Source organism: Mytilus galloprovincialis, chromosome 8, assembly GCF_965363235.1.
Source record: "Mytilus galloprovincialis chromosome 8, xbMytGall1.hap1.1, whole genome shotgun sequence".
NCBI classification, from domain to species: domain Eukaryota; kingdom Metazoa; phylum Mollusca; class Bivalvia; order Mytilida; family Mytilidae; genus Mytilus; species Mytilus galloprovincialis.
In genome coordinates this window covers 83512552-83584640 of record NC_134845.1, presented here as the reverse complement: position 1 = coordinate 83584640, position 72089 = coordinate 83512552, and the positions used below count along the sequence as shown (strand labels likewise).

Below are 72089 nucleotides of genomic sequence, written 5' to 3'. Positions count from 1 at the left end.
TGTAGACATTCTAAAACAGCTTCTGTGTGCCTATTTGAAACAATTATCGCAGGCTATAGATGCCAATTTGCTAGCTTTTTGACAAAGTGTGCATGCAATCTTTGTCGTGTTAGGCCTGGGTTATGTTATTTGCCACAGAGTAGAAGTAAGATCAGTTGTTGTGTGCTCCTGTCCGTGGATTGTTTTTTTTACTGTTCTTTATCCAGTAGTACGTTTATTCAGCTTCAGTTACTTGGTTACTAAGTTGCTCAGTTAAATATATGTTCACCTTCAATAGTTCTGTTGTTGTAGATAGAGTCCTGGTGTGCTGAATTGTATTTTCACTATGAGGTAAGTATTTGTGTAAAATTAAAGCGTGTCTTGGTCAACAAAAACTTTTTGCATGAAGAACGTACATGTATAAGAGAAAATTTGGTTGTTGCCCACGATTTACACCAGAATTCGTAAGGAAATTTCTTTCCTAAGTAGGCATTCCGTAGTGTAAATCGAGGCTGTCAGGATACAAAGGATAAAATATAACAATTTGTGAATGCAACAATTAAAAAAAAGTGTGTGCAAAAAAATAAATAATCACATTTACATATTTACAAACAGGTTAGATATCTAAATATACTTACTTTGAATATTTTTTGTAAACTGATCCATGGAGTTAACACTGATGACCTTTTGTGGAAGTGAATAACACAGTATAATCGTAAATGGAAAAAAAGCTGTACTTGAAGTAATCTGTTCTTGTGGGAAATGTTTGGTATTGAATAAATTGGTGAATCTGGTGCTTTTGACCGGGTGTTGTAAATCTTAAAGGTTTGAATCTACTACAATACGTTTGTGTGAGGTTTTGTACATCATTGGTTCTCGATATGTTGTTTCGACGAGTTTCGATTGAAGTTGGCAGTGACACTAGTACTTCTGGTGTTATGGTACCTTTTGCTGACATAGCGTGGTGCCCTTCTTTGTTCTTTTTCAATGTTGTTTGTTTGTGTGTGGGAGTGAGGGGGGGACCAAACTGAAGAGCAGTATTATAAATTCTATCGTGCCATGGATTTATAAAAAGCCCAACGTTTTGTTTCTTCCTAATTTATTTTTAAGTTTCAATTTTGAAAGCCCAAAAAATAAAATCAGCAGTAGTATACCGCTGTTCGTACTTTATAAATCGCTTGAGAAAAAAAACCAAATCCGGGTTACAAACTAAAACTGAGGGAAACACATCAAATATAAGAGTACTACGACACAGCAGAAAGACAATATGAAAATGTAACATACACAAAAACGAACTATAATATAACAATAGACTTGGTACAGGACATTTTAATAAAAAAAAATGGTGGGTTGAACTTGGTTTTGTGGCATGATAAACCATCGGCGTTTATGGCAATGTTAAATATAACATTAAAATGATAACATTACATGACAGGACTACAATACAAAGAAATGAGAGATAATATAGGGCAGAGAAACAAACGAATAATAGCTAACATAAAGTACCAGGTTTAACATTTAATATGCCAGACATGCGTTCCGTTTCATCCATACAAGATCTTATTTTTCTCAGTAATGTTGTTGATATGGGTATCATTAGACATGTTGTTAAATAAGGTGATACCAAGATAGTTTGCAGTACGTATTGACGGATTTTAAAATGTAACCTTCTAATACATAGTCGTGTTTGAATAGTGACTCTGATCTGGTTACGGTGAAAGAGTTGCATTTTTCTGGGTGGAATTGCATACCCATAGTTTGTTCCCATTTGGCTAGGCAGTTTATATCATTTTGTAAGATGGTACAATCTTGTTGATTTTTTAGCTCACTGGCCCGAAGGGCCAAGTGAGCTTTTCTCATCACTTGGCGTCCGGCGTCGGTCGTCGCCCGGCGTCGGTCGTCGCCCGGCGTCGGTCGTCGCCCGGCGTCGGTCGTCGCCCGGCGTCCGTCGTCCGTCGTCGTTACCTTACAAAAATCTTTTTCTCTGAAACTGCAGTGCCAAATTTAACCAAACATGGCCAAAATCATTATTAGGGTATCTAGTTTAAAAATTGTGTCCGGTGACCGGCCCAACCAACCAAGATGGCCGCCATGGCTAAAAATAGAACATAGGGGTAAAATGCAGTTTTTGGCTTATAACTCAAAAACCAAAATTGTTTATCAGGTGAAGATTTATCTGCCCTGAAATTTTGAGATGAATCGGACAACCCGTTGATAGGTTGCTACCCCTGAATTATTGATTTTAAGGAAATTTTGCTGTTTTTGATTATTATCTTGAATATTATTATAGATAGAGATAAACTGTAAACAGCAAAAACTTTGAACAAAGTAAGATCTACAAATAAGTCAACAGGACCAAAATGGTCTGTTGACCCCTTTATCGTAAATCTTAGTTATCTTTTACAAAAATCTTCTCCTCTGAAACAACTGAGCCAAATTAAACCAAACTTGGCCACAATCATCATTGGGGTATCTAGTTTCAAAATTGTGTCCGGTGACCTGGCCAACCAACCAAGACGGCCTCCATGGCTAAAAATAGAACATAGGAGTAAAATGCAGTTTGTGGCTTATCACTCAAAAACCAAAGCATTTAGAGCAAATGACATGTGGTAAAATTGTTTATCAGGTCAATATTTATCTGCTCTGAAAGTTTGAGATGAATTGGACAATGAGTTGTTGGGTTGCTGCCCCACAATTGGGAATTTTTAAAGAATTTTTGCTGTTTTTGGTTATTTTCTTGAATATTAGTATAGATAGGGATAAACTGTCAACAGCAATAATGATCAGCAAAGTAAAATCTACAAATAAGTCAACATCACCTAAATGGTCAGTTGACCCCCTCAAAGAGTTATTGCCCTTTATAGTCAATTTTTAACAATTTTCATTAATTTTATAAATTTTTGTCAATTTTTACAAAATATTTTCCTGTGTGTAACTAAAGGGCCAAGTTTATTATAGATAGAGAAAATTGTAAGTAGCAAGAATGTTCAGTAAAGTAAGATCTACAAACACATCACTATCATCAAAACACAATTTCGTCATGAATCCATCTGTGTCCTTTGTTTAATACATGTATGCACATATGTATGAGCGACTCAGGCTCTTAAGAGCCTCTTCTTATATTTCTGCATAAAATACAGTCGTCTGCAAATAAGCGTGTTTTGTGTTACCGTTGCAGAGAGGTCATTAATTAAGACTGAGCGTTGATTCACCCCACTTACCACAGGCATTTTACTAAATACATCTCCGTCAAGGACAACTTATTGCGTTCTATTATTAAGGAAAGCTGATGCCCATGTATTTCCCCTGATGTCATAATTATCCATCTTCCTTAATATTTTCTTTGTACCTTGTCAAATGCCTTTGAAAAGTCTAAATTAATAAGATCAGTTTGTACGACATTATGGCGATTATTATGCCTTTTGTTATTCATGACTTAATGTACAAATGATTTAGGTAGCTGTGTTTTACAGCTGCGTTTTGCTCCACAATGATATTATGTTTGTTCAGATGTTTTAGTATGTTACATACAATGATGTATTCAAGCAGTTGGCAGCATATACAGGTTATTGAGACAAGTATGTAGTTACTGGCTAGATATTTTTCACCTTTTTGTAAAAAAAAAGTGCCTGCCTGTTGGTACATTCACTTTCAAGAACGATGTATTAAAAATGAAAGTGAGAGGAAATGCAAATTCTGATGGAATATTTTTTAAGAATGCGTTCTTGTATTTCATCTTGACCTGTAGCTTTATATAGATCAAGATTTTTAAAAGTTTGTCCATGCCATTAGATGTTACATGTATGTTTGCCATAAATAAATAGTTGTCTGAAAGAGTTGGTATTTGTTCTTATTGTTTATTTTGTATTTCAGCTGTTTCTTTTGTGCCATCTATCGACATTCACTCAGATCTCCTCAGCTGTCTTTTTTGGTGGACCTTATATAATTCCAAAATGTTTTCTGTTTTTGTGAAATTTGTAAGCCTTCGTCGTAACCCATGACTTTTTCCAGAAATGTCCATTAGCTTTTCTTGTCTCTGTCTGAAGTAATTTATTTGTGTCCTCTGTACTTTTTATTAATTTTATTGAATACATGCACATTTATACCCCAATAGGGTTGAAGACATACCTACATTGTAACTCAACAAAATAATTTTACAATACATCATAAAAAACAATAAAAGAACAAAACATTTTATACATATGTATCTATCATGCAGTTGTTGAGTCCACCCTCCTCAGTGATTCAAAAACTTATTTATGTTTTGTGCAAGTCTGTTTTCATTTTCTTTAAAAATTTATTCCTTTTTCTAATCAGTGATTTTATCTCTTTTTTAACGCATGGTAGTTTCTGTTTGGTGTTATTTATCATTTTAGTAGGAATTGACTCTTTCATGGTATTTAATACCTTTGTTTTGAAATTATTCAAATTCATAACTATAGATGCATTAAATAGACGTGTGGAGTAATGTTGATCACATTCTCATTGTGCTTTATTTAAACCCTGATACAAAAAAATGTTCATACCTATGTATTCCTTATGATAGCATTTCTCGCATGAATCACAGCACACACATGCTTCATTGCTTGATCTACATGTATATTTTGGTGGTTTAGAATATATTTTTTTACCTGATTTAGTGTTTTATTGATTGGCAGTTTATTGTGTCAGACAAGACTTTAAGGGTCTGATCGTTTGAAGGTTTGTCTACGTGGGAAATTAGGCATTCCGAAAAGATAACATTCCTATGTTAAATTTTGTAGACCCTGGTATGACTATCCATACCTAAGCAGTTTTCTGGTACCATTTGTCGCTATAATCGCAGCACACACCTGCAGTTTTCCAGGTGACTCTCTAACTGCAAATTCCACAAGGAAATGTTGTGCTCTACAACCAGGGTTTGGTGCAGGGACACAGGAATTTGCTAGCAAGATTGCAAATAGATGAAGCAATGCTTCTTTCTCAGAGGTCTCATATTTATAATTTTTTGGATGACATATAATGTTTCTGTAGTCATTCTTAAATTAAATGTGTTATGACTTGCATGTCTGAATGATGGTACTTATGTTGGTGAGAGTGATTTAAAAGTCATTATATTGATAGTGTATGACTGCACATTTGGCAGGAAGCTCTCAACACCGAAGTAGGTGTCTAACAAATGTATAGATAAGTAAAATATGATAAGTGTCTTAAAATTCATATTCCATAAAAGAGAGTTCCAATAATTGCAGGATGTTATTGTTTGTGCTGGTTTTGATAATGAGGTACATGTAAGAGGTAAGAGCTCGAGGTGCAACAATGATTTAATTCGGGTCTAAAGGTTTAGCTTTGCTAGTGTTGAAATAATTGTTGTGTGGAGTTATAACTAAACACTCCTAGATTATATCTAAAGGTCATAATGTGTTCCAGATAACATGTGGAATATGATACATGAACAAAAAATGTCTAGATATGTAGTATCTCTACAAAGGAGTAGGTCCGGTAAGGACCGATTTTGGCCTCAAATTTCAGTTTCATCTGACGAAAAATTTTGACCACTTTTTAAACACTTAAGTGTCTATTTTATTTGATTCAATTAATTTATGTGAAAGATTTTAACTTATTTAGTCATTAAAAACAATCCGATTTAAGCTCAAATATGAAAAATCTACCAAAAATGCGAAAAAATGCCACTTTTCAGATGCTTTTTGTCAAAAATGAAATTGGCCGCATCCGTGTTCATCCTCAATCTTTATATATGTTCTGTATTATCATCAAATACAACTTCCATTTGAATATTTTGGATGAACACGAATGCGGCCACTTTCGTTTTACACGGAAACCGTCTAAAATTTAACTAAAATGCTGGAATTGTGAAGATTTTAGTAATTTAGCATGACTTAATGGTGCTAGTACCCAATATATTTGCATTGTATTATCAATAAACAGCTGCGCCATGAGCGCATGATACGCCCGACGTCTTATGTGGAAGTCATATGCAATAATCATAAATAGTTTATGAGAAAGTTTTAAGCAATAACTATATATTGTTTTAGAGACACGGCGGGACATGTGAAACCCCCCCCCCCCCACCCTGTTTTTTTTTTTACAAAAACTAAATATTACCAAAATAAAATTTTGAATCAAAGCCAAAAAGTATACAGATCTTTAGATTAATATATCAAAGAAGTGTGTAAAGTTTTAAGCAATAATCATAACTTATTTTTGAGATACGGCGCGACATGTAAAAAACCCTCCCCTGTTTTTCAAAATACTCAATAACTCAAAAATAAAATTTTGAATAATCACCAAAAAGTATACAGATCTTTAGATTAATAGAACAAAGAAGTGTGTAAAGTTTTAAGCAATAATCATAAATTGTTTTTGAGATATGGCACAACATGTTAAAAAAACCCTCCCCCTTTTTTACAAAATACTAATAACTCAAAAATGAAATTTTGAATCATCACCAAAAAGTATACAGATATTGAGATTAATATAACAAAGACATGTGTAAAGTTTTAAGCAATAGTCGTAAATAGTTTTTGAGATATGGCGCGACATGTAAAAAAAACCCTCCCCCTTTTTTTACAAAATACTCAAAAACTCAAAAATGAAATTTTGAATCATCACCAAAAAGTATACAGATATTAAGATTAATATAACTAAGAAGTGTTTAAAGTTTTAAGCCATAATCAAGAATCGTTTTTGAGATACGGTGCGACATGTGAAAAAAAAACACACCCCTGTTTTAGTTACAAAGTGCCGTAACTCAAAAAGTTTTAATCTTATTTTCACCAAAAAGTATACAGATCATTTGACCATCATAAGAAACAACTATGTTAAGTTTCATGAAATTTGGATAAGTCGTTCTCAAGTTACGGTGCGACATGTTTACGCCGGACAGACAGACGGACTGACGGACAGACAAACGGACGGACGGACGGACGGACACCGGACATTTGTATACCATAATACGTCCCGTCAAAATTTTGACGGGCGTATAAAAACCTGTTTTAACCGAGCAGGCGCGTGCATTCTGTCCGAAACAACGTATATACTTAAGTTTGTATACTACTGTCGACGATATGTCTTCTCCCATCCTTCATAACCTATTCATAAAAGAAGTGAAGCTTTTCTGCTGATTTCTGAATATCCGTTTTACTAGTATAGATAACATATTTAAAAGGTGAGGGCTCCCATAACCAAACAGAAACAAAAAACGTATTAAACACGAATCTATGTTTTCTCAAGCTGATATCTAAAATATGTTTCAATTTAAATGTATTTATATACAGTTACATCATTATGTGATTTCCTTGAATGCTATTATTATATTGATGTAATATAACAACAGAAATTACAAAATACAAAGTTTATGATCACGTTAGAAGTCGTCTTTCCTTTCATAATGCAGGTAGGAGTTCTCATTGTATTTTCCAAAATATTTTTTTTCTAAATGTTCATGAATAATTAGCATGCATTTTGTTATGAAAGAAACTAAACAAAAATAAACCGGAAATATACATAATTATATTTAAAAAAAACTACTACTATAAGCTTGGTGGAAATACCCATTACCTTTAAACTGTTCAAAGCTTGTCGACAGTTTGTGCATAAAACCAAACATTCCTTACCCCACAAAATTACGATGAGTCTGTCCTTTGTATAAGATAAGATAAGATAAAAAATTTATCAATCTAATCAAGAACCCATAAAGGGCATCATTTTACAACACAATATGATTGGAAAAAGCAAAACAGAAAACTAATTAAAGTGACATCTGACATCCACGTATTCCAACATCAATCCGCATTTCGATAGCAAATAATCTTATTCGGAAGACTTCGTATACATACTATTAGTACTTTATTGTAGTTATATTACAAGATAGTGATCAAATGATGCTAGTATTACTAGACTTACAATAGCTTTACATCAATTCAAGGGCGAAGTTATCAGATACATTAGAACAACACATATTGATGTCTATCTACAATATAGTTTGTTACAGTTCAGATAGAGAGGATATAAGGAGATTGAAATCGAAAAGTACATAACTGAGGCATTATCATGTAATAGATCTGATTTAATTAGAAAAAAGGCTAAAACACACAAAGGAAATTCCTTTATTATTGCCAACGAAATTTAATCTTTGCATTCATAAGTTAAAACAATGCATTAGTAAATATTTGGATCTTCTAAAACAGGATGCAGTTTGCAACGAAATATTTTCAAGCAAACCATTAATAACTTATATCAAGAGTGCTCACGCTGAAATGTCTCGACTTCTTTACTAATCATTGATATTATTTTGATAGTCTTAAATATAAGGCTTTATAACAACTGTCACATAAACTTAACCAAGATACCAAACATTGACCAATGAATCATGAAAATGAGGTCAAGGTCAGATGAACCATACCAGGCAGACATGTACAGCTAACAATTCTCCCATACAACACATATAGTTAACCTATTGCTTATAGTTAAAGAAAAACATACCAAAACACAAAAACTTAACAACGATGAACTGTGAAAATGGGGTCAAGGTCAAATAAAACCTGTGCAACTGACATATTTTGTTTATAGATTATAAAATATTTTCATTCACCAAATACAGTTGACCTATGGCATATAGTATTAGATGAAAAGACAAAAACTAAAAAAAGAACCATGATAATGAGGTCAAGGTCAGATGATATCTCCCCGCTAGACATGTACACCTTACAATCATTACATACAACAAATATAGTAGACCTCTTGCATAAAGTATGAGTAAAACAGACCAAAACACAAATACTTCACTATAACCACTGAACCATGAAAATGAGGTCAAGGTCAGATGACATCTGCCAGTTGGACATGTATACCTTACAGTCTTTCCACCGAATATATTAGACCTATTGCTTATAGTATCATAGATATGGACTTGACCACCAAAACTTAACATTGTTCACTGATCCATGAAATGAGGTCGCGGTCAAGTGAAAAATGTCTGACAGGCATGATGACCTTGCAAGGTACGCACATACAAAATATAGTTATCCTATTACTTATAATAAGAGAGAATCAAACATTACAAAAAATCTGAACTTTTTTTTTCAAGTGGTCACTGAACCATGAAAGTGAGGTCAAGGACATTGGAAACTTCGTAACATGGGGCATCTATATAAAAAGTATGAACCATCCAGGTCTTCCACCATTTAAAATATAAAGATTTTAAGAAGTTAGCTAACGGCGCCGCCGCAGCAGCCGCCGGATCACCATGCATATGTCGAGCTTTCTGCAACAAAAGTTGCCGGCTCGACAAAAAGCATAACAGTATTGCAGACCTATTGACAATGACAAAATCAAAATAAATTGATATAGGTAAATCCCTGATGATGGCGGGCCTACAATGCTTAAGGTGGCTCGGGACTATTCGACTGCGCATAATTTCACGCATGAATTACAAAAGTATTTGTCGTAATTTTTTTTAATATTTTGATTGATTAGAAATATTAAATCATTGTAGTTATGTGACTAAAAAAATATTTTCGTTTTTATTGGTATTTTTTAAAGGGTCAAAATGACATTTCACCCATTTTTACCATTTTCCCGCCAAAATTTGGGTTGTAAGGCAAAATATTTTTTTTTCCTTATCGATGACCTATGTTTTTTATTGACTCATTCTTTGAAGCTGTATTCCAGCTTTTCATATTACAGATTTGGAACAATTGTCATAGAACGTTTTTTTGATATTCCGAAAAAAATATGTCAACACCTCTATTTCCCCTATCATTTCATTGAAAAATGGTCCCTTTTACATACCTGTTTAAAAGTAAAATTTTGAGCTTAAATGGTCCGTGACCCCCTATTTTTTTCGACTAATTTGATTCATTTTCTTTAAAGAATAAAATAACCAAAAATACGGCAATTCTGATAGAAATTTCGAATACGCCCGAGCCACCTTAAACCCTTTCATAAATGTTATACATTTGATACTATTAGCATATAATACAAAAACTGCCGAAACACAAAATAAGTGTGGGATTGATGTAAAGCAATTGCAAGTCTAGTAATACTGGCATCATGTGATCACTATTTTGTAATATAATTACAATAGAGTACGACATCAATAGTATGTATACGGAGTCTTCCGAATCAGATTATTTGCTATCGGAATTCGGATTGATGTTGAAACACGTGAATGTTAGGTGTCATTTTTATACAATGTCAGGAAGTTTATTGTTTTTTTTTGAAAATCATGTATATAACAAATATTATTTCCATGCGGAAAAAAATGAACAGTAACTTTCAATATGAAACAACTACATGTATGATAAGTGTCATCAGGGCTGGATCCGGTCATTTATAAAACGTTTGGTGATTCCAACAAGGATAAACTATACCTTTTATATATCTGGCTTTCGGATCTTGGTTGATGACCACTACAGTATAGCAGTAAAAACACACCCGATATCCCAATTCAGAATGTATATAAATATATATTATTAATTCGTATATTTTAACAAATTTGATTGGTTTAGGGATAACTATATTTTCGAAGATAGAGAGAAAACGGCGGATAGCAAAAAGCATATTGACCGGCAAAAAGCATATTGCACGGTTATTTTTAGAATATCTAAAAAACAGATATACTTTGGGACGTCATGTAATGAATTTCAAGATATTGTTTAACGTTTTGAAACAAATGATGTCTGTGAACGATTATTTGACGAAAAAAAATCTTAAAATACATAAGATGTCAAAAAAAAAGTAAATGAATTAACAACTAATATGTTGTTATTGTCAAGGGGACAATATAATATCTATTAAGTTCCAACAAACCTAAATGACGATTTTGATACAAACATGGTCGGAAATTAATAATACAGGATATATCGACCCAAAGAAGTATATCGACCTCGGACTTCGTCCTCAGTCAATATACTTCTTTCAGGTCAATATATCCTTGTATCGACCTCATACAAAGGCTATATTTGTATTATATAGGGAGGGATCCTTATGTTTGCATTTGCTTACTTATTTACCTTAACATATTTTTTTGTGTTTCGAATTAAGTAAGTAAAATCGGGATCAGACTCCCGCGGAAGATTATCAGATCAAGATATTGTTTAACCATTGTTTGAAATCTCGCATGATTTCTCCTCTCAATTTGAATCACTTTACAAATTGTATCAGATACTCGTGGTGTTAAAATTTGTAATTTTATTTATTATTCTAGATAGTATATGCAAATATTAATTGCTAGCCTAATTCATTAAATAGTACACACAAAACGACACTAGTGCCTATAAATCATTTGACGCGTATAATAAGATCATGCCATGGTATAAATTTATGATTATCGATATGCAATATACGTGCATGCAATATATAGAAAAACGTAAATTGCATTTCAACCTGAACATTCTGGATTTTGGAAGAAAGTGAAAGTGAAAATACTAGTTTTATAGAAATTAGGATATCTATAGGGTAACTACATATGTAAGTATAATTATAAATGTGTATACACGAGTTATCATTATATTATTAATCGCATTTTTTAAATCTAAATATTATTAGTAACATGTATCTGCATGTACACCAACTGCCCTTGAAATGTTAACTTTCCTGTAACATGAAAGCATTTTTTATATTTTTTCGAAATTAATAATTAAAGGAAATAAACTCATAAAAAATACGTATTTCCGTGTTGTTTTTTGTTTCGTTTTGTTGTCTTTTGTTTTGTTTTGTTTTGTTTTATTAGGTCTTTCCACTTTTCCGTGGAAAGACCTATTGGATTTCTTCTGATTATTAGGTCTTTCCACTTTTCCGTGGAAAGACCTATTGCTTTTCTTCTGATTATTAGGTCTTTCCACTTTTCCGTGGAAAGACCTATTGCTTTTCTTCTGATTATTATTTTTTTTTTTTTTTCTTCCGCCTAATTTTTTTCCTTCGCTGTTTTTTTTTTTTGCAAGATGTCGCTTAAAAATTTGGAATATGATATCGAACAGTTTATACGCTTTTGAAACCAACTCTGCTAAACCGAATACTTTACCATATAAGAGTTATCTCCCCGAACACTGTTTTTCTTGTTATCTCTAAGGCTTCGCAACCGTATAAGAAACCGACAAATTTATTTTTCCAAATTGCTCGTTACATCCTCAGGATGTTCTGTTTTATTTTGACCGAAGCCGTATATAGATTCCATATGAGAGTTTTCCCCCCTTTTATGTTTGATATTAGAATATGCATTTCTAACTGGTAAACCATAAGTGATAGAGGCCTAGGGTCTTTTGATTTGAGGTCCTTGGTTAAAAAAAATGAAAATTAGGTCAAGGTCAAAGGTCAAGGTCATGTTCAAAATTTTGAATTTGGCTTGTTATCTCTCATTTTTAGAAATCTTATAAGATATCGACAAAATATTTTCACACAATTGTTATAAAATTAACGGTACCAATTTTCTTGCACCAGATGCGCATTTCGACAAAAAATGTCTCTTCAGTGATGCTCGTGACCAAAATATTTGAAATATTTGTTAGTCGCGACATTTAGTTACACATACATTTTAGTCGAAAGGATAAGTAGATGTTTGATGCGAGTTTTCCCCCCTTTTATATCTAATATCAGTTGTATGGTGCTATAACTCATAAACAATATAAAGTAAATACCTAGAGTCTTTTGATTTGAGGTCCTTGGTTTATGACCTTGAAATTGAGCTCAAGGTCATATGTTAATTTAACGTTCTAGATTTTGACCTTTGCTTTTACCTCATATGTATTCATGTTAAAGCTATCAGACTTTTTGCATTAGGTTGCAAGCAATATGACGTTGAAAAAGCTAACCGGAAGTGACCTTTTGTAAACCGGAAGTAGCTAATTTTTGTAATTAATTGTTGTAAAAGTATGTAAAACCATATATTTTTGGAATCAGCGTCAAGTAAACTATAAGACAATACCGGAAGTAACATATTTTGAACCGGAAGTAGAAAATTATCTCCCTTATTTATATCTTCTTGTGTAGAAACCTTATATTTTTTGAATCAGCGTACAATAAGTTGTCATTTGACGTTGAAATTGACATTTAAAACCAAATTTAAATATTTTCATACAAAAAAAATCATTACTGGTGGAAAGACCATCAATGGTTCTCTGAACAATTGGTTTTTAATTATTATGTTTTTTTTTTCTTCCGCCTAATTTTTTTCCTTCGCTGTTTTTTTGTTTTGCAAGATGTCGCTTAGAAATTTGGAATATGATATCGAACGGTTTATACGCTTTTGAAACCAACTCTGCTTAACCGAATACTTTACCATATAAGAGTTATCTCCCTGAACACTGTTTTTCTTGTTATCTCTGAGGCTTCGGAACCTTATAAGAAACCGACAAATTTATTTTTCCAAATTGCTCGTTATATCATCAGGATGTTCCATTTTATTTTGACCGAAGCCGTATCGAGATTCCATATGAGAGTTATTTCCCCTTTTGTATTTGAAATTTTGAAATGTATTTTAAACTGGAAAACCATAAGTGATAGAGACCTAGGGTCTTTTGATTTTGGCTTTTTTCACTCATTTTCATAAACCTTATAAGATATCGACAAATTATTTTTACTAAATTGTTAGTTGCGACATGTCGTAACATAATAATTTTGGTTGAAAGGGTGCGTAGACAATGACTGGGAGTTTCCATAGGCGGATTTAGGGGGGGGGGGGCCCAGGGGGCCCGGGCCCCCCCTTTTTGGGAAAAAATTTGGTTGCTTATATAGGGAATCACTGAAGCGTGACTGGAGCGGGCCCCCTCTTAGGTCAGTCAGTGGACCCCCACTTATGAAAATTTCTGGATCCGCCACTGGTTTTAGCCCTATCATATCTAAAATTATGCGTAAAGTGATATAACTTATTAACCATACATATTAGAGACCCAGGGTCTTTTGATTTGAGATCCTCAGTTTGTGACCTTGAAATTGAGGTCAAGGTCATAGGTAAATTTGACGTTCTAGATTATGAACTTTGCTTAAAATTCATATCTTTACATCATAAAGCCATAGGAACTGACATTTTAGACTGATATTTAATATTCTAATATCAAAATAGATATTTACTGGTGGAAAGACCTTCAATTGTTCTCTGAACAATTGGTTTTTAATTATTATTTTTTTTTTCTTCCGCCTAATTTTTTTCCTTCGCTATTTTTTTGTTTCGCAAGATGTCGCTTAGATTTTTGGAATATGATATCGAACAGTTTATACGCTTTTGAAACCAACTCTGCTTAGCTGAATACTTTCCCATATAAGAGTTATCTCCCAGAACACTGTTTTTCTTGTTATCTCTGAGGCTTCGCAACCGTATAAGAAACTGACAAATTTGTTTTTCCAAATTGCTTGTTACATCCTCAGGATGTTCCGTTTTATTTTGACCGAAGCCGTATATAGATTCCATATGAGAGTTATCCCCCCTTTTATGTTTGATATAAGCATATGCATTTCTAACTGGTAACCCATAAGTTATAGAAACCTAGGGTCTTTTGATTTGAGATCCTTGGTCCAAAAAAATGAAAATAAGGTCAAGGTCAAAGGTCAAGGTCATATTATAATTTTTGATTTTGGCCTATTTTCACTTATTTTCAAAAGCCGTTTAACTTATCGCCAAATTATTTTTACTAAATTGTTAGTTGCGACATGTCGTAACATGTAAATTTTAGTCGAAAGAGTACGTAGACATTTGATGCCAGTTTTGCCCCCTTTTATATCTAATATTAGTTGTAAGGTAATACAACTCATTGACAATATATAGTAGAGGCCTAGAGTCTTTTGATTTGAGGTCCTTGGTTGATGACCTCGAAATCATAGGTAAATGTAACGTTCTAGATTTTGACCTTTGCTTTTACCTCATATGTATACATGATCAAGACATGGGACTTTTTAAATTAGATTGCAAGCAATCTGATCTAGAAAAAGACAACCGGAAGTGACCTTTTGTAAACCGGAAGTAGCAAATTTTGTACTTTATTAATGAAAAAGTATATAGAACCATATATTTTTGGAATCAGTGTCAAGTAAACAATAAAAAACTACCGGAAGTAACATATTTTAAACCGGAAGTAAAAAATGATCTCCCTTATTTATATCTTTTTGTATAGAAACCATATATTTTTGGAATAAGTGTTCAATAAGCTGTCATTTGACGCTAAAATTGACATTTAAAACCAAATTTTAATATTTTCACATAAAAAAAGGTCTTAACTGGTGGAAAGACCATCAATGGTTCTCTGAACAATTGGTTTTTAATTTTGTTTTGTTTTGTTCGGTTCGGTTTGGTTCGTTTCGTTTCGTTTCGTTTCGTTTCGCTTTGGTTTGTTTTGTTTTGTTTTTGTCACTTATAAAACAGTGCTGTTGCAAGATTTATGAGAATAAGCCTTGTTTAGATTTTCTTTTGGGAAATAGAGAAATAAAGAAAAATTAAAAAGTACTACAAATGTGGGTTGCATATTTTAGATATATGTACTATATTTTACACTAGTCAACTACGCTGTAGAGACTGATTATATCGGATTAATAGACAGGTAGCTATTCTTGTGATAAAGTAGTTCGCAATAATCAATATTTCGTTTTCATCGGAACTATACTGATCAAACTTATCTTCGAAACCACAATAGTGCTCAGAGAAGAAACAGTTATCTTTTTAACAGTTTTTTTTAAAAAAACAAGTGCAAATGCATTGTGTATTTTTCGTTATGTATTGTAAGTTTTGCATTTTGACCTTCTTGTACATGTACGTCTGATATTTTTAAGCGCCAACTTTTGAAACACATTGATAAGAAAATGGATACGAAGAGAAAAAGTTCATACATGTACTAAATCTAAAGCCATTTCCGTATACTTTTTTGTCTATGCATAGTACATATTTTTGAAGTTGCATTGATAACGACAAAAAACTTTGTTTTACTTGTTAGGGAGCTACCATTTGATTTTTATGGGGGGGGGGGGGGGGGGGGGGGCTAGGATGAAATTTGAAAAAAATAGGCAGGACAAGAGTTTTGAGTAAAAAAAAAAGGCAGGATGAGAAACTTGTTAAAAAAAAAGGCAGGATGACAATTGGTGTAAAAAAGTCAGGATAAACTAGTAAAAAAAAAGGCAGGACCGAATAGAGTAAAAAATAAAAAGGCAGGACAGAGATTACAACTAAAAAAAAAAGCAGGACAAAATTTTTCATCCTAGCCCCCCCCCCCCCTCCCCCCCCCCCCCCCCCCCCCCATAAAAATCAAATGGTAGCTCCCTTACAGTAGTTGTCACGTCAGTGGTATTGTCTATTGGTCTAGCTGTACTGGATACATGTATATGTAATTTTGTACAAATGTAGTGTAATAGCATTCTGCTTAGTTTATCATTGTGTATGTATGTAAATATATCATAAAAATGTAGAAAGTCATGGTGTGGATTAGATGTGTTACCTACTGAAAATAATAAATAATTTTAAATTATTAGTTATATTATAATTATTGTTTTTAAAAAACTCTGATTCCCAACTTAATTTGGAGACACAGATGCATTTGCGTGACAAATAAATAGACAATTTGATTTTTGAATTGCACGAAACAAAAAGTGAAAATAGGAACAATATCCCCTCTTCTCTAAAAATTAATTTGGTGTTCCCTTAGCTTAAAATGGAAATAATACGTACAGTCCTATGGTAAGACCGTTGTTTTTAAATTCTATTATAATATTTTATTCTCTTTTATCATTTAGCAGTAAAAAAAAAAACATTTAAAAAGCACTCAATGTTACAGAATGTAGGACACTTAATCATATATGTATAAAAGTGAAAATATTTTTACGCGTCAGAGAAAATGATTAAGTAGCTACGACTAGTTCGGGTTTAAAAAAAAAAGATCTGTCCACTAACAATTCTGGTAACCTCTTCACCGACAATTAAATGAGTGTCCTCTTTCATATAGTTAAAATACCAATTAGATCATCTAGAATGAGACTATTTAGACTTTTTTTATGAGATAATTCGCTGACATGTCTTCGAAAACATGTAATTTCACTCGAAATTTCTTCCGAGCGTTGTTCCTACTGTGCTTCGTTTATTTATTGTCAGTATCGATCATCTGCTGTTTTTATTGTGTATGTTTAATATGTATGTATATATGTTTATTGTGTTTATTGTGTTATATTTGTTGGTCACAAACTGTAAAGTTTATACGACAATAAAATATTTGATTATCATTTGATTTGATTTGATCATTCTTCGTATTTAGCTGCATGCGTTTCTGTCTCTCTACCATTCCACATTCAGTTTGAATTATTCTATTTATTTACGAATTTTGCACTTGATAGAATAGATATGAAAAAAAAGTAAAAACAATACAGATCATGTGTTGATTGTATCCTATAATATGTTGACCGATATCCTATCTGACCTATCTACAATTACCATGTGACCTTGAACTTAATGTTTGTAAACAAGCCAGCGCAGGTAAGCTATTTTTAATATTTCTAACGTTCAAAAACCATCATTTCACTAATGCATTTGTTTAAAAAAAAAATTTGAGTGCATTTCTTTCTAATCATAGTTTTGCAAAAGTTGTGTGCCGTTTGTTGTAGTTTGTTAAACGTTACAAAAGTGGAAACAAATGAATAGTTTGATCAGTGTTCAATGGGGCCCGTTCAATGCATGACCCTGTTTGAGCTGTCAAAAATGTAAACAAACTAATAACGCGGGAAAATAGTAGTTTTTTAAGACACTGCACCAAGGGTGTATTTCTTTCTAACACAAACGATGCAAACGGCTAAGCGTGTACATGTTTTGATCATTTGTTTCAAACATACGTTTGCAAAGTTTACATAATCTTTAACAAACTGCGCACTCGCAAAAAATGCGTCTATCGTTTGTCCTTCGTCGTTTGTCAGTACATGTGTTTCTAACTTCACCCTGATTAAACGATGCATTTGTTTCTTCATTTTAAAAAGTCTGTCTACCAACAACATGTGCATGCATTATTGAATGTTCAAACAGGGTCAGTAAACACTGATTAAACGCTGTATTTGTTTCTACTTTTGTAGCGTTTAGAAAACAACAACAAACGACACACAACGTTTACAAAAATTGGTAATTTGAATGATCTTTTTTTCAGTTTTTGGTTATTTTCTTGTATATTATGATACATATATACATGTATAAACTGTAGCAGCAAAAATGATTAGCCACGTATTAAGATCTACAAATAAGTCAAATGACCAAAATTGACAATTAATTGGAGGTTAGGGATTTATTGACCTTTACAGTCATTTATGCAATTATTTCTCGTAAATTTTTGTAATCTTTTATAAAACTCAGCTTAATCTACACATCTACATTTTGTCCTTGGCCAAATGAATTTGTATCTTGTAATTAATTATTACGCCATAAAAACGTCTTACATGTATCTCGTAATTACGCGATAGTTTTCTCGTGATTACAGTAGTTAAGAAGTTGATTTTTTGTCAGAATTAAGCAGAGAACTTTGTGAATAATTTTCCTTCCTAACCTGGAGATGAAAACTGATGCGCATTCAAAAAGAAAAACAAAACATTTCTGCACGATAGAGATGATTTAGCATATTTATTGGTTCCATTTTTAAGACCATGCAAATCCTAGTTTTCAAAACGTTCTCCTATGAAATTACTTTAATCCGCTGTAAATCTACTAACTTTAATATAAGATAGGGAAAATGTGCTGAAATTGAAAGAAGTTGTGGCAAATGTCTTATGCAAACAACTTTTTAAATTAACTAACACGATTTGTTTAAAAATGTATAGACAACACACGAAATTATTAATAACCTTGCTAACATGCTTACACCCCAGCTCCTTCGTTCTACCAGTGGTGATCTGAGCCGGATCACCTCTACCAGATCACCCAAGCTGTAGTGTCCCTTTTCTACATGCTTTCCTTTGTTCTGCAACTTTTTGGCGGGAAGGTTAAATCTACAATAAATATGAACAGGTCAATCTATATAGTGACTATGACTGTTTCTGTATTTCCCTGTTAAAGATTCAAGGTTAGCTGTATTGGACACGAGACTCGAAGAGTATCTTTAACGGGGCCAATACAGAAACAGCCAGTTCATAACACTTTAATTAAATGATTATAGGAAAATTAAAAGACCAGAAATGAATGTCCCGCATGAGCCCGTGGGCCAATACAGCTTTTTTTTTCATACATGTATCAACCCTTTTTTTCTTTTTTTTCTTTTCAACACGCAAAGAAATTACACAACATTGCACACCATTTAACCTGTATTTTTTTTTTTTATCATTTTTATTTTAAAAATGTAATACAAATGCTTTTAATGCATAACGATACCACCAAAGTTAAGTAATGGCGTAAGCAAATCGATACCGGAATTGAACGTCCTGCATTAGTCCGTGAGCTAATACGGCTTTTTCCGCATTGGCCCTGTCCGGAAAGCAATATTAACTCTTGATTTATATCGAAAGGGAAACGTTTTTAGTATTGCACATGCTGATTTATCCGTATTAGTTCCTTTCTACAGTATAGAAGCACAATCTATTTCTCTCCCAAAATCAAGTCGAATAAACGAAATATGTTGAACGGTTCGAAAGTTACGTTGGCATTTATACTCGAAAAACCCTAAACAACTAAAGACCCCCTTCTTTTCTCAGTGTTTATAATTTCCTCACAGGCTTTTGACATATATACATGTACACTATGGTATAAAAAAGGTATAAATGGAGGGAAAATTAAGAGACAAGTACTTAGTACATGTTACAGTGATTCCAAACAAAAAGATTATTGGAAAATCTCAAAATTAGTATTTGCCGTTCATTTTTTGTAATTCACTATAGGTGTCAGACCACCAATTAAAAATCCCTATCTGTTCAACCACATTTTGCAGTTTTCACAGCTTTCTAAATATTTTACCTGAAGTTTAACTTCATAGAAACCAGGTATATCCTTAATTGTACATGTATCAGCTTTTTACATGCCAATTTTCACCATACCTTTAAAGCCTTCTAACAAAATAACTGACCATCAAACAGAGGTACTCCAAAACAAAAACCTGGTTTTCTGGAAATCTAAAATTAGTATACTATGGAGCGCATTAATCCTCAATTTTTAATGCAAACTCATAGACAAGTAAATTTTGGCTCAAAATGATCTAGATATATTTTTCTTTCACCAAAAGTTTCATTTCTGCAAATTTGTTGGTTAGTTTAAGTAAACAAGGACATCAAAAGCACTATTTTGTGTCAGAGAAGGGCTACTTTTACATACGTTCTAAATTGGAGGGAGTAATTGGTGGTCTGACACCTATACAATGCTATTCTGCCTAGAAAACAATTTTAAATTGTAAAGCTATTAAAAAAAATATGTTTTATGTCCAGACAAATGAATGATCTGCGCTTTTGAGGGCTATTTTTTAAAACTTTCACTATTTCAGGTTTAACATTTACAACTGATGACATCCTGATTTCCTAATCATGTGACACCATATTCAAATGAGTTCTGCTTGTTTGAATCGGATATTCTTGTTATTTATTTATTGTGTACCCACTGTGAAGCTTGCAGATACTTCCTTCAAGAGTAAGTATCTATAACTTGTATCCCTCCCTTAATCACTTATTGAGCTTTAATGTAGGTATAAAAAAGAAGATGTGTTATGATCGCAAATGAGACAACTCTCCACAAGAGACCAACCTGACATAAAAATTAACAACTATAGGTCACCTTACGGCATTCAACAATGAGCAAAGCCAATAACGCATAGTCAGCTATAAAAGGCCCCGAAATGACAATGTAAAACAATGAAAACGAGAAAACTAACGGCCTTATTTATATAAAAAAAAAATGAACGAAAAACAAATATGTAAAACTTATATAAACAAACGACAACCCCTAAATTACAGGCTCCTGACTTGGGACAGGCACATTCATACATAATGTATCGGGTTTAAACATGTTAAAGGGATCTCAAACTTCCCCATAGCCTGGGACAGTTGTATACCAGTACAACATAAGAACGAACTATAAGATTCAGTTGAAAAAGTCTTACCTCATCAGATGGACAACAATACAAGTGTATGTGGCCGGTGTTTGTTTTCCCCCTTCTTTTTATCGTATTGCGCCACTTTGGCTATACAGTGGCCGTCATTCTTTTGATCACATTTTTAGTGTTAGTGGAATAAGCTTAAGTAATCTAAAGAAATACCATCGACTGTATGTACGTAAATGTTTGTGCATATGCCTTAATTATACTGAAATGGCTTTTAGAAATACAGAAGAGGCTAGTCAGATATAATGTATGGATGCCTTTCCACATATAGTTTTACTTTTGTTTCCACCGAATTAAAGATATATATGGTGACGGAGTTGGTCAAGTGCCTGTTATTCATTGAAAGTAATATAAGAAAGAAGACGTACTTGGAACTTGACCAAACATGTTTTTTTTTCTATAGTTATATACTATAGCAATAAAGTTAACAACTACCATAATATTTTTTCAGTAAACTGGACGATAAGAGACCTTCCTTCCACATGTATTTTTGGAAGTAATGTGACATTGTTCTGCAATACCTCGTCAGTAGGTTCCATGAAAGCCATATGGATGAAACAATCCGATGTTATTCTTCATCAAGGCTTTTCCTTTTATCCAGACAAATATACAGGAAATGAAGTAAATGATGGTTCCTCGCTCATTATAATGAATGCCACTGAATCCGATTTCAATACGTCTTACACGTGTTTGTCTGATGTGTATTCTCACGAAAAAGTCTTGGTGATAAACAGTTCAAGTTTCATTTGTAAGCATCATACATATGTTTGTTGATAAAATAATTGATATGACTGTAGCTGAAGTGGCTCAAGTAGTCTTTCCTACTTTACCTTATGGCATTCATTATTAGTACAAGCTGTCTTTCAAACTTGTCTGATTAGTCGTTTACACCAGAATGAAAGTTATCTTCAATTGTGGTATGAGTTGTCTTTAAAATTACTAGTAGGTCGAGTGGTCTTAAAATTGGCTAAAGTTATGAAGTTAAGTTGTCTTGCACTACTTATATTTTGTCCAAGTTATCATGACTTTGTTTTCGAAATGTTTTAAACAGTTTATTTATTATTTCTAGGTAAGCAAAACAGGTAGTATTATTGTTGTCATTGGAAATTCTTAGGCGAAAGTGCTTGTATTCGTATTGTACCTTAAGTATCATAACAGCTTAGTACATTGTTTTTATAAAAGGCTTGTTTGGACTACAGAATGTAATATGATAACATAGAAACAGTTCAGTGTGAAATTCCTTAACAAATTCAATTATGCTGTTTCCAAATATAATGCTTCAATTTAAATTGAGAAATACACAGTCGTTTTTATACGACCGCAAAAAAAATTTTTGTGGTCGTATATAATCTGGTGCAGGGAAATTAGTACCGTTAATGTTATTGGTATCACGTCGTCGTCGTCGTCGTCCGAATACAGTTTGTTTCAGGTTACTAACTTTAGAATAGGTAAACAGAAATCTATGAAATTTTAACACAAGTTTATAACTACAAAATAAAGAATTTGGGGCAAAAAATTAGGAAAATAAGGTTTCCCTGGTTAATGGACAATTAAGACAATTAAAGGCAGTGTAAGGGAGGTAATCCAAACACATTTAAAGTAAAATCTTGTGTATACTTAGACCGTGTTCACACCAAACGCCGTGTAGAGTAAACATGTTTACAATTAGTTTAGTGTAGTGTACACTGGTTTCACATTACATTTGTTCACATCTATACACCGTGTTTAGCTACCTGTACATAAGATATGTTCCCACTTGTAAACTATATGTCATTTAAATGTTCATTACGTAGAACTAAATTCAAAATATTTGGACAATTTTTCTAGCGATAAGGGAACAACCATTTGACTTCAAAATGGGGGTGGGGATTTGGGGGGGGGGGGGTGGTTTGGAATGGAAATATTCCGATCCCCAATTTGATAAAATAAAAATGGTCATACAGATGATAAAAAAAATATTATGAATCAAGAGTTCCCCCATACATTATACATGTAGTGTTAAATATTGAAAAAAAAAGAATTTGATCACCAGCATCGAAAAAAAGGAATAAAAACGTACGCGCGAAAAAAATCTGACTCAGATAAAAAAAAATAACCCTCCCCCTTTTTTAAGTTAAGTGGTTGCTACTTTATAAAAGCCATTTTTACATCAGAGGCCCCTGAGGGGCCTCGGGTGTATTGCCATCGCCTACTTTTCAATTCGCGCAAAGATCAAAGAGATGCATATATAATTAGTTTTGGAATAATAACCGACATTATAGACCCGCGGACCTATATAGTGCAGAATAAAATTCCGTATCACTTCTTTTAAATTCATGTTTTCAATGGATACTCAGTTTTTTTTAATTTTTCTTAATGCAAAATTTATAATATGAAAATGTTTTGTCGTTAGAAATATTTGTATTTTAATCAAACGATCTTCAATATCAAAAAATTGTTGTTGCGGATGAATACCACGAGTGCGCAAGAGGGCAAGAGCGAGCGTGTAGAAAATCGAGAGGAAATCAATTCACACATTTATACACAGAAAGGTAATTATATTTCAATTATTTGATTTGGAGTAACCTTTTTAAACCGTTTGTAGCATATATTTGTCTATAATATTAACGTAGCAAAACCAGGAAAATTTAATCTGCCATAATATTAAAATAAATTATCAGGTCACGTCCCCCGCAGCCATTTTGAAAATACCAGCAGATTGGGTAGGAGTAACAAGAACCTACAAGGCCTTTAAAGATAAGGTTACTATTTGTGTATTTTTTATAACAACAATTTGTTTTTATAAAGATCTCAACAATTTTTTGAGTTAAATTTCTTTTCTTCGTAAATAACAAGTAGATTGATCACTTGGACACACACACGGAACTATTTTCTGTTTTTAAGATACTGTTTCGGATTTTCGCTCCTTCTCCGACTTAGTTTGTTGCATTAGTATATGTGAATATGTCCCCTTGACTGGAAAATAGTTAATACGCGGAATTTGTAATGACTTTGACTATGTCTATGTAAGTAATTCTAATATATAATTATTGGTTGAATTTATTGTTTATATAATATTCAGAGAAGACTTTTTCTTCTTCCTATAGAGTTGGACTCTTTTTGAGTGTATAAAGACTCTTGCTCGTAAAATCAAGAGTCTTACTTTACACTGAAATGTTAGTCACATTTACTGAATTACTATAGAAATATTGGGAGAAACCTTACAGTTTTTGAGATATAAATATAGATTAACTGTCCTGTTTTTAAGTCTTCCTTAGCTTGTAGTATTGTATTATTTTGACCATACATGACATGTATCGCCACAATTATATGATAATTTGATGACATACTTGTGCTTATCATTCTCTACAGCATTATTTAATTTAAATGTGTAACTATATCCATGTCAATTTTTAGTAACTTATATTAGACATTTGTTCACACATACATGCATATGCAGTGCGTGAACCGGTGACAAAATATTATCGCCCCTGTAAACAGTGGGCTCTTCTGACTAGAGGTAATCGGTAAAGAACAGCGGAAAATGGTGTACATTGTTTACGAGCTTGAAATGAGCTAACACAGACGAACTGAGACGTGTCAACGTAATATGAATATGATAATGCACCAGGTAAATTTTTATTGTTAAGTTTATCACATCATCGTATCTTCATATGATAGGTAAATAAGTGAATTTTCGATTTTAAGTGTCGTCAGGGTTCAAACCTGGAATCATGCCAACCTTTCATTATTTTTTTTTAATACTAACCTATAGTCGGAACATCTTGATTTTCTCCCAATTTGTAAAGTTAATTATGCTGCTTGACATATATTTTTTTGGGGAAAAAAAAATGATATGCAGTCAAATGTGGCAGTTTTTAATATTTGTTGCTATGTGAAATAAAGGGAAGTAAATTAAAGTAAAAGAAGGCACTCTTTTTCAAATAGTAAACAATTTAATTCAGATGCATAGTATTTTGTCAAATGATAAAGAATATCGTAGAAACTTGCTAGAAATTCATCTAATTTATAAAAGATATACAACATGACATACTGAAATCTGAAAAGGGGTAAAACCACCTTACCTTGAACAAATTCAGTTAAAGAAAGGGGGGGGGGGGTGGTAAAATGCTACGAAATTTAGATTTTATTTATTTTTTGTCGACAGCCAAAAGATGATTTGACATGTAACTAACTACTTTTTCAATTTCATTGTAAAGTAAAATTGGCTTTTTTTGGGGTCTCTGTTTATTGTGGTCTGATGTTTTCAGGTGCTCTTTGGATTGCCAAATAATATTATAATCATCTAATTGAATGTTCAAATTATTTTGCAGCGATGGTGTGTATGGAAGGAAGACTGTCATAAAACCCAACAGTTCCGGATGGCCCTTTAAATAATTGCTTAACATCAATAGCGATGTAAGATTCAAGTGTTTGATTTAGCACAAGTTTAGCCAGGTTTTCCTTGTAATTGTGGCAGAAAAACCACTAGACAGTGTCATGCATTGAAAGGATATCAAACGGATATTTTATGGAATGATTCTCGTACATATAAAATCATATGCATAGGAATGTGGAGCTAGAATCTTTCATGCAGCAATTTTTAATTTCCAATATAAACTCTGAAAAGACAAGAGCATAGAAATGTATACCAATGAGAAACATTCTTTGTGAATAAAATCATTCCAAAACTTAAATGTGTCATTAGTGTTGCATTATTTATCAGTAGAGATAATCAGATTCCAGTAAGATTGTCCAACTGATGGTTTTTGTTTGTAATCGTTTTTGTAAATCTTAGTTGTTTTGACAATCCGGGCTGTGCATGTTGCCCGGCTGACCCTTTCAGTGTGAGACAATATTTTGTTTATGATACACAAAATCACTGATTCAAGACTGGAGCGGACCCCTTTTAGGCAGTTAGTGCGAATCCTTTAGGTTTAAACCATTACATGCAATACGGGGGGAGGGGGCGGAAGATTTTTTTTACCGAGTCAAACATTTTTCCTAATTATAATACATTGAGATTTAATATATACTTTGCTGTATGTAGTGTGTATATTAAAGTATTACCAACAAAATTCATCAAATTTGGGATCATAATATTGTTTAAGAAAAACCCTCACCCCTTGTACATCATAAAAGTTCATAATCTTCTGTAGCACACGTGCATGGTTAATTCGGATCACATATTTTCTATTCCGATGTTATAAGAATTCGAAGGTTCATATCATTTACAATATCATTCAAAAAATTTCTGGGATTTTTTTTTACTATCAACGTTGAACCTCGAGGTTACATTGTAGTAAAAAAAATCCAATAAAAACGTTGAATGTAAATGATATGCACCTTTAAATCTTATATTGTAGGACTCATGTTGTTCAAACATAATGTGTTGATCAATTATGTTATGATGATTTTGATAAACTTCACATTAGGTAATCTTTCACGTATATTGATTACATTATATCGAGTTGTCCCAACGATATACTTGTCGGTGTGCTCGATCATACGAATTTACCGACATTCATATAGACAAAATGACACAACTTTGAAAAATTCTTGTGACGAAACTACATTTCGGAACACGTTAAAAATTGGATACCCAGAAAGCTACATTATTAAGGTTTGATATATATTTTTTTCAAAAAAAAAGAAAAATATGCAGTCAAATCTGGCAGTTTTTTACACACCCCTATGTTGAACAATAGGTTGTTCAATTAACAGCATGTTTGGCAATTTAAAAATCATATATTAACACATTTAGCTTTAACATATACTTTATTTATAGTGGTTGTATAAAAGTTATATAATGGTTTTGTGTTTTAAGAGATATTCATCCCTATGCATATCGGGTTTTATGCGTAAATTGTCTCTCCTGTTCTTAGACCTTTTCTATCTCTTTCATAAGAAGAGTGACTTTTCTATTGTTCTAGTGTCACTGGAAATCCCACTGATATGTGCATATGAGAACTTGAATTGAGCAAATATGATTAGTTATATCTATGAGAAATACAATCAGTTAACTTTATCTATGAGCACCCATGAGATCTTAAATTGAGCAAATATGATCAGTTATATGTTGAGTAAAATTTTAGCTAAATCTACTCAATTGAGTTAGATATATATCAATATTGAGACTAATCTAAATGGTTATTTGAGCACACATGAGCTTATTTATACTATTGAGAGCAATATTGGGATACTGCATGAGCAAACTAAGCAAATCTTTATTGAGACAAACCTATGAGCGCTATATTTTTAAATTTGTTCTTGACAATTTTTTGTTTATTTTTAAAAAAAATATAGGGACAACAGAGTTGGTGTATGTGGGTTCGATTCCCACCCTAGGCATTCATTTATATTGGCTGGTGCAAAGCGGGCAGTTTAGCTTAGTGGCCCACACTGACTCTGTTGTTCATATGTTACTTGAAAAAATTAGGCGGCATCGTTCTTTATTTTTCTATTCGAAAATCAGACACAACAAAACCATTAAATAATTGTGAAAATTATACCACAGATAACTATGGTAAAACTTTAATTGTTTTTGGCATAATTAAACTTGGCTGCCATCCAAGATCTAAAAAGTTTTTATATTGATGAATTATATATATCAGATTTGGATTCTTTTGGTTACAAAACATTTTGGATGGTACATGTAGGTAGCGGCCAAATCTTTATTCCTAAATCATATATACATAAATCAGTTAGAAATAGCCATGAAATGTCAAATGTTAAACAATATATACAAGAAAACTAATGGCCACATCAATGTACAATCGGGAAATCAAGATATACATGTACACCAAAAAATTACAAGGCCGGTTTTACAGGTTTCTTACAAAGGACCGACACATTCATATGGTACAATGTAGTTGTGTTCTATCTGTATAGTGCAAAATGTTCTCATTGCTAAACATTTCTAAACCAGTGGTATCCAAAGTATTAAATCCAGAACAAAGTAAAAAAAACCTAACAGTTGAAAAACTATCCAAATGTTGTGATATTCAATTAACAAAAATACCATCATTAGCAAATGGCTATCTACATATAATACATTGTAATATTTACAATGAACCATTTAATAATTAAAAACCAATTGTTCAAAGAACAATTGAAGGTCTTTCCACAAGTGAAGATCTATTTTATTATCAAAATATTAAAAATCAATCTAAAATGTCAGTTCCTATGGCTTTATAATATATAAATATGAATTTAAAGCAAAGGTCAAAATCTAGAACGTGCAAATTACCTATGACCTTGACCTCAATTTCAAGGTCATAAACCAAGGATCTCAAATCAAAAGACCCTAGGTCTTTATTATGTATGGTTAATGAGTTATATGACTTTACGCATAATTCTAAATATAAGATGGGTAAAAACTCCTATTTATTGTTTATGCACCCTTTCAACCAAAATTTATAAGTAACGGCATGTCGCAACTAACAATTTAGTGAAAATAAGAAGTAGATATGTTATAAGGTTTTGAAAATAAGTAAAAATAAGCCAAAATAAAAAATTTAGAATATGACCTTGACCCTTGACCTTGACCTAATTTTCATTTTTTTTGGACCAAGGATCTCAAATTAAAAGACCCTAGGTCTCTATCACTTATGGTTTACCAGTTAGAAATGCAAATCACTTATATCAAATACATAAGGGGGAATAACTCTCATATGGAGTATCAGGATAGCTTCGGTTAAAACTAAACTCGAATCCTGAAGATGTAACGAGCAATTTGGTAAAATAAATTTGTCGTAATCTTTTACGGTTGCGAAGGAGTAGTGGCCACAAGAAAAACAGTGTTTGGGGAGATAACTCTTACTGCGCGGTTGTCAGTTTTAAAGCGTATAAACTATACGATATCATATTCCAAATATCTAAGCGACATCTTTTGAAACAACAAAATTACGCAAGAAAAAAAATTAGGCGGAAGAAAAAAAATAATAATAATCAGAACAAAATCAATAGGTCTTTCCACGGAAAGGTGGAAAGACCTAATTAGAAAACAGAACCTACAATGTACATGTATAGCTGCTAATATAAAAAAAAAATATAATGGATAAATGATTGACTGTGTTACAATAAAACCAAGATACAAATGTAACTCAGTGAAGCTGTTTATGAACATTTAAAGAGTTTGTGTTGACTGCAACAAAAATCTAGAATAAGGGATAGTAATCTTGCTGTGTTAACATCCATTTAATTAGCAATTGATCCAAAAGCTAAATGTTTCAGAAAAAAGACCTGGATACTACATGTACAAACATTGTTAATTAATGCCATTTGTAGAGCAGGATCTGCTTACCCATCCGGAGCACCTGAGATCACCTGTTTTGGTGGGGTTCGTGTTGCTCAGTCTTTAGTTTTCTATGTTGTTTCTAGTGTACTTTTATTTGTATGCATGTCTTTTTCAGTTTTAGTCATGGAATTGTAAGTTTATTTTCCATTTATGAGTTTGCTGTTCATCTGGTATCTTTAGCCCCAAAGTTTCCCCTGGGTCAATTATTTTTTTCGCCACCTCTTTCGCCAAAACAATATATTTTTCCCCACTTTATTTTTTAATTAGCCACAATATTACAATTTATCTGTTTTGATATGATTGTCTTGAACCTCTTTTTCATAGTTCAGTGAGTGACTATATAGCTACTCGAAGAATTGTTTGCTATGTTGATTCTCTATTATAAGTTATACGCTAACGATTTTTGTATGTGTGCAACTATATGGTCATAATGCCAATCTGACAGTTCTCATTTGACCAAGTAATCATTGATAATTCACAAAGTTAAGTTTCCTAGTTCAAGTTAGTATCTCAGATATGATAGCATATTATATTTAATATTTGTACTATATTGTATGGTGAACATATCTGTCTGGTAGGTATAATATAAACACCTGTCATTTATCAATAATTCAACACAACTTGAGGTCCTCTGATGTTTAGTACTTCAGTACTTTGATTATAATTTGTAGTAGTTTGAATATACAAGTTAGAGATGTCTCGATTACGCATTAGAAAACGTTAGCTGCAGCAGCGTGCTTACAGCCGAAAAAAAAAGGATTGAGATATTAGGGATCACTACATTTTTATCTTTTCTGTTCGTTTCAAATGGTATTTCTTCTCCAAGGAGTATTTAGTAAAGGAATAGGGTAACGTTTTTTATATTTATTTTAAGTGTTATTTAACGGATCTGCTATACTAGACAAACATATCATTTACCTCACACTTTTTTTAGTCATGCATTTATGCGTGAATCGTTGTTTGAGTAAAGACCAGTGGCGAATATTTCTGTGTACGTCAAGTTGATTCGGGAAGACCTTTTCAAATGAATTAGGCAGCAACTATTTACTTCATTTTTTGTGGAGGGGAGGGGGAGCGGAGGACGGGGGACGTGAGCTATTGATTTTTTTCAGGACAAATTTTGGTGACAAGTCAAAATCAATTTTAGCATTATAAATAGTGGCAGCTGAGGGTGAAACAAACAATTTGTTTTTCAGGGCCAAAAACTGGAAACATTTTTTGTTTCCAAAACAAAATCCATAGCTCACCACCCACCCCCTTGCTTTTATGTTTTATACTCAACAATAATAATAGCCTCCCCCCGAAAATCAATTGGTAGCTGCCTTATGGGTTCGGCAATGATGCTGCTTTGAGTCTTGATCAGGGGTTAATGAAGTACGTTATTTAAAAAAAAACAAAAAAAAACTGTAAAATTTAGACAACAATTTCTGTAAAGAACTATACTAATAAATATAAATCAATTGCTTTAAAAAAGCAATTGTAGGGGGTCTTTCCCCCTTTAAAATTAATTGAATTGGGGGGGGGGGGGTTGTTTGTTTGTTTGTTTGTTTGTTTGTTTGTTTGTTCGTTTCTGTATGGGGTCTAGATTATTGTTACCGGAGAAGTTTCATGTTTAGTTTGGAAAGTTTTTCTTTTATTTTAGGTACAGCGCGCGCGCCACATCACGTGACACGGGTTTATAATAACGAAAAGATAGTCTTTTTATTTCTTTTTAGGTGGGGACGTTAAACAGACAACATCTATAGAGATGGAATGTACACAATGTAATTTCTTTTGTCATTGTAGGAAATTGACATTTTGATGACAGTTCACAAACAGTTACATCCCAGCTCCTTTGTTCTAACAGGGGTGATCTGAGCCGGATCACCCCTGCCAGATCACCCTAGTTTGAGTTTCTTTGTTATGCATGCTTTCCTTTGTTCTGTAACATTTTGGCGGGAATGTCAAATCCACTATAAAACTTATAATTAATTTTACGGAAAAGACTATCTATCAAAATTCACGTAGAAAAAATCCAGTAGATATGCTGGGATTCGAACTCAAGACCTTTAGCATATCAAGCCACGACACATACCACTACACCAGGGCGACTTGATACGAAATAATAGTAATTTGACATACTTAAAGGAAGCAAGATATTTTTATTAGTGGGGCGAGTTGTCAAACCTTTATTCAGTGGGGTTTTAACCTTTTACGTTAATTTGTGAGTTTCCAGACTGATTGTTCAATTTGATTTTACACTTTTTCAAAGTGGGGCAAGTCGGTAAACAAGATTGGGAAGATATTTTTATAAAGTGGCGATATAGCGTGGGCCGATTGGCAAGTGGGGCGAGTTGTCATTGTTTGATATCTACTCATCGTGTTTGGGGGTCAAAAAGGGTATACATCATATAGTAATATATAAAGTATATTGTTATGGTTGTGTGGCGTTCTAAACTAGATTTTATGAATTGTAAATGGTTTTTCGTCTAATCTAAAACAGCTGGGGTGTAAAATAGTTATCCCAGTCGAACTTGGTGTGTCAGTGTTAGATCACCCTCTGGCCTCCGGCCATCGGGGTGATCTTACACTGACACACCGCGTCCTTATGGGATAACTATTAATGCATGTTTTGGATTTAATTGATCCGGTGTAACTTTAAAACACATTTATTGATTATTTTCTGATAATGTACATTTTTCAGCACCTGTTTGTAACACAGATTAGTATTTCAATCTCGGAGCGGACATTTTATTGTAGGTTTTTACTGAGATTTACGGACCAAGCAAGCGATTTTTACGGCATTGCCATTTCATTTCTCTAGGAAAAGCTGTGAGAGATATCTGCACCAAGTTTTTTTATAAACTTTTAGTACATGTATGCCCTGCTGACTGCAAATTTTGAGGTCGATTGTACTTGTAGTTTCAGAGAACATGTGGATTTTTTTTTTAAGAAGTGACGTAAGAACAATATTAAATTTCAATTTTTCTTGAATAAATGAGAGTTTGCTCCTTCAATAAACTGTCATGATTAAACAGTCATACAGATTGATTGATTGATTGATTGATTGATTGATTGATTGATTGATTGATTGATTAGATGATTGATTAGTTGGTGAGTTGGTTGGTTGGTTGGTTGGTTGGTTAAACACGTTGGATAGGGTCAATTGAAACACGGAAAAAGACACAAAGAAGATCTTGGACCCTATATTAAACACATGAGACGGAAACATGATTGATTGATCATGATCATGATTGATTGATTAATTGATTAGTTGGTTGGTTGGTTGGTTGGTTGGTTAAACACGTTGGATAGGGTCAATTGAAACACGGAAAAAGAAACAAAGAAGATCTTGGACCCTATATTAAACACATGAGACGGAAACATGATTGATTGATCATGATCATGATTGATTGATTGATTGATTGATTGATTGATTGATTGATTAGTTGGTTGGTTGGTTGGTTGGTTGGTTGGTTGGTTAAACACGTTGGATAGGGTCAATTGAAACACGGAAAAAGACACAAAGAAGATCTTGGACCCTTTTTTAAACACATGAGACGGAAACATGATTGGTTGATCATGATCATGATTGATTGATTGATTGATTGATTGATTGGTTGGTTGGTTGGTTGGTTGGTTGGTTGGTTGGTTGGTTGAACCCTATAAGAAACACATGAGACGGAAACATGATTGATTGATTGATCATGATCATTATTGGTTGATTGATCATGATCATGATTGATTGATTGATTGATTGATTGATTGATTGGTTGGTTGGTTGGTTGGTTGGTTGGTTGAAATTCAAACACACATAAAACTGTTTAAATAGTGCCAAAACCACATAATTTGATGACCTTGACCTTTGACCTTGTAACCTTCGTCAAGGTCATTGCTCCACAAGGTCATTGCAAAAGACCCTATGGGTCAAGGACCTTTTGTTTAAGAGTTTTGCCTAAAAATGGCTTTTTAAAAACCATCGATGGGAGTTATGTCCCTTACATGATGGTAAAATCAATATAGTCATAATGTAAAAAAGTTGCCCCTTGAAGTACCAAGCATTTTTCACTGCTTAATTTTTTTGTATCTATAACCGTTCAAGAGTTATAGGGAAATCAAAGACATATAAAAATCTAAAATATGACCTTGACCTTTGACCTTGACCTAATTTTCTAAGTTAGGAATCAGGGGACTCAAATAAAAACATGCCAGGGTTATACGGTTAACGGTTTATGAGTTAAAAAAACATACCGACAAATTTATTCCGTAAAGATAGATAACTCCTATAAAATTTCTTCGAATCGCTTCGATCCAAATACGCCAAAAATTACTGAGGATGTAACGAACAATTTGTAAAATGAATTTTGTCGATATCTTTTTTTGTTACGAAGGAGATGCACACAGATGATAAACAGTGAATAGGGAGATAACTCTTACAAAGAAAATGGTTTGGCTTAGCAGGGTGAAATTTAAAAGCGCATAAACTATACGATACAATATGAGAAATATTTAAGCGACATATTGCGAAACAAACATTTATCGCAAGAACAAAATTTGGCGGAAAAAAAAAATAATAATAATAATCAGAACAAATACAATAGGCTTTCCACAGAAAAGTGGAAAGACCTAATTATCAAAAATATCAATTTTACTCAAAAATAGTTTCCTCCTTAAATATATACACGGTAAAACTAATGTCCTAAATGCCTAGTTTTGTGTACACTTAACCTACACAAGGCCTACATTGACTATCGACTGTGTGTAGATAAAACATCATTTAAACTACATGTAAACATTGAGTTTTATCAATGGGAACGCAATTGTGTTTAGTTTACGTGTGAGTTACACTAACACAACACCGATTTTAGGTCAATGTGAACACGGCCTTAGATTACCTCATTTACACTGCATGTAAATTATGTATACAGAAATGTTGTATTGTTAATACGCAACAGCACAGTATATTGCACAAAAGTAAAATATTGAATATAAATTCAATTTATATAACCAATTCTAAGTTCTTTAACTTAAGTTATTCTGTGTCAGAAACCTATTATGTGTCAAATATTCATTTTAAATCCAAATTTAGACCTGTATCAAATTGAATATTGTGTCCATTTTTTGCCCCAACTGTACAGGGTTTGATCTCTGTGGTCGTATCCAGCTACGTCAATCAAACTGGGAATGGATACGTCAATCACACTGAGAATGGATATGTCAATCACACTGAGAAAGGATACGGGGACTATGCCAAAGAGACAACAACACCACCAAAAAGCATAAAAAAGCCCAATGTCACCGATGGGTCGAAATATTGACATAACAATTATACGCGATGCTTATATTCAAGTCATAATATTTAACGATAGATACATTATCATTTATTACGTTTATTGTTATATTACTTGCTTTTTATTTATTTTTTCCCACTGTTTAGGTTTGCCAAAAAAGACGAACTCGTCATTGATCATAAATGGTAGGAATATTTCTGTACACTTGAATCTCGATAGGTTTTTCCCAGTACCAAACTGCAAAACCAAGTTTGATGTAAGTATAAAATCAATGAGAAAAAGGTTTACGGAACTAATTATGTATTGCAATTGTACTATCCATAAAGTAATAAGGTCCGTATTGAATGGCGCCGGGGTCCGTCCGTCACAAAGGTGTCCGCTATATAGCTAGAGAACCGTTATAATTTCATACTTTATACTCGACATATATGTTAACCAACACCGCAAGGTGTATCATAATATTTGTACAACTTGCTAGGTCAAATGTCAAGGTCAAAGACTGGTTTCAGTTGACAACCCTATGCATGTCTTATGGTGAAGACCGTGACCCCTTTATCTTAAGAACCGTTATAATTTCAAAGTTTGTGTCTGATATATATTCTTACCAACACCAGAGGGTAAAGATCAAGGTAAAAATTGGTTTCAGTTTCAACCCCATCACTATGGTAAGATACAATTTTACTTACCACTCTTTATCAACAGCGGGGCTCATAGTGATGACTCCCATCTCGATGATTTATAGTTGCTTGCGTTGTGATATAAAACTAAAAGGCATTATTCGAGACATATCCGAATAAGAAATTGTTGTAAGATTGCCAATGAGAAAACTCTCCACCAGTGACTAAAATGAAGTCACAGACGTAAGCATATGTAGGTCACAGTTCGACCTTCAACAGTGAATCAAACATATCTTGTATTTTTTATATGATATCTTAAAATTGAATAGATATAAAACTTGTATTCTTCATATGATATCTTAAATTGAATAGATACAAAAAAGACTTGCTATACAACTTATGTTATTTTATTCATTATTGAGATTGAATAACGACACTAATACGTGTATCTAATGAGTGCATTGGACACACGAAAGCAGAAAATGTGCCAACTAAAAATTTCACATTTTTACATTTTCAAAAGCAAGTAAGAAAAGATAAATGTTCTTAGTAATATATGTGTGTCTTGTTGTTTTATATCATTGCAGGACGATGTGTTGATAACACACCAACAAGAATCAGTGTACAAGGAAAACCAGTACTTTCATGGAACAATAAACATCACATCCCATTCTAATGTTGACATCTGTGGCGGTAACCTGACAGTTGTGTGCATGTTTGGAGCGTCTCATTATAATGTTATTTTGCTTAGAGATTGTGAAGGTTTGTTCTAGTATCAAATTAAATCGTAATTTATATTTTAAAGAAGTTTTTGATTGGCAATGAGAAAAGAAAATTGTGGCAATTGTGGAAATCATCGTTTCTCGCGGTCAGATTTATTTTTCCTTAGTCTGTTGGTTTCGCTGTTGGTCACTCATACGATTTACGGTTGTAAAGACAAAAATATTTTGAGGACACAGCTAACTTATCTGTCAATCTGTTACCCGCGTCTGTCCTTTCATTTTCGTTTTCTATTTACATACGACGTTAAGTTTACAAATCATCCGATAACTTTTGTAATCAAACATTATTCGTCTGTTCGAATACAATAAACACCAATATAACTAATGATAAGCAAAACATAAATTTAAAAGTCGTTTTCCTTTTTTCAGTTTTTTAAAGTTTTCATGCTCGCACGCGTTTTAACATGTTCACCTAGTTTTAATCTAAGTTAAACAAATAATTTCATTTTCTTTTTTTACTTTCAGTGTCGGATAATTCTGAATGTGGTTTTAAATATCTACATGTAAATGTATTCTTTGGTACAATTATTGGTGTACTTGTATCATTGATAGTACTGTGTATCGGGTGTATGCTCTTTGTACGTACACAGTGCAAGATGATCGAGAGAAACAAGAAACCTGAAGGCAAGTATAAACATAATACTATACACATCAGTCCACTACTTTACTTTTGTTCAAATTAATCTAGAGATGTATAAATCATGACTGCAAATTTGGCAGAAATGATTCTCTATAGATTTTATATACATTTGACATTGGTACTTTTTTCCCCTTCAACAACTATGAAAAAACAAGGTTTTTATAAATATTTCATTATCTGTAATACAATTGTGAAGAGACTTTGTTAGTCGTCAAATTTATTTCATTAAACGACATCGATTAAACCAGAGGATACCAGATTTCTGACAAGAATTTTAAAAGAAAGAGAATCGATAGAGCGTTCTTAAACTTGTATGTTCGCTGTTTTGGGCTTTTTGTCAGATTTTCGGAATCCTCTGGTTTTATCCATTTGAAGGCCTTAAAACAAAATGCCCATTGACCCCCCATTTTTCTTTTCATAAATCTTTTACATATAGACAATAATAGTGCAATGACTTGACATATCAACAATATAGGGATGAGGCTTAGAAACGGCGAAATGCGAGGCTGTGCCGAGCTATTTCCCCGTTTCGGGCTGAATCCTTATATCATGATTGATATGTCAAGTCAATGCACTATTATTGTCTTTATACTGCAATTTAAAAAAACATTTTCAATTGTTGTTAAATGCGTTAAGGTTATTTATTTAATTCAAATAGTGGGGAAAATCCCCTTTAAAAAGGCCTCATATCATGCTCGCGGAGAAATATACATCACAATGAAATGTACATTTACCTGTTGAAACCCACATTCGATGGTGACTGATATCGTTTCAGTATGGACTAAAATATCAACCATAAGCATAAAACTTAATGATTTATAGGTTGCAAACAAAAAATATAAACAAAATAAATGAAATATGTTTTCCAATAATTGCAAAAGAAACCAGGTTGAGTCGTCCCACGCATCATTGTATGCATTGGAAACAAGAACAGGTTGAAGAGGTCATTTGAATAATAATATTATTTCGGCAACTTCTATTTAAATATTCATGAGTAAAAGTGATATCGGGTCAGTGACTGTATATGACATAGAAATATACAGTCAACGCATTTTGACTGCTCAAATAGAACGAGTGCAGTATAAATATAATTATAAGCCATCTGTAAAAGACTTATAAACTCTGTTATTTTTTTAATAGTTTTTGAGAACTTAAACTTGTCAATGATAAAGGTATAAATCAAGAGTGAACATTTTCCCGCCGAAATTTCTAATATCTCGCTATTTTGCTTCCTTTATTAATCCTTTAGCAATAAATATATTAATGTTAAGAAAAGCTTAAATTGTTGTTTTGAAACTGAGTAGCATACTTCCTTAAACAGAAGTTAGCCGTTTATCAAAAATACAATCACAGGCTGCTTTTTTTACTGTACAGATACACTTGAAGAAGGCATGCCATTAGATGATGGGCAGACAAATGAAAAGATTGATAAAAAGGAAGCTGAGGTACTACTTGACTTTAGAGAATACGATAAATATTGATGTACTGTACATGCGTACTTCAACGTTTTGTTTACACGACACTTAATTTGAAAACCAATCAATCACATTACATTGGTTATATAAACGTATACGAAATATCTTTTTTGGAAAAAGGGTGATTCAGGTTGGAAACGTTTTTTTTATCAAGACACCATACATCTCACCATGCATGATTAGATGTAATCCATTAACCGGGAAACGGTTAAGTAAGGATACTATTGTAATGTAACAGGCCTTCAAAGGTGTAATTAGTCTTTTTTATTATTTGGAATTATTTTGAAACGAGCATTATCAAAGAGACTTGAGTTACAAACTATCTCAGTTTAAAGCCCCTGTCACAACAGATCGTACGATTTTTTGTCGTGGAAGATCTGAAAAATATTTGACGTGGAACTGTCGTGCAAATTGTCAAACAGTCACATCAGCTACTACATGACCGCAAAGGCTCCACGATAGGTACACGACAGATGAAAAATAATTGTAATTGTACTGAACATTGCGAGATTTTCGCAAATCGGTCGTGCGATATCCGTTCGACAGTTGTGAGTTGTTTGGGGCTATTTTGCATATTACTGTCGTGGGTCACTGTCGCGTTTGACTTTAAACTATTATATAAAGAATTTATTGCGTGCCACTTGCAATTTGCTTTCAATATTGTTCAAACAATGTCACAAAAAGTAAGGACAAAGAAAATATATTATAATGCCCTAGTAAAAAAAAGGCGCCTATTCAGTAGGACCAAGCGTAATCGTTCTGGTAGAGTAGCCATCCTCTCTAAACGACAGACGGTATGTTTTTCCAAACATTCATTCCCGCCGAATTTTTTTTTTTTATTATTATTAAAAATGGTTTATGTTGGTACAAACGACAATGTGTTTATCGCACGACAGTCGCACGACTGTGGTAAGACACTCTGACGACAGCCACACAACAGTTACACGACAAAAGGAGCGAAAAAAGGTGCATGTTGCGTCACGATGCTCAAAATATCGTGCGTCTGACGTGCGTCTGACGTGCAACTGTCGTACGACGATGACAGATGACCCGCAATTTTACCAAATTGTATGTCGTAACGCTGCATAGGTGTGTAGTGTGTTTGTTGTGATCAGGGCTGTTAAAGAGAACTTATGGGTAATGAATGTTACCATGCTGTATGTACTGTGTGAGTGCTACTTAATTGATATAAATACATGTTTACTTACCAAATTACATGAAATTAATCAAGAAGAAATAAAAACCAATGCTACTATAAAGCAGACAATATTAACATCAATTATTTATCTTCCCTTTTATTTTTTGGAAAGATTCCTAGCAAACACAGCTCATTTACTGTCAAAAGAAACTGTCAGACCCATACTTTTTGAAATACAAATGTGATTGGGGGAAAAACAAACATAACAAACAATTGTAATTTTTGTTACAGCAGAATAAAGCCCACAGCAACAAACAAAGAACAAATACTTTGAGACACCATTTCATGACCAAGTGTTTCCACGTAAATAGAAACAAAAAGGATGTTGGCATATGAGTTTATGGATTCGCCAATCTGCATATCTGTAAATACTTATTGTATTAGAATTTCATGTCGCTAAAATATCTGAGGAGACAGTAATCTCATTGGAAACATCAAACTCACTTGTTTGGATTACCTTATTATACAGTTATGGTAATAGACAGAAGACATATTCAGGAACATACACAACAGTCTAAATTAAAGACTAATTATACTATCATTAGTAAACATCAACAAAGAAAATTTCCATAATATTCAAATCGAAAGTATTTTGTTATACTTCTGACTGTATAGAGTATTTACTTTATTCGGACGTCCTGAATCTAGGATAACATCCTTTAATTGGTACTATGTTGTATAATATGTATAATATCTTAAATTACTAAGTTAACGTAACAAAAACGTTTGAATGTTACTGACATATAAATATTATATATATATACTTAAATACAGGTTATCAGATATACATGTAGGAAAGTTGCCAGCTCTTTTTCATTTGATTAAACTATATATATATGACACATAATTGAAATTACTACATGTTGTAGGTCAGACGTCGCGCACTAGTTCTCCATTATTTTTATTGATTTGTCATGTTTGTTTATCTTTAAAAGTCTACAACTTGTGATCCTAATGTGTATAATTATTTTTGTAGAGCTGGTTACATCATGCATATGCATGGCCCAGTATAAATATAATGTACACTCATACATAGAAAATGCTTAAGGTTTAATGTTAAATATAGACATGATAGATATCAACGCGCATTTGTATAAAACATAAACCCAACAAATACATACCTTGTTTACTCCCTGCAAGTATTTTTTCAAACAATGCTCATTTTGTTGCACATAAAAAATGAGAAAAAATGCGTTTATTGAATAATTCTCTAAAATTAAATACAATCTTGGTTTCGATTACATGAACAATTTTTTAGGGACAAAAATATCTTAAAATATGATAAGGAATAATACTGACAAGTTGCAGTGCAAGTGAAACATTTTTGTAAATTGTCAACAATATACAGATATACAGAAACTCGAAATTTTGGAATGATGATAATTTATAATAGATGCAACGAATCGTCTTACATCAAACACACATATTATCTTTATTTACTTATACTACATGTAGTAGTTATATTCTAGTCATGTAAGTAATGAAGCCAGTTACCGTCATAGTATGTTTATTTTTTATTTTTGTTCTCCTTATTATTGTTATCCTTGTTTATTATTTTTTTGTCATCATTAGTTTAATAAATGACAATAAAAAAAAGAATTATTGTTGATTCGTGTACTTATATTGGTGTACATAAAACAAAATTGCAGTTGGATCAAACCGGCGCACTGATTTTTAGTTGAATGGTTGATTGTTTGTTGCTCAACTTACAGTGGTAAATAGTGCATGCATGCCCAAGACGAATCTGTATGAAAAGCACAAAAGTCATTTATTGCAGACACGTTCAGTATGGATGGATGGATGGCAGTTCCTTGAACGTTCAATTAAGTATTTAATGTATGCATTAGGAATCTGATGTTCATTAGTTGTCGTTTGCTGATGTGGTTTACAAGTGTTTCTTGTTTCTCATTTTTTTTTATACACAGATTAGACTGTTGGTTTTCCTGGTTGAAAAGTTTTAAACTAGTATTTTGTGTTTATTTATTTTATTCTATTTTTTTTTTTTGGGGGGGGGGAGGGGGGGGGGCTCTTTATAGCTTGCTTTTCGATGAGAGCCAAGGCTCCGTGTTGAAGACCGGACATTGACCTATAACGGTTTACTTTTATAAATTGTGACTTGGATAGAGAGTTGTCTCATTGGCACTTATATCACATCTTCCTATATCTATATTTGTAGGTCAATCTACATCTCTTATGTTCCAAATTACACACAAAATAAGGTGTTTAAATATATTTTTTTATATGCGTTCTCGTCTCATACTCCACTTTTAGAACAGCGTTTACTCAATTTACTTTAACATTTGCTTAAAAGGTAGCGCCAGTTCATCTGGGTTCTATAAAAAAAATATAGTTGACCTTCTGATTTTTTTGAATTGTTATATTGTTTTCCAACTGATGTATCTTATGCGTCCGCTTTCAATCCTATAGATTACAAATTTCAATTAAAACAGACGTAAAACGCAGAGACTCTATGTTCCATGTTGTAAAAGTTGCATTTGTCATGTTAATTAATTGTGTTCTCAGTCTGTTAGTATAAGAATGAAAACGTTTTCTTTTTTTTTAATTTTATCGTTACCATTAAATATTTATATGATCGACACCTTCTTTATTTGTTTAAAATTTAAATTAAAAAAGTATGTTTAAACAGTCAATTGCACAAGCTTCTAAGTAAACAGTTTTTTAATGTATTATCTAGCATTAATATTAGAAAAAAAACACACTATTTTCAGTGAAATTTATATATAAAGGGATATAACTCTGACGAGCCTATAAATCAAATGATTCAAACTATTCAAACATGTAGCTGTGGAATGAAAGACAACTCTGCCTTAAATAATTTAAATAATAACCCGAGTTGGCGAGAAACAAGTTATTTTACAATAAGTCATTAGAATTTCCTTGATTTATTATTTAATTTCTTGAAAAATCATTCAAGCCTAATATATAAAAATAAAATGTATTGTTTCGAGAACGTGCTTATGTGAATATATAGAAAACCTTTTAATTTGGGTGTCTGTCCAGCATGCATATTTAAAAACAAAATGTATAGATGCATAGCAAATAAGGCAGAACAAGTATGCTCTGATAAAAATCTAATCATCACTTTCAGAATCCTGCTAAAAGCGAGACAAATTGAATAATTTTAAGCAAAATGCACAAGATAAATGATAAATTCAACGAATAAGTGCCTTGTCCGACCCTATCCTAAACATCAAAATATCAAGATATTTTTCTTTACATAAAACTGATCCCCCCACTTCGATTGGTTGCCATTAAGTGAAGAGACCACAATTTTGACTTCTGATTAGACCCATATAGTAAGTAAGTACATTTTGTTTTTTTTGTAAGTAAGTGATGACTTTATTTAAAGAGGGTGACTCAATTAGTTTTTTCTAATCTACATGTACATTGAGGCCCTCACAAAGAACAAACAGTACACATATTACAAAGCTTACAGTTTCTAACATATTATGTAAATGCATTATTCATATTACAAAGCCTACAGTTTCTAACATATTATGTAAATTGTTCTGTAGAACAAGAGAAAATGCGATGGAAATTCCCAAGATGCAACTACAAAATTATGTAGTATAATAGCCTAGAATTAATATTAATTTATTTTTTTCAGTCCACAAGATGCATATGCTATTACACATGTATATACCAATGTGCTGATAAACTAAAAACTCTTACTTTGCCATCTGAATAAAATGCCTTTACACATTAATATGCGTTTTTTGTAAAATTACCGGGGCAGCGGGAATGTGGTTTCGATAATAATGACGTTGTGTTATTATTCTGCTTTTTATTATCTTTTAAATCCGTGTCTGTCTGTCTGTTTACATTTGTGCATAGTTATGATCCTTGGACATACAAAATTCACAAAATTAATCATTTTTCGCACTTTTTATGCCTTACCTACGATAGTAGAGGGCATTATGTTTTCTGGTCTGTGTGTCCGTTCGTCCGTGCGTTCGTTCTTTTGTCTGTCCCGCTTCAGATTTGAGTTTTTGGTCAAGGTAGTTTTTGATGAAGCTGAATTCCAATCAACTTGAAACTTGTTGCTTATGATATGACCTTTCTTATTTTAAAGTCTAATTAAACTTTTGCCTCCAATTTCACTGTCCACTTGGTTCTTGGAAAATTCACTTCAATAATCTTACAACACTTTTTTCGTCATGCTTGAAGATATTGAGTTCATATCTGTTAAATATGGTTTATACCATGATAAGTCATGTAGTTGTCATTTCGGGTCCTTTTATAGCTGAGGCATGGGTTTTTAGCTCATTGTTGAAGGCCGCGCGGTGACCTAGACGATAGTTGTAAATTTCTGTTATTCAGTGGTGTCTTGTAAAGAGTTCAACTTGTCTCATTGGAAATCATACGACGTGTTCCTATTTTTCTATTATACATGTATATTGATAATGGATAAAATTGTGCCATAAATAATATAGAATTCTGAAAAACCAGCCCTGCATGGCTACTGCATTTTCTCGTCGTAATATAAAAGCATGTTCAGACACGCAATATGAAAGGTTACCGTATATCAGGGTTAATATCTTATCAACAGCGTTTCCATTAATACTTAATATGGTATACTGGTTCAAATTGAATGTACATACATTGTAATATCGATATAAAAATTGTACAACCGATTGTATATGATTGTGAATAATTATATATATGTATGATTTTTTTTTTGTGACGGAACGTTAAACGAGCACACATATATCAGATATATTAGAATGGCCAGCCGTGCTTTTTTCACTTCAGCAAAAAAGATGTATTCTTGCATAATTTGCATAACACATGCTGCTCATAAGTCCTATTAACATGTTAACGTAGGTATTATGTTTTAACCAAAAACATATATAGTAATAAACGTTGTATGCCCTCTGTTTTAATACCAAATCGATGTCATCGGGATTTTATGAAATCGATATGGTTAAGCGCCTACCGAGAAATAGTCTTTATTTTTCCTGGATTTACTATTTGAGATAATTCGAAGAAAAGAAAAGAAGTTCCTTAGTTATACAGAGACATGTCAAATCTTCAAACCCTCTACTCGGTCCATCTCCTTATTTTTGTGAAATCTGTTTAGTCGATTTAAACACTATATTATATTTGTATTGAGTCTATCCGTTCCTTCGCATCAGATTTCGGAACAGATACGTGTATAACACGCATACTATTTCAAACACTTACATCTACTATTTACCGGGTTTGTAATAACATGAGCAACACGACGGTGCCACATGTGGAGCAGGATCTGATTAACCCTTTAACGCGCCCGAGATCACCCCAGCGTGAGACCAAATGACACAGACATTAACAACTATAGGGAACCGTACGGCTTTCAACAATTAAGTTTTCTATATTATGTCTTGTGTCCTGTTGTTTGTCTGTTTGTCTTTTTCTTTCTTAACCATGGCGTTGTCAACTTATTTTCGAACTGTGAGTTTGACTGTTTCTCTGGTATCTTTCGCTTTCGCCCCTCTTTCACAGTGTATATCACTGTTCCTTTCTTTCACCACAAATCTTTAAATTAAAAGTATCATGTTACGTAAATCAAATTAAGTTCAGCTTGGCATTTCTATAACTAACCATTCTCATTTGAAAACATGTACTAATGTTGACATAAATATATAATAAAAAGACAAGTAGAATAAAAAAGAGAACACATTTGGCCTAAAGTATGGCAAAATGAATAGATTACGAACATAGTTAAATATCTTTTTTTTCTAATGAAGACTTCCTTGGATTGATTGAAAAATAATGCCTGCATCGATATCAATAAAAATCCTGAAGCAGATCGTGGTGTTTTAAATTACTGTTACAGTGGTAGTGAATTCAACATGATCTGCAATAACAAATACATCAAGTTAAAGTATCCCGTTGTAGACTGAGTGGTTAGTCAATTCATATTTTGGTAGACGTGTAGTGTTAGAATTTTAATTGATTGTGCGATATTGAACGCCACAATTTTAAGAAACTCAACATAACCATTCTGTTATACAGTTTAGCTTCATTCATATTGAAGATAACGAACAGTTGACTTGCATGAGCGTAGTGTGTAATTAAAACAACAGTTGAACAATGCTTTATATTTTAAATTTGTAGATTACTTGAATGGCGATATTTCCATACATGTACTAAATTAATATTATTAGAGTTAATTTATGTTGTGAAGATTTATAGTATGTGTCAACTGTTCTCTAAGGTTTTAATTGTTTGACATGCTACCACAATATGTGGCTTCTTTTGCCTTGTCTGATTGAAAAGGGAACTTTAAATCCATTGGAAGAGTTATATTTGTATTGATTTGTTTTTATCTTTAATTAGTTTGCAACAACTAATTTTATTTTGTCAGCGGTTGTGATATTTTTGTAATTTGTTCCAAGGCAAAACATTTGTCCCTAGTGTGGGCATATTGAAAATGCCCACATACATGTATTTAAGTCTCTACAGGTTTTTTTCGTGGTGTTCCTAGTAGTGGGTCTTCATCTTTTAATTTATCTTTTGAACATTTTTTTGGTTTAGAAGATTGTTCAGAACATACGATCCCCACTCACAACCCCCTTTTTAATGGTCGCCCTTGTATAATCTAGTGATGTTGGTCGAACTTATTCATCTGTATTAAGAATTCCGCATTAATAATGTATACAGGTAATTTTCAATTCGAGAACAAACTTTAATCAACGCATTTAAATTTGAAAAAAAAGGTGCAAAGTGCATGTAACTACTTGCAGAATTGATGTTTTATCAATTTTGGCTTGTTTCAGCAATTCTAAAATCTTAGACGATTCTTTCTTGTGTTTGTGTTGTATTCTTTAAATAAATAATCAAAACGACGAGATTGATTGATATAACTGATTAAAAATAAAGTTCAAGGTAGATTACTCTTCATTATATATAAGGAGTTTGAGATGCACATACATTAAAAAATGGACATTCAACATCATATATCATAGTTTTTCTAAGCATAGTGAGTAAATAGCAATCATATATATAACAGAAGTCTTTTTGTTTATATTTGTTTTACCTGCAGCTGATTGTATTCTTCATTTTCCGGTTTAAGCAATGCTTTTCTTTTACCACGAATCAAACATACTGCTACTGCAATATATGTAGTTACAAAGACAGAAACAGCAATACACAAGAAAACAAGTACAGGTTTAGGCATATTCCTCACAATTGTTATACCGAAATGTTTTTCTGTAACAAAATATGTATCATTATGATAATCAATAAGTAATGGTAACAAAGCCTGTAGTTGTATAATGTTAGAAATAAATACGAAAAAAAAAAATAATCACACTATTTCTAAAAACATGTTTTGGATTTTGTTCTATGAAAAAAGATTCCATTAAAACAAACGAAAATGAACCAAAGTAAACATAACCTCAGAGTCTTCTAATTTCACACAACTGTCCAAAGTGAGACATACTACCAGTGTCAACTATTAAAGAACATGCATGTTTTAATTATTACCATATTCTGTATCAATTGCTAATTTAGCATGTACATGTAGTCTCTTTTATGTTTACACTACAAACTCTAGATAATTTATTTTGAACACTTAATTGTTTGCTGTATAAGATGGAATGACCCTTATATATGTTTATCTATTTTTGTTTTAGCTAGAAAATAGACCACATGAAGTATAAGCATCTTTCGTGACGTTAAGCAAGATAGAATCAATAAATCAATCATCATAGTTCTGTAAATATTTAGGCCAAAAAAAAATAATTAAATATTGTTTGTTTCCCTTCCCCCGACCGACCCGGTAAAATCGCCGCGACTCGAAAAATTTGATTGGCCATTCTTGTCCAAAAAAAAATTATTTTGCTATGTTGGTTTTTGGTGATATCTTTCCGATGCTGTAGTTAAGGTTACAATACACCATTAGATTTTATGGGCGCAGCCATTTTATGAGCATAACATGGTATTCAGAATTAAGAGTATGGCTAATCCTGATTGGTCGATATGTGCGCCCGTTATTTTTTTATTTTTGGAGACTTCGTGCACTCTGCTTTATACAAAAGGCAAAATAAAAATTATTCCGTAGCCCTAAAGGCACTGCGATGACTTTTCAACGCTAGGACAAGACACGTATTTTTATGGGCAAAATTGATAGGCATGGGAGATAAGTACAAAATACGCTAAGAAAAGCAACGCGAACCTATATGTTTGGGACCAAAAAATACTGTCCTAATAACTTTTCTTTGATTCTAGCAAAGTTTCGTTAAAAAAATCAACTTTCTAAAGTCTGTATCTCGAAAAAGGCTACCATTGTCGTCAATGGGGAAATTTATTGTTTATTTCAATCTTAAAGTGCGTTGTGTTTTTTTTTCATACCTTTCCGATGCTGTTACCACAAGCGTTTTAAATCAAGGCATTTTTGCATTGAAGCGTCTATATGATTCAAAATCAAGGAAAGCAAACATGATGCTTTGCCACATGATTTGTGTTGTGTGCAAGGGTGATATTTGAAAATAAAAAAATCTGAAGTATCTTTTAACCCACTGATTGCACCTTGATTGGCTTTGTTTTTTACCTCTGTTCCTGTTTAAAGGATAAACTATTTGAGTAAAAATGGTTTGAATCGTGCTTTGAAATCAATCTACTTTGTCTTCGACTTCGAACAGGTTGGGCACAAGTCAGAAGATGTTGGATACGTGAATTCCCTGTTTCCAGGGAACCTCCCTGATTTCTGGTGTAAACAAGACCAGTTTAAATGTGTTTTTATTTTTCAGTTTCTGGCATTAAATTTACAAAAGGGCACGTTTTACGTTATAACTGCATCCGTTGAATTTGTAAATACTCAAAGTATTCTAGGGACAACAAAACATCAATAAGTGAAGCCTTGTTTTTTCTAGAACACGAAAAAAACATACAAATCTTTTGTTTAGGAATTAATTGACCAAACTGCATGATCCAGGTGTAACTGAACATAACTGAATTATGTTCACTTCTATTAAAAAATTTTATTCATTGAATTTTAATTCCAAAGTCATTAACATACTTATCTTTTTGTTATCTCATAATTGATGATCAAGGTATGCATTGGTGAACACAGGAATTGTTTTGTTGCGAGTTATGCATCAAATAAGACTGGAAATAAGCTTGATTTTTAACTAATAAAACACTTGCTTTCATTAAACATTGTTATCACATGAAGAATGTGTGCTTTTGTAGTTTTCATACCATAAAATGAATAGGAAAAAGGAGGTCCCTGTATACTGTGTTTAACACCAGAAAACTGGGATGTACACTTAATACAGGGAATAGCTTTAAAAATTCAATATAGAAATCAAGAAATAAAATAAAATAATTTGTCTACCTAGCTACCTACCCATACCCTGATAACCTAAGTCGGGGAGGGAAAACAAAGATATTTTTAATGTTGGCCTTACCATTACATGCCGGCAAGATATTTTTACTGCCAACACCTATCCGTAAACCCATCAATGTGCATCGTAGTTCAATGTTACCTCCGCATATTTTTGAATTGTTGATTAACGATATACTTGCATCTTTGTAGAAAATGTCTGTCATATGGCTATTGCTACTGAATGTCGTTGAAAGTAGAGTTTTCTTTAAAAGATTAGAATGATAAAAGCAAGGTGTCATAACAGTTTATATAATATATATATATATATACAGCTCGTCTAAACATCAACCAAACAATGTTAGATCTGTCAATTTGCTTTCGCAATTTTTTTGCATCATTGCTGGTGATCCGATGGATACATCTGTTGTAGAGTTGTCACTGACTCAGACGTACTTATATATATAGATATATATATATATATACGAGTCTAAATTGAAAACTACGTTCAAACCTATGATTGCGTTGGATAAAAACCGCAATTTTTATACGTGTGCATTTAAAACAAATTTCGTTGTAGAAGGGTCTAAATACAGCACAAACAACATTTTCCAAAAGACCAAAAAAGTGAAAAAGTATATTTAAACAAAACGCATTTGACTAACAGGTCGAACAACTGATGTTCTTAAACCCTGCTGATTGCGATTGCCAAATAAAATTGATCACGAGATGTAACAAAATGGATCTTAATATAAATTTAATACTAAACAAAAAACGATAAACTTGAGGCCAAGATGTTATATATATGCCACAAACACAAGGTGTCAATATTTGTTTTGCACCCCAGATCTAGATTTCGACAATATATGTCTCTTCAGTGGTGTTAAGGATCGAAACGGTATTTGGAAGGCCATATAATTTACCCTCAATTTCAGATAGACTCTTGAATTTTAAGAGTCAATATAGGATGAACGGATATATATATATATATATATATATATATATATATATACAATGTATATATAAAGCAAATTTACCGATCTAACATTGTTGGGTTGATGTTTAGACGAGTTGTATATACATTTTGTACACAGCCATGTATCACCATCATTGATGGCGATCCGATGGATACATCTGTTGTAGAGTTGTCACTGACTCAGACGTACTTATAAATATAATTATTTTCTGTGACTGTATATTACATTAATTTGTAGGATCCTTTACTATAGATAATTTAGCTGATTTGTAACAATAACATCTTCATGACTTATATATCATGTACTGTAGTACGCCGCTAGATTAAAACTGACGAGGAAAGGTAACACACGGCCAGCGAAAGCTCTATTTTTAAGAGCCCAGGTGGTCGTGTGGTCTAGCGGGACGGCTGCAGTGCAGGCGATTTGGTGTCACGATATCACAGTAGCATGGGTTCGAATCCCGGTGAGGGAAGAACCAAAAATTTGCTTTCTTTACAGATCTAACATTGTTGGGTTGATGTTTAGACGAGTTATATATATATATATAAAACTTGCTCTGCAAAAAAAAACAACTTTGCTCTCGTTCCTATGCTATTGACATTTTGCTGTAACCTATTCCAAAACTGTACTCGGAATTGGATTTCATTTAACCTGAGTTTTACAAAGCAAATTGCAGTTGGTTGTTTATTCTACATTAGCTAGATGTAAAGAAGGGGGTTGAGATTTCACAACACATGCTTAAGCTTGATGCCCGTATACGCCTGTCACTAGTCAGGAGCCTCTGGACTTTATTTGTCTTGGTTATTTTTTAATGTTAATTTTGGTTCATTAATTTGTTTGAAAATCGGTGTTTAGTGTTTCGATTTTTGCTGAACTAGTACACAATTTTATTTATAGACAAGTTGAAGCCAAACTCCGGGTGCGGGTTGTTTTGGTCTGGTGAAGACAGTTTAGTGTCTTAGATCTGTTTTTTCTTCTATTTATCTTTCACACGCTCCCAGTTTTATTCTCAGTTTTAGATATAGTTTTGAATCATTACGAAATGAAAAAAAAAAATCCATTTGTTATTGGGTCATATACATGTATTACCTGTCAACTAGTCATTTGCATCAAAGCAGTCATTGGTTTCATCGTAGATAGAACCATTTGTAAATTACCTATACCCAAAAAACCCTCTTGTTTAACAATGGTACTACATTGTATTTGCCATACATGTTTATATTTGATTTGGAAATGAATTTCATTTTTTTAATGATTCGCGATTGCTGTCAAAATAAATTATAAATCTTAATCGTCACATTTTGTTTACGTAGTTATGGTATATTACTATATTGCATCTTACGTTATGTAGTAATTCACATTCCGGCATTGGATAAATATGTTGGAAGGAAATATTAACACACGTGCTTTCCTTTAAACTCCATGTAATGTCTATGCTCTGCTGATCAGGCAAAACTACAAAATGAATTTATGTTGATCAACTATGATTTCATTGTGATTTGAAGAATAGAATGTACAATATATATTAAAAGAAAGACAACTCTAATAAACAAGTGTGTTTATCAATAATTGTGTAATTATACCTCAATTAAAAAAAAAAATAACACCAGGATTTAGTACAAATTTTAGAACATATACATTGTACATGTCAGTTATTATGACATGTCAAAATATAAATGATGAAATTAAAAGATACAATTTAACCACAAAAGAAATATCAATGCGATATATAAACAGTTTTCATTTGAACTTATAATTATGAATATATTAAGAAATTATACTCTATCAGAGAATAAAAACTGGGGACGGCCATTTTATTTTCGAGAAAGGGAGTAGCATACCGATATTGAAGTTTAAAAAATATATTAACAATGACTATATCTTGAAATGAAAAAGGTAGGTTCTGCAAGGTCAGACGACAAATGTAAGTCTGCCGCTGGAAAACAATGGTATGTTAGGTAGGGATGGTTATGTTGCCTTGGAACAACCCACCTTCAAACTCCTCGTGAAATTGTAGGAAATTATTTTATACGTGAATAAAGCGTGGAAGTCCCTGTAGGAGAATTATCGAATGTAAAGTTCCTATTCCAAACAACAGAACATAAGAGTAGTCAGTATGTCCCCCTCATGAACGAACAACTGATAATCAAAAATCAAAACTTCAAATTTACGTATATTTTTACAGCTGATTTCCTAATGCTTGCAAAGTAAAACTTTGGTTGGCTGGCTTGCTTTGTTTGTATAATTGTTTATACAAGCTTTGTAAATAAGATTGACATCTTTAAACAATTTATATAGGCATAGTTTAACCTGTATATATCATATTGGAATTTAATTGGGTGTTATCCTAATGATTGTACAATATACAAACAAAGCAAGCAAGCTAACCAAAGTTTTATTCTACATGCATTAGGAAATTAGCTGTAAAATAAGTAGGTTAATTATATAGATCAATATGCATTTACCTACATAATTTGATTCAGTCAATTTTAAAACAGCGTCGAAAGAAAACACATCTGAGATGCAGGTGTATGATACGTTGATATCGTCAACTCCTGCATAAATGATTGTAAGAAATGAACCATTACTAGATGAATATTCCATGTATTGTGATGGATAAAATACTAGACCATGGTGAACAATGACGTCAGATCTTTTCATCCACGTGACTTTGGTTTCCTGTATAGATGATGTATCGCAGAACAATGTTACGTTTCCTCCAATAATAATTGGTAGTCGTTGAACAGTCCAAAATACTATATAAAAAAAAGGAATAATCTAAAATGCTTTATACAAATTGGAACTATGTCAACCTTATAGACAGTAATGTACCGTTCATCTTTATATTAAACTATTTGAATGTCGGAAATAAGGGCTGTGATATGATTGATAATGGGACAATTATCAGCAAGAGAACCAAATATTTAAATGTCAACGAGAGAAATATACTGTGCTTACGAAACTATAATTTAAGACAAAGCTGGGAAGAGACACGACAAAATGTGAAGCAATTCAACCATTCGATTGAATTTAGGGATTCAACTCCTAGAAGTATAAAATATGCTTAATTACTTTTTGAAGTAATCTTGGATAAACTGATACAACCTCCCATTCCAACTTCATCATAAAACTGGCTGCTATAAGTTGATAATAGATTATTTACCATTTCGTTGTGATTAATTTATGTTTTTTTAAGATCAGTTATATAACCTCAAACCAAATGTCGTTCTCTTAGCCTTTACTATTAGAATGTTTATGTTTTGAAAAAAATGAAAACAACAAGGTCAACCATAATTTTAATGTTTAATAGAAACACAAAGCATATGGGGTATCTATCCATGAAACAAAATTAAAAAAAAACACACACACAATAAGCAAAGGAACAGCGCTTTTATTGCTGTTCTTCATCTCAAAGTCAAAAGTCACCATGACTATTTTAGATCACTAAAGGACATTGCCTACACCATTTCATACTCAGACGCATGATAGATTGAAAGCTGGTTTTCGTAAACATTTGGTAATAATTCATATGTACGTTATTTTATGAAAGAGAGGTAGGGAGAATGAACGATATACATGTACTTACGTTTTTCGGGAACTATGTCAGTCCGGGTTAATGGACATAGTAGTACTAAAATCAAACTCCAAATCATAAAAAAAAACACAAAAAAACACGTATTCACTACAATTTCAATGAAGAACGTACAAATGTAGGCTAAAAATTATAACGATCAACAGAATATGCACACCTAATACAAGTTCTATATAATGCCTTAAAAATACTCATATTTTGTTATTGTAAAATTTAGTTTAGATATACGAAGATATGTACTGAACATTGAAAGTTGTAATGAAACTTGCGTAATAAACTGCAATATGAAACAAATATAGTGATTGCCACAGAAAAGTCTGACTTCCTTTGACACGTATTTGTTGTTATTGCAACAAGTATTGATCTGTAAAATTACACGTAAACTTCCTTTATAAATAAGGACTATATTTAGAATTAAAAATAAAAAATAAACCGAAACTAGTTAATTATAGATATTTACATATCGATGTAAATTTTACATTAGCACGAACTGTTGACAAAACATAAACACTCCTATCGCAGAGAAAATCCCTATTTTAATTCGGCTTATTATGATGTTTATTAATAGTGAAACAATGTTGGCTCTTTCTAAGATTTAAGACTTAAATCTAGATCTTAGGATGCTAATTTCTCTGCATTGAAACCCTTTCCCACGGACATAATGTAAACCGAACTGCTTCCAATCTATTAACTCCTACAGTGCATCTGCGATCCAGTGGCAAATATTCTGAGCATTTTCAGGACGACAATGTACAGTGATTGAGTGTTGGTTGTTTAACGTCCAGTGAAGAATATGTCAGGCGTTTGTAGACTATACTTAGCAGCGATTGCGTGTTGGTTGTTTAAAGTCCAGTGGCAAATGGAAATACTTCTACCATGTCTAAGACGATAGTTATCAATGATTGAGTGCTGGCTATTTCACGTAGAGTGGCAAATATTTCAGGACTTGGTAGGACTATGCTAAGCAGTGATTGAGTGTAAGTTGTTTAACGTCCAGTGGCAACGATTTTTAGCAGTCTAACACGATAGTTGCAGTGATTGACTGTTGGTTGCCTAATATCCAGTGGTAAATATTTCAGACATATCTAGGACGATAACAAGAAGTGTTTGGGAGTTGGTTGATTAACGTCCAGTGGTTGATATTTCAGAAATGTCCAGGATGATAATATTCAGTCATTAAGTGCTGGCTATTTCACGTCCAGTGGCTAATATTTCATAAATGTCCAGGACAATATCATTCAGTCATTTATTGCTGGCTATTTCACGTCCAGTGGTTAATATTTTAGAAGTGTCGAGGACGATAAATCAGTCATAAAGTACTGGCTATTTCACGTTCTTTGGCTAGTATTTCAGAAATGTCGATGGCAATAACATTCAGACATTGAGTGCTGGCTTTTTCATGTTTTTTGGCTAGTATTTCAGAAATGTCGAGGACAATAACATTCAGTCATTGAGTGCTGGCTTTTTGACGTTTTTTTTTACTAGTATTTCAGAAATGTCGAGGACAATAATATTCAGTCATTGAGTGCTGGCTTTTTCACGTTCAGTGGCTCATCTTTAAGAAATGTCCATGACGATAATGTTCAGTCATTGAGTGCTGGCTTTTTCACGTTCAGTGGCTAATATTTCAGAAATGTCCATGACGATAATATTCAGTTATTGAGTTCTGGCTATTTCATGTCCATTGGCTAGTATTTCAGAAATTTCGAGGACGATAATATTCAGTAGTAATGGCTACTTCACGTCCATTGGCTAATATTTCAGAAATTTCCATGACGATAATATTCAGTCATTGAGTACTGGCTATTTCACGTCCATTGGCTATTATTTCAGAAATGTTCGGGACGATAATATTCAGTCATTGAGTTTTGTCTCTTTCACGTCCAGTGGCTAATATTTTAGAAGTTTCGAGGACGATGATATTCAGTCATTGAGTACTGGCTATTTCACGTCCAGTGACTAATATTTTATAAATGTCGAGGACGATAATTTTCAATCATTGAGTACTGGCTATTTCACGTCCAGCGGCCAATATTTCAGAAATGTCCGGGACGATGATATTCAGTCATTGAGTACTGTCTATTACACGTCCAATGGCTAATATTTCAGAAATGTCCAGGACGATAACATTCAATCATTGAGTGCTGGCTATTTCACGTCCATTGGCTAGTATTTCAGAAATGTCGAGGACGATAACATTCAGTTATTGAGTGCTGGCTTTTTCACGTCCAGTAGCTAATATTTCAGAAATGTCCGGGACGATAATCTTCAGTCATTGAGTACTGTCTATTTCCCGTTCAGTGGCTAATATTTAGAAATTTATAGGACGATTATATTCAGTGATTGAGTACTGGCTATTTCACGTCCAGTGGCTAATATTTCAGAAATGTCCATGACGATAATTTTCAGTCATTGAGTAATGGCTATTTAACGTCCAGTGGCTAATATTCCAGATATGTCCGTGACGATAATATTCAGTCATATAGTACTGGATACTTCACGTTCTTTGGCTAATATTTTATAAATGTCGAAGACGATAATATTTAGTGATTTACTGGCTATTTCACGTCCAGTGGCTAAAATTTCAGAAATGTTGATGACAATTATATTTAGTTATTGAATACTGGCTATTTCACGTCCAGTGGCTACTATTTAAGAAATTTCCAGGACGATTATGTTCAGTCATTGAGTACTGGCTTTTTCATGTTCAGTGGCTAATATTTCAGAAATGTCGAGGACGATCAAATTCAGTCAGTGAGTGCTGGCTACTTCACGTCCAGTGTCTAATATTTCAGAAATGTCGAGGACGATCAAATTCAGTCAGTGAGTGCTGGCTACTTCACGTCCAGTGTCTAATATTTCAGAAATGTCGATGACGATAATATTCAGTCATTGAGTACTGGCTATTTCACGTCGAGGGGCTAAAATTTTCGAAATGTCGATGACGATAATATTCACTCATGGAATACTGACTATGTCACGTCCAGTGGCTACTATTTTAGAAATTTCCAGGACGATTATATTCAGTCATTGAGTACTTGCTATTTCACGTCGAGTGGCTAATATTTCAGCAATGTCGAGGACGATAATATTCAGTCATAGAGTAATGGCTATTTCACGTCCAGCGGCTAATATTGTAGAAATGTCCAGGACGATAATATTTTGTCATTGGGTGCTGGCTATTTCACGTCCGGTGGTGTCAGGCATTTGTAAGATTATACTTATCAGTAATTGAGAATGTTGGTTGCTAAACATTCAGGGGCAAATATTTTAGGTCCGCCCACAGGCCATTTCAGACATGTCTAGGACGATAATAAAAAGTGATCGAGGATCGATTGTTTAACGTCCAGTGGCAAATTTTTTCAGGCGTTAACAGTTAAATGATAGCAATGATTGAGTGTTGGTTGCTAAATTGTCAGTTACTGATATATCATGAATGTCATAGACAATATAAGCAGTGATAAAAGTATGGTGATATTTTCCTCCACATTCATTTCTGATTAACATTATATCGAAAATGGACACAAAATTTACTTTAGATATTTGCAAAATTTGGAAGATTCTATATACATGTCAAACAGTACATTACCAATAGCGAAATAGTATATTGTTAATAAGCTGTTCAGTTCACCGAATCACTTATAATAATCATCGCGCTTAATACAAATGTATTGTTAAACATATTAGATGACCCAATTAACATGTCATAACGGGAAAACTATTAAACAAGGAAATAATTGCCGATCAAAAGTTTCAAGATTGACAGCTGAGGTAAATATTAAATTCTTATATGTATTTAAAAAGTTCGAAAATTTACTTAGAATTGAATTATGACTTCTCCAACCTTCATCAGTATAATTTAAAAATATTAAGATTGAAAGATATTAGAAGATGTGGTGTGAGTGCAAATGAGACAACTCTCCATCCAAGTCATAATTTGTAAAAGTAAACCATTATAGGTCAAAATACGGTCTTCAACACGAAACATTGGCTCACACCGACAAGAAAGCTATTGTAGGCTAAACAATGTACCAGTATTAAACCAATCAAACAGGAAAACCTTCGGTATAATCTAGATAAAAAAAAGAGAAACAAGAAACTCTATAGATTCACATGACAACCACTGAACATCAGGTTCCTGACTTATATACATAATAAGGATAGTCTTTCAAAATTCGGAAAATTCGGAAAAAAAGAACAATTACCAATTACAAGTACGGGTACTATGATTTCTCTTTTTTTAACTATTTTTATAACTCCAAGAAGTCACCATATACTGACTGTAAAAGAGATGCGTGTGACCAGTTCTTTAATCATAATTCTGTCATTATGTAGAGGTACGTATTACTTATAATTAATGTGTCTGTGCAAGACAGATTAATTGTCTATACAAATAATGAAAAGAAACTCTTAAATATATGTGATTGTGTTCAATATAAATAAGAAGATGTGGTATGAGGGCCAATGTGACAACTATCTATCTAAAAACTAAACAATAACAGGTCAAAATACGGCCTTTAAAACAGAGTTTTGATTTCGATATTATTTTAATAGACATTTTCAAACATATATTGGAGGTTTTAATAACCGAGTTGTCTAAATAAAAGTAGTAAAAAATTATTGAGAATTGATAATTTTTTTCCAGTGTGAAATGGGTTAATTTGTATCTCTTTTGATTTCCTTGAAAATACAAAGGTCATAGTTCCGAATCGGTATGACAGGAAATCACACGCGTCAGAGAACCTGTAAATTAAAACAGTTTGAAGTACATAATGATAGTTTTACCGAAAAACCTTCCTTGTGAGAGAGCAACTAGGACACATTGCCACATTCGAATTTATGTTATTATTATTCTACTACTACAACTACTACAACTACTACTTCTACTACTACTACTTCTTCTTCTACTACTTCTACTACTACTACTACTACTACTACTACTACTACTACTACTACTACTTCTACTACTACTACTACTACTACTACTACTACTACTACTACTACTACTACTTCTTCTACTACTACTACTACTACTACTACTACTACTACTTCTTCTTCTTCTTCTTCTACTACTTCTACTACTACTACTACTACTACTACTACTTCTACTTCTACTACTACTACTTCTTCTTCTACTACTTCTACTACTACTACTACTACTACTACTACTACTACTTCTTCTTCTACTACTACTACTACTACTACTACTACTACTACTACTACTACTACTACTTCTTCTTCTACTACTTCTACTACTACTACTACTACTACTACTACTACTACTACTACTACTTCTTCTACTACTACTACTACTACTACTACTACTACTTCTACTACTACTACTTCTTCTTCTACTACTTCTACTACTACTACTACTACTACTACTACTACTACTACTACTACTACTACTACTACTACTACTTCTACTACTACTTCTTCTACTACTACTACTACTACTACTACTACTACTACTACTACTACTTCTTCTTCTACTACTACTTCTACTACTACTACTACTACTACTACTACTACTACTACTACTACTACTACTACTACTACTACTACTACTACTTCTTCTTCTTCTTCTACTACTTCTACTACTTCTACTACTACTACTACTACTACTACTACTACTACTACTTCTTCTACTACTACTACTACTACTACTACTACTACTACTACTACTACTACTACTACTACTACTACTACTACTACTACTACTTCTTCTTCTACTACTTCTACTACTACTACTACTACTACTACTACTACTACTACTACTACTTCTTCTACTACTACTACTACTACTTCTACTACTACTACTACTACTACTACTACTACTTCTACTTCTACTACTTCTTCTTCTTCTACTACTACTACTACTACTACTACTACTACTACTACTACTACTACTACTACTACTACTACTACTACTACTACTACTACTACTATTACTACTACTACTACTACTACTACTACTACGACATTCAACAATAAGCAAAGCCCATACCCGGAAATGCTTCAAAATGTCTATTACTGCCACTCCTAGGCTTACTACTTCTGCTTTTAGAACTGTTGCTACTACTATACCCTCTACTGCTTCTTCTACTACTTATATATCTCCACTACTACAACTACTGCAACAGACATGTACATTACATCATATTGCAATTTAAAAGTATGACTACTTTAATTGCTTCTACTACCATTACTGCTAACATTATTGGAACTAGTCCTACCTGCATATGAACAAACTTCGGTGATGAATGAAACTATTATATAAGACAATGTGGTACATTATGTATTTTTGCTTATGAGACAACTATTCAACAAGACGCTGTAAGATGGATTTGGACCATACCAAATCTTAGTAAGGCATTGTACAATCAGCTCACTAGAACATGCATTTGGATAACAAACGCAACGCCAAATAATTGAAACATTACATTTTCATTCATTTTCTTCTTTTTTTCTTTTAGTAAACATGACTGTTACAAGAATAAAGAAATATGTCCCCGGGGAAGATGTTATTTTAGATTGTAAAGTTAAAACTACTTGTAATCGTACGATCTCTTGGTTTTTTGAAAATAAAGTTGTTTGGACTGGAGACAAACTTAATAAAATGAGTAACAATTCATTAAGATACGATATAACAGAAAAAATGAATCTTCGAATTAAGAATACAAGTATTCATGACGAAGGGAAATATACGTGTCTATCTGTTCCTCCGATGCAAGATGGAAAATATATAGTGAGACTGGAAAGTAAGTATCTTACATATTATTTAACAAAATGATATGTTTATTAACTATATTTTTATGTAAATTGTATTCATAAATTATAAAAAAAGATGTGATATGATTGCCAATGAGACAACTCTCCACAAGAGACCAAATAATACAGAAGTTAACAACTATATGTCATCGTACTGTCTTCAACAATGAACAAACCAATACCGCATAGTCAGCTATAAAAGGCCCCGAAATGACAATGTAGATTAAAATGTACCAAATTAAAATTAGCCAAAAAAACAAATATGTAACACATAAAAACGACAATCACAGAATTACAGGATCCTGACTTGGAACAGGCACATATATACAGAATGTGGCGGGGTTAAACATGTTAGCGGGATCCCAACCCTCCCCTTAACCTGGGTCAGTGGTGTAACAGTACAACATAAGAACGGACTATGAAAATCAGTTGAAAAAGGCTTAACTCATCATCAGATGGATAAAAATACAAATAACAGTGGACGTGTCTGGGTACGTGTACACCCCAACAACAACAAAACACACTAAGTACAGATCTGAGAGTACTCGCAGTTACTGACAGCTAATTCAAAGCATCTAACAGCTAATAAGAAAATCATGCATCTAAGACTAAATTATCAATCAGTACACATCCAACATCCAATGGATTTAGTGTAAAGAGGTCATAAATAGTCAGAAAAAAACATGACCTTGTGCTGCCAAGATGCAGATATCGACATATTGTAGATCCATGAAATTCAATGTGTATATGCATAAATAACAATACTATTTAGTTTGCTTTTAATTTACTGATAAAGAAAATCAATATTAAACCGAAAAAAGCAATATTCAATGAACTTATTACAGTGATGATTTGGAAACCTTTGAGAATGAGTTTATTTTTAAAGGATTTATCAGTTTACCAGGATTGTTTTCTAAATTTCCTGGCACGGTAAACAACATTGTCGTAAACATGAGGATGTGCTATCTCGTTTGAAATAAGGTTTCTACAGGTACACCCAGACTTCAAAACCAAATCTTTATATATATGGAAGAATTTAGTAAAGATTTTAAGTAATTACAATGAATTAGTGGTAACGATATCCCTGGCTTAATAATTTACCAGTAGTATGCATCTTATAATAATCAGGAGATGAAGTATGATTGCCAATTAGAGAAACACTAAATAAGAAATAAGAAAATGGATATGAGTGCAATCGAGACAACTCTCTCAACCAAGTCACAATTTGTAAAAGAAAACCATCACGGCCGTTAAATTGGAGAATTAAATTGAAAAGCTAAACACATTTTTAGACAAATTCAAATGAACATGTGAATAAGTTTTAACGAATCCCAAATTCTTAAAATATTCGATTAATAAAAAAGAAAATATAGCATGCACATGTATCTATATATTCACAAGTCTATAACGGTTGTCAAAGGTGCTATAAAAACTATTTAAGATCGACTATAAACACCTAAATTAAAAGCCGTATAATTCATGTCTATAGGCATAATTAACTTGTCAGACACGTAATTCGATGGCATCGAATACATAGTTAGTTGAGGGATTTGTTATATAGAAAGCTGCATTCATAGCTGTTTTCTCCATGTAAGTATCCTTTCCTTTACTGAGATGTATATAGCCACTAATTGCATATAGGATATCAGTTAGGTACATTTATTAATGCTTATTCCGATACCATTTTACTATGTGTTTTTCTGTTTCAGTTCAAAACAATAAATCAACAGTCGATACTACATCGACAGGTAGGCAGTTACTAATCTAATTGTTTGAAGCATTTAATGCAGACAACCAAAACATGTTGAACTACATTATAACAATAATGCCAACAAAGTTTATGTAGCACCTGACAAAAATACCATAGTACATGTATATACTTTTCAGTCTATGTGTTGGTGGTATATTTAATGCCGGAACTCAATTTTCATTAAAATCATTTTTTAAGCACATATTAATATTAATATCAAAACAATGCACCACTGAGTTGATCATTCCAAAGAATACCACCTCATTAGTTATCACTTCTTCGATATTGACCTAAATTATGTGATCCATTTGTACTAGTATAAATTCAAAGTTCTTTCATTATTTCATGACGTTCTGCGCAGCTTGTAAATTTTACGGACGCCATCACGAGTTGGTTGACCGTTATGCAATAACCGTTTCACAAATGATATCGGGTATGTTCCTTACGTCGTAACTACAATCCCCTTTCCCTTTCATGAATGTGACCTACCGAATTAGACTATTTACCGGATTTGTTATTACATAAGCAACATGACGGGTGCCACATGTGGAGCAGAATCTGCTTACCCTTCCGGAGCACCTGAGATCACCCCTAGTTTTTGGGAGGGGTCGTGTTGCTTATTCTTTAGTTTTCTATGTTGTGTCATGTGTACTATTTTTTGACTGTTTGTCTGTTTCTTGTTTAGCCATGGCGTGGTCAGTTTATTTTCGATTTATGTGTTTGAATGTCACTCTTGTATCTTTTGTCCCTCTTTTGTATGTATCATTCATTTTGTACTGATTTCTTGTTCAAACTTGCTTGTTGAATCCTAAGTTAATTGACATTTTATTGACTAATATTATATAGATGTGTATTGTATGTTTAGAATACGGGAATCAATATGTAACAGGAGCTGATCACATCGGATATTAATAATATTGATGTTTACCCGTAGTTTTCTGTGTAGTGGTTTTTTTAATACTTTTTGTTTGATTGTTTCCTTGGTATAATTAGTGTCTGTTAAACTTCTTAGAGTCTTGATTTTTTTTAAATGGGATAATTCTTCTATTGTTAGAGACAACATACCAGGCTTTAAATACTGATGTAAAAACAACAAACTTTAAAGAAGAACAAAACAAGGTCAACAGTAAGTTAGTAGATGATTACATTGTCACTGTTTTCAATTTGGTATTGCTTATATAAATTTCACAGTGCTGCAAAAGGAAATAGGACGTTAATTCGAACAAATACATCACATTATGCATAAGGAAAATAGAAGAAACTACAAATAATGAGTCACATATAAATAAACAACAAATAACCGATACGATCCAAAAGTAAAATTGATATTCATGTTTACCGGAATGGTAAGCAAGTGCTGCTTTTGATCTTTTTTGTCTTTATAATCAAAAAATGAATGCCGTACATCTTACTTCATCCTTTTAAGCAGCGCTGCAGTATATTAACAATAACTACAAACCATAGAGTTGTCGGCAGATTAATAAAAAGAAACACCCTTCAGTAAAATTTTGTAAAATCTTATTGCATAGTAAACACATTATCAATGAATAAAATAGCATTGCATTTAAAGGGGGCATTCGCAACAAGACACTAATAAGGTAACTTATGATTATTTTTTGTTCAATCATTAATGAAAGTTGAAATAGTGAAAACATAATTCATTAACATCAGCTAGCTTTCAATAATTTTGTCAAAATAAGCTTCAAAACATCACTCATAAATTATGCACTTGTAAAGTATTCGACCTCATTAAGTCCGTACTCATGTGCTCTTTAATTCAACCCCTTAGCTGGAGATGTGTTGCGTATTCAGTTAATAAACAACATTTGAAGGCAAACAAGGTTAAACCATCTTTATCGGTATACAAGTTAAAAAAACTATGATTACATACATTGTAAACTTATAATATGAAATCAAACAGACCTACACAAACCCTGTTGCACGAGTTCACATCTGTCTATATCTATATGTATGTTTAAATCAGATTATATGACCGTAAGCAATCTTCAGAGGTCACATCAAACGTTCACTAGATTGGGACGAGTCTAAAAGAAACTCAAAAATCTGATACACATTATCGAACACATGCACTGCAAATTGTTTATTTTAGACTTTTTTCAAATTAGACATACGTTATAGTATATTATAAATCAAATATGAGATTTTGAGTCAAATAGGGTAACATGAATTTGACACTGTATGCCCCTCTATCCAATGATTAAATAAACGTCTTGAAAATTAAGGGTTAAGTCTGGCTTTTTTTGTAGACCAGCATATACATTTGTATGTCTTTGTATACATTGCTTGCTGTTGCGGTTGCAGTTTGATGTTTTGCATAAGTAGTTTCATCATTCAGAAAAGGAATAGAGGTAAATTATAGCATCTTCAGATGACATCTTGCTGAAAACGACACAAATATTCTACTGTGCATTTTGTATATTCTCATTTGACACTACACTCATGTCAGGATGAGGATCGAACAATTTGACCAAGTTATGCTTTTATTTTTGTGCTTCATTAACGCCGATCGAATAATAACATAATCACAATTCACGACATATACACATTTCTTATGCTCACTTAAACAATGCTGAGCACATTTTGATATTAACGCAATAAAAACATCCCGCACGCGGATGCTGGCTTCAGCTGACCTGACCTATAAACAATAATGTAAACATTATCAGCTGAATGGAATCCACTCTTAACTCTGAAACATATAAACCAAGGCTCAAGTGCTCCAAATTGATGCTGTATTATATTCACAACAAATCTGTCTATGGTAAAACATGCTGAGTTATTCTAAAAAAAAAGTCCATTTAAAGTATAGTAAAGTAAAATGACTATCGAACTCCTGTATGAGGTTTAGCTTTGTTTTGCGATAGTGACCAATGAATGCAAGAAACCTATTTCCAAATAGCACATTCTGTTATTTGGTATCTGAAATATTTTCGTAGTGCAGATGAAAATGACCGTCTTTGAAGTCATCCCCTCTATTTGTTTATATCAACAGTGAAAGAAAAAGAAAACAACAGGAAGAAACTAAATATGATTGGTAGATGTAAAGAAGTTCATAAACGTAAAAGGTTAACAACATTATTACACATTTGAATAAAACAATCTTGCATATTAAGAACAGAAATGTTAGAAGATATCCCTTGTTTAATAGATTATTTCATAGTCATTTGGAATGAAACAAGCAGTACACATTCAAATGCATAAGTTTAATGACGTAATAAACAGTTTAGAGAAGACAAAAACAGTGTGCAATGCCAAAACGAACGTATCGAAGGATTTATTAGAAGGATTCATAAGATTACTTGTATAATATCTAAAAATGCTTGCACTTTAATTAAAGATTATCGTTGATCATCTCAACGAAATTGATTTTCTCGCTTAAGCCAGTACGACGAAAGCTAAAAAGGCAATCGAATTGAGATAACCAATGATAATCTGTTTATCGCTAATTTAGCTATGCCAACGTTGTCAATATCATTAGCAACGCTACGTGACTCCTTAGTTTAAACAATATTTATTCAAAAAGTGCATGAAATATAAATATACAATATAAATACAGGGATTCGGAAACAAGAAAAACTTATATAAATCCGTCTCCCTTAAGAAAAAATGACAAAATTAGGAACATAGTATATAAGAAACTCGTATAATCTAATTTTCAATTCACATTTAACATGTTTATTCTGTGGTTTGCCCGTTACTCAGAAGTCAGTTTGATCGAAAAATGGGATCAACTCTTTTTATTATAATTATGGTTCATGTATCTGAGAAATATGTAAATGTTCCGAAAAAAAAGGTAACATTAAATCAAAGTTTCAACATCTAAATCGACATCGACATAAAGATAATTGTTATGGACCAAATCTCCCTGTTTCTAAAATAAATCTTTGTACAACTTTAAAAAATATTTTCGTTTTCCTCATCACTGATGAGTTCACTACCTGATACTAATGTTTGTACATTATATATTGGTAGTGTAGAAATGGTTTGTGCCCTGATGAGTCTATAATTATGACATTCTAGCAAATAATGTTTGCTGCTCTCAACTTGCCCACATTTACACAGGCTTGAAAGAACAATATATTTCTGGAAAAGGTGTTCATTTAAGCCACTGCAGTTCAACCGGAGTCTGGCGTGAAGTATTTGGCCTTTTCTACAACCAGTGTTATAATATGTAGGGACTTTCTTAGTATCTCGATTTATGTAATTTTTAAGTGTAAATTTTGATGGATTACATCTAACGTCTTGTGGAAGCCTGTTCCATTCACGAATGACAGATGGTAGGAAAGAGTTTTGATAAAAGGTAGTTCTACAGTTCATATTTTGGACATTAAATGCACTTCTAGTATTATTGTTATAGACTTGATATAGTTGTTGAGGTACGAGACTACAGAGATAATTAGGAGCTTGATCATGAAACATTTCGTGAAATTTAATAATTTTATGTCTGGATCTTCTTTCACTTAGAGATACCCAACCAGTATCATTATAAAGATTAGATTTAGAGCAAAGTTTAGTGGCACCTGTGACTATACGAGCCGCTTCTATTTGAATGCTCTCTAGTTTGTCCTTTAAATAAATTGGTATATTATCCCACACAGTATCCGCATGTTCAAGAATAGGCCTGATAAAACTGATATATATAACTTGTAGATTATTACGCGATAGCTTAAACATTAAACTCCTCATAAGATTTAAGCGAGGCGTAGCTTTATCAATAATATAGTTTACATGACTTTCCCAACAACCGTTTTCTTGAAAAATTAACCCTAAATGTTTATGTTCTTCAACCTCTTGTATCAGTGTATCATTCATATATATTGGTGGATTATGGGGTTTTGCTCTTTTTCTAGAAATGGTCATGGTTTCAGTTTTTCTTGGATTAAAATTAACATGCCATTGTTGAGACCATTGGTGATTTTTTTCTATATCAGAATTCATCAATTCAGATGTAGCATACTCGTCCTCAACAACTATATACAATGACGTATCGTCAGCAAAAAGTCTGATGTTGCATGATATGTCACATACAATATCGTTTATGAATAGTAAAAATAATGCAGGTCCTAAAATTGAGCCCTGGGGGACACCTGCTTTAATGCTATACACATGACAACTCTTTGTCTTCTTTTAGATAAATAACTTTTAAACCATTTTAATAAGTCCCCTCTTATTCCATATTTTTCTAGTTTATGAAGGAGGCCTTAGTTTCTAGCAATAAGTTTCCATTTCAAGCGAGTAGCATGATATGAAAAATTATCACAAAAAAGAGCAAAGGAAAAAAGCACAAAATAGCAATAAACACCATTATCGTAAGATATGCAGCGAAACTTTCAAACTATACATTCGTCTTTAAACCCATTTAGTAAATGTTTTAGACTATTTGTGGTAAATAATTAATCCATGTCTAACCAACTTACCAGGTATACATATATTGCGTTGAAATTTATGTACGAAGTCAGGAATATGACAGTTCTTGTCCATTCGTTTTTGATGCGTTTTGTTATTTGATTTTGCCATGTGAAAAAAGCGTTAACTTTGTATATACTTCATGAAATAAGAAGTTTAATTGGAACCTATTTCTAGTTGAAAACTAAATGCTTCCCTGATAAAATTGAGAATGGAAATGGGGAATGTGCCAAAGAGACAACAACCCGACCATAGAGAAGACAACAACAGAAGGACACCAACAGGTCTTCAATGTAACGAGAAACTCCCACACCCGGAGGTGTCCCTCAGCTGACCCCCTAAACAAACATACACTAGTCCAGTGATAATGAACGCCTACTAAACTCGAAATTGTACAGAAGAAACGAAAAGTTGAAATAATACAAGACTAACAAAGGCCAGAGGCAAACATGCGGCGGGGTTAAACATGACATGCAAAGACTCTATAAGTGAATCAATATTAACGCCAAAATATGCAATCTTTAATGACCTGACAACAGTATTGTAACTATATCCCTTCTTAATAAGTCTATTTAAAGGGTTTGTTATGTTCTTAATATATTTTTATTAGCCTGTTTCCTTAGTGTATATACTATGGGTTCAGCAGCTTTCAAATAGAGGTCCATCAAGACACAATGTTTTACAATACACTTTTTTAATATACTAAATTCATTTTCATTTCAGATACAGGTACTAAGCGATGTACAGAGACTCACACACAACGATTCATATTACGTTCAATTTTTGACACACTGCTATTTATTGTTTACATCTTGTTATTTTGTGATATTGATATTATTATGTTAAAATCTGTTTATGTTAGTTACAGCTTTAAACTGTTGTCCTAATGCAGCGTACATTAACGACAATATATATTCAGAATACACGGCCTTATTAAGTCATTTAAAACTTATGTCAGTCAATTTTTTATTAATATTTAGCGACGCAATTTATTTCGTTCTGTTTGCGATCACATCAGATTTCTTTTTATTTTGATTCGTATGATTTGTTATTCAACCAAAAAATGATAAATACACATGTTCGTCGCATATTTGAAGTCAGCTTTATTCAAACTGATCTCAGAAGTATCAGTGGCTGTTCTTTAAACCTGCAAAACAGAAGCAATGAAATTCTAATAAAATGATTATTTTTTTTCATTATTCGTGGCCGCCACAAAAGATATAGAAACATTACAAATTTATTTAAATATAATTATTTTACATATCATAAGTAAGAAATAGGCAGACATATGTTCATTATAAATTTGAAATTAGAAGATGTGTTATGATTGCCAATGAGACATATTTTTACCTGAGAACAAATATCATAAAAATGTACAACTATAGGGCACCGTAAGAAATTGAACAATGATCAGCACAAATAATCAACAATAAAAAAGGTAACGAAATGACTAGCATGAATTAATTTAAACAAGATAAACAACAGGCTGGGAATAATGTATTAACCAAATAATGAACAAAGTAGTCCTGTCATGGATTTGGTAATTTTGTTCAAGTTTGTTTTGATCATATACGTGTATGCAACTAGCATTTTCGTTAATTATGCATCCTTGGCAATATTTTGGTCTTTTGATGTACCTAATGAAGGCTTATCCAGCAAACTGATTTGAACGCATGAAATTTATAATGTGTTGTTTATTTACTTGTTTCGAGACCTTTTTGTATATATACACATGATATACATCGTTTAGAATTAAAAAGATTCCAATCAAACATGCTCATACACAATAAAAAGAAGAGCACTCACGTGCTATGTTAAACCCATATTCTATTTTATTTTACTATTTTTTTGCGATTTTATGGTGTCGTCTCTCGTTCTATTCTAGTTACACAATTTAACACAATTATCTTCTTTTTACTCTCGATAAGATAGTTATGTTTTGTGTTGTTGATAGTTTATGAAAATAAAATTTAAAATTAAAAGTAAACGAATACACTCATCGATTATACCAGGAATACATTTGTATAAACCAGACGCACATTTCGTTAACATAAGACTCATTAGTGTAGCTCGAAATGAAAGAGATTAGAAAGGAAATATAAAGTACGTAGTTGAGACGTACTTAAGGCCATCATATACAAATATACCTCAGTCCCATTATGAAAAGGAATTCCTGAATGTCTTTTTTTTTAACTGTTTACGTTTCCGATATAATTAACATTCCGACGCTAATTATTCTTGACATATAAACTATTATATTGATTCTCTTGAATGTTAGGTACAATTGAAATACTTTCAAAAGGAATGTCCACTGCTGGTGGACGTTGTGTCCTCGAGGGTAACACCAGCCCAGTAGTCAGCAAGGTGTTGACATGAATATCAATGTTATGGTCATTTTGATAAATTTTCTATCACAAAACTTTAAATTTTCGAAAAACGAAGGATTTTCTTATCTCATATTACCGTAGCCGTATTTGGCACAACTTTTTGGAATTTTGGGTCCTCAATGCTTTTGTACTTTGTACTTGTTTGGCTTTATAACTTTTTTGATCTGAGCTTCACTGATGAGTCTTATGTAGACCAAACGCGCGTCTGGCGTATTTAATTATAATCCTGATACCTTTGATAACTATTTACACCACTGGGTCGATGCCACTGCTGGTGGACGTTTCGTCCCCAGGGTATCACAAGCCCAGTATTCAGCACTTCGGTGTTTACATGAATATCAATTATATGGTCATTTTTATAAATTTTCTGCAACAAAACTTTAAATTTTCGGAAAAATAAGGACTTTCTTATCCCAGGAATAGATTACCTAAGCCGTATTAGGCACAACTTTTTTTGAATTTTGGGTCATCAATGCTCTTCAACTTTGTACTTTATAACTTTTTAATTTAAGCGCCACTGCTGAGTTTTATGTAGACGCGCATCTGGCGTATTCAATTTAATCCTGGTACCGTTGATAACTATTTAATATGTATATCGTTTCATTTATTTGCATGTTGAACCTTATGTTAAAACCAGTCTAGTAGGGAGATGTAACAGGGAATAAGGAATGATAGAAAGAAAAAAATCATAAAACTATTGAACTTGGAGGAAAATTTTAAAAGGAAAGTCCCTAATTAAATGGCAAAATCATAAGTTCAAACGAATGGACAACAACTATCATATTCATGATTTGGTATAATAAACCGCAACCTTATTAATTATACACATTTGTCCCAAATAAATCGATAGTTCACGCAGTTGAACATGATAATATACCATTTTTTTCAACGGCGAATCCTATTAACTGTCACATTTGACATACAAATGATAAAATGACAAACAAAACCGTTTGTGAAAGTCCTGACTTAAGACATGGTAATAGTTTATAGTCATCATTATTCCCCCTTTATTAACGAACGAGATCTAACACCCGTAACTACAATTTCTGTAAAAATAGCATAGTTTTTACATTTTTATTTTTTTTTATTTTCATTTTAATTCATTTTGTTTAGCGTGTTTAGTACCAGCAGTTAAATAATATTAAAACTATAAAAAGGTATAGTTTTACTCATGCATTACCAACTAATAAAAATATTGTGTTTCTTTGTTTAAACATTTATTTATTTTATAGTGATTAAGATTTTATAACAAAATTAATAGATTTACCCCAAATTCTGATGCTTTTACCTATTACATGTATGTCTGCTTGTCAATATAATGGAATGCAATGCGACTGTCATACAAGCTATGGATTTACCTAGCTATAAAACAAGGATTAAAAACCCCATTTTCTACATAAGTAAATACTGTACCAAGTCAGGAATATTACAGGTGTTTTCAATTCGTTGTGTTTGATATTATTGATTTTGAAATTTGATAAGGACTTTCCGTATTGAATTTCTTTTGCAGTTTGGTATTGTTTTTGTTTTACTTTTTCCTTTAGGTTATCCCAATATTTTATTGCCTGTTCATTGAATTAATTTAGATTTAAAAAATCTAGATTTAATGTTGATCACTTCAATGATTCCTTTGTAAATATGTGTTCCAATAAGTTTATACTGACATTAAAGATAATCTGAGAGGGGTATCAAATGAACAAAATGCAGATGCACAGTTAAATGACATTCAGGCAAATTGAGAAACCATATTCACCTCTTTGATGTTATAAATAAACTTGTACGATATTATTGATGAATAACGTCCTACAAGTAGTTTGTAATTTAAAAGTATATTTGAAAATCATATTATAATAATGTTATTTGTCATTTGTGGCGGTTATTCGTCTATTGTGGGTCAGAATGTGTATTCAAGTGTTGTGGAATGTTCTGTAAAAGGAAAGATAAACCGGAACGAGTCCTGCACTGTTTCTCTCATGTAATCAGCACAATCAGCTCAATGTATGTTTTATTGTTGTTTTATTATATTTGTTTATTTAACATTTTTGTTAAATAATAAGTTAAATCACTCAATGCACTCTGCTGACGAATTGAATAAAACATGAATAGTAAGCAAGCATTACGAGTAACGTTCACATACCAGTATTGGTAGTTTACTGTACATTGTGTACAGTTCTAATTCGGCACAACGCATTTACTTGAATAAAACCAATGCCAACGAAGCTGGTCAATAATTTTGTTTCGATAAAACTTGAAATTTTACTTCTTGAAATCAAATTGTGTTTTTATATCAGGATATTGATTATTTGATAAACGCCTTAAGTTCTATAATAAAATAAAACCTTTTATATTCAAGACAACCATACGAAAGTAAAGATGACATGACCGATAACTGTTAAACAAATGATGAGAACATTGTAAATATTTCTAATTCATCTTGATCACATGTTTCTTTCAGAATGAAAAATTCATAAAGTAAAGGGCAAAAGACCAATTACCTGATGGGAGTAAAAGTGAGTTATTCATCATTAAAAAATAATTATTTATCAATATAACATGTTGCTTTTACATTCGTGATCATAGACGTAATCC

The 72089-nt window shown here is 32.6% G+C and overlaps 1 protein-coding gene and 2 long non-coding RNA genes across 3 annotated transcripts; 2 read left to right on the top strand and 1 right to left on the bottom strand.

Moving 5' to 3' along the window:
* Positions 1–20408: 20408 nt before the first annotated feature.
* Positions 20409–40864, top strand: LOC143043591 (uncharacterized). The gene is made up of 7 exons (XM_076215828.1): positions 20409–20536; positions 21457–21753; positions 34700–34809; positions 35758–35932; positions 36418–36576; positions 37967–38037; positions 39497–40864. Exons 1-7 carry the CDS (start codon positions 20452–20454, stop codon positions 39599–39601), a joined length of 1002 nt encoding a protein of 333 aa, XP_076071943.1. The 5' UTR covers positions 20409–20451; the 3' UTR covers positions 39602–40864.
* LOC143043590 (uncharacterized) lies at positions 24444–25681 on the top strand. Its single transcript, XR_012968487.1, has 2 exons — positions 24444–24615; positions 25319–25681. It is a non-coding gene; the product is annotated as an uncharacterized LOC143043590 (long non-coding RNA).
* Positions 40865–44874: 4010 nt separating the features above from the next.
* LOC143043589 (uncharacterized) lies at positions 44875–53434 on the bottom strand. The gene is made up of 6 exons (XR_012968486.1): positions 53160–53434; positions 52039–52329; positions 50916–51028; positions 48682–48862; positions 46308–46480; positions 44875–45125 (listed from the first exon to the last, which is right to left on the bottom strand). It is a non-coding gene; the product is annotated as an uncharacterized LOC143043589 (long non-coding RNA).
* Between the last annotated feature and the right edge of the window lie 18655 nt (positions 53435–72089).

Excerpts from the sequence above, each read along its gene's own strand:
- LOC143043591 (XM_076215828.1), top strand. The coding sequence starts at position 20,452 with ATGAGTTCTGCTTGTTTGAATCGGATATTCTTGTTATTTATTTATTGT. Across the intron at positions 20,537-21,456 it reads TGCAGATACTTCCTTCAAGA|TAAACTGGACGATAAGAGAC; the intron begins GTAAGTATCTAT and ends ATATTTTTTCAG. Across the intron at positions 35,933-36,417 it reads TTTGCTTAGAGATTGTGAAG|TGTCGGATAATTCTGAATGT; the intron begins GTTTGTTCTAGT and ends TTTTACTTTCAG.